This window comes from Aegilops tauschii, chromosome 6 (genome assembly GCF_002575655.3).
Source record: "Aegilops tauschii subsp. strangulata cultivar AL8/78 chromosome 6, Aet v6.0, whole genome shotgun sequence".
In the NCBI taxonomy this organism is placed as follows: Eukaryota; Viridiplantae; Streptophyta; class Magnoliopsida; order Poales; family Poaceae; genus Aegilops; species Aegilops tauschii.
Genome location: NC_053040.3, coordinates 495,048,797 through 495,120,885, shown reverse-complemented (window position 1 = coordinate 495,120,885; position 72,089 = coordinate 495,048,797). Strand labels below are relative to the sequence as shown.

Here is a 72,089-nt window from a genome sequence, read left to right as displayed (position 1 = left end):
GTCTTAATATTCATGCCACGATTAGATACATGATCAAGATTATGCTAGGTAGCATTCCACATCAAAAATTATCTTTTTTTATCATTTACCTACTCGAGGACGAGCAGGAATTAAGCTTGGGGATGCTGATACGTCTCCGTTGTATCTATAATTTTTGATTGTTCCACGCCAATATTATACAACTTTCATATACTTTTGGCAACTTTTTATATTATTTTTGGGGTAACATATTGATCCAGTGCCCAGTGCCAGTTCCTGTTTGTTGCATGTTTTGTGTTTCACAGAAACCCCATATCAAACGGAATCCAAACGGGATAAAAACGGACGGAGAATATTTTTGGAATATTTGGAGAATATGGGAAGAAGAATCAACACGAGACGGTGCCCTAGGTGGCCACGAGGCAGGGGGGTGCGCCTGCCCCCCTGGGCGCGCCCCTGACCCTCGTGGGCCCCTCGTAAGGCGGTTGCTACTATTCTTTTGTCACAAGAAAGCTAACATTCGGAAAAAAATTCTCGGCGAAAGTTTCAGCCCAATCAGAGTTATGGATCTCCAGATATATAAGAAATGGTGAAAGGGTAGAATCCCATAACGCAGAAACAGAGAGACAGATCCAATCTCGGAGGGGCTCTCGCCCCTCCCATGCCATGGAGGCCAAGGACCAAAGGGGAAACCCTTCTCCCATCTAGGGAGGAGGTCAAGCAAGAAGAAGAAGAAGAAGAAGAAGAAGAAGGGGGCGCCCTCTCCCCCTCTCTTCCGGTGGCGCCGGAACACTACCGTGGCCAACATCATCATCACCGCGATCTTCACCAACACCTCCGCCATCTTCACCAACATCTCCCCCCCTCTATCTACAGCGGTCCACTCTCCAGGAACCCGCTATACCCTCTACTTGAACATGGTGCTTTATGCTTCATATTATTATCCAATGATGTGTTGCCATCCTATGATGTCTGAGTAGATTTTCGTTGTCCTATCGGTGGTTGATGAATTGCTATGATTGATTTAATTTGCTTGTGGTTATGTTGCTGTCCTTTGGTGCCCATCATATGAGCGCGCGCGTGGATCACACCATAGGGTTAGTTGTATGTTGATAGGACTATGTATTGGAGGGCAAGAGTGACAGAAGCTTCAACCTAGCATAGAAATTGATGCATACGGGATTGAAGAGGGACCAGTATATCTTAATGCTATGGTTGGGTTTTACCTTAATGAACGTTAGTAGTTGCGGACGCTTGCTAATAGTTCCAATCATGAGTGCATAGAATTCCAAGTCAGGGATGACATGCTAGCAGTGGCCTCTCCCTCATAAAACTTGCTATCGGTCTAGTAAAGTAGTCAATTGCTTAAGGGACAATTTCGCAACTCCTACCACCACTTTTCTACACTCGCTATATTTACTTTATTGTGTCTTTATCTAAACAGCCCCTAGTTTTTATTTACGCGCTCTTTATTATCTTGCAAAACTATCCAAAAACACCTACAAAGTACTTCTAGTTTCATACTTGTTCTAGGTAAAGCGAACTTCAAGCGCGCGTAGAGTTGTATCGGTGGTCGATAGAACTTGAGGGAATATTTGTTATACCTTTAGCTCCTCGTTGGGTTCGACACTCTTACCTATCGAAATAGGCTACAATTGATCCCCTATACTTGTGGGTTATTAAGGCCGCCGTCGCAGGCCGGAGCAGTCACCATCACGACCATCACCAGAGATGGAAGCACACCATTGCCAACTACAACCTCATCGGAGAGAGTCCTGCTCATGCCTGTCGGACCAGGGGCCAACATGACCGGAACTGAAGCAGGAAACAAAGATCATCATCACCGACTTGCGGCCGCGCAGCCACCACTAGAGCCAGCACCTCATCCACCCCAGATCGGCACTGAACCTAGCTGACCACGATGGAGCCGAACCTTTCTGGCCATGGCCCCAATCTGGTTCTTGCGCCACAAGGAGGAAGGTCTTGCCTGAATCCTGTAGATCCAGTCCCGCCCGTAGGAGGATCCGGAATTCCGGATGAACGGATCTGCGCCGTCTTCCAGCCTAGACCGCCCATGTCCGGCTGCAAGCACGCCACACGAGCCTGCCCAGGTCTGCACACTGTCGCCTTCGCCAGCCCTCGCCCACGCACGAAGCTCCCGGCCTGTCCCACGCCCATCCACGCACGGGCACAGCCCCACCACCGCCCGGGCTTTGCCCGATGACGTCCTCCGGCAGCGGTGAGGGGAGATGAGGAGGCTGGGGAGGCCCTGGGTGGCCGGACTTGGGAGCCCCAGTGCGACCCCGGAGAGGAGCGAGGAGGGGCCCACGGAGTTCTTGCTGGGGCAGAAGAGCAGGACGCCGGAACTGCCATGGACGGCGGTGATGTGGAGCAGCAGAGGGTGGACAAATGTGCCGAGGTAGTGATGGATAATTGTCCCTTGCACGATCAATGAAGAGCTGAAGGATGAATTATAACCATGCTAGGCTTCAAAAAAATAATTATAACCATGCTCTGTTTTCATCGCAGGTGGTGGGAGAAGGGGACATCAAGACTGCTCCACTTGTATTTTCAGTAGTTCCCTTGGCACCTCCAGTTTTCACCAGGAAAGTAGAGATGACTGCCATAGAGGATGATGCACGCGGCGAGGAGGGGGAGGAAGTGTAGATACATGGTTGTGGATGTTCCCACAAGAATTTTGTTATATACCGTTTCAAAATAAGTGTAGCTGATTTCTTTTGAGACGGGGGAATACTAGATTTTGTGTTGTAGTTAAAACTTAAAACAAGCAGCTCGCAGAGATGTCAACCAAGCCATCTCTAGAATGCCTGCAATTTGTACGACGTTGACCTGCCATCCGAACGACATGAACAAAAACCAAAAAAAGTTATTATATTGCCGAGTTCCATCTCTTGTGGCACCCAGAATATCAATTAGTATAATGATCTTGATATTATTATGACAGCCGATCGGCCAAGTCTGCTGGGTTACAAAACGGAAACTATGATGTTATTCTGTTGCGCAATTTGTACCGCGCCGTCACTATCACTGATCGATGCGTCATTGTTTTTTTTTTAAACAAGACAAAAGATTTGCCATTTTCATTAATTAAGAGAGAAGGTTTACAGCTGAAGGCCATAGGCCAGAATACAACACATTACTCTCGCGGCATAATGTTACTCAAATATTTTGCTCCCGCGAAGCTCCAAAGCGAGCACTCCTCTTTGACCTTGGCGACCAACACTCCCACCGGAACTGCAGTGTTGCGAAAAACTCTCGCGTTACGTTCCTTCCAAATTTCCCAAGAGATGAGCATCATTAATGAGACAAGCGGCCTTCTCGACGGAGTCTGCTTTGTGGCATTCCGACTCCACCAATCCTTAACTGAGTCCAGAACAACCCAGTCGTCGGGCTGTAAATCATGAAGAGCAAGCCAGGCTTTGATCATGCCCCAAACTCGAATGGTGTACCGACATTGGAAAAGGAGATGTGCCGCCGATTCCTGGACTTGTTGGCAAAGCGGGCAGAGATTGCAATTCGGCCACCCACGGCGGTGTAGTCTGTCAGCCGTCCAAATTCTATTGTTGATAACAAGCCAAGCGAAAAATTTACACTTTGGGGGCGCCCAGTTCTTCCACACATTTTGATTCATATCCGTGTCCACCAAGCCAAGAAACTGAGCCCTGTATGCCGAGGCTGTGGAGTAATGGCCATTAGTGGTGAGTTTCCAAGTGATGGAGTCTGGCCTGTGCGGGTTTAACTGGATGTGGGCGAGTCTTTCCCAAAACGCAACAAACTGGACGATGTGCTCAGAGGAGATGCCCGAGGCAACATTCAACTGGGAGATCCAGTAGCCATTGAGCAATGCCTTGTGAACAGTAAGAATTCTTCTTTTTGGAGATGTCGAAAATTTTGGGAGCAATATCTTTAGGCCTTCGATGCATCATTGTCAATCTAGTGTCAAGAACTGACAACCCTTCTTCGTCGACCAAAAATTTGCTGGTTTGGCCGGACCGGCCAGGTGGACAGACGCCGATGATGCCATTGCCAGATCGTTTCTCTCTGGGTCGCACGCCTTCGTGCACTAGGGTCTGCGCTCCGCAGCTTGCATTTGTGAAACACAAATTGATGGATAATACAACTTGTTATACTTTGCTATTTCGGAAAATTTTGGCTCAAAATGCCCTTAGTTTGATCATCCCGATTTTTAAATTTTTTGGTCAATTATTCTGTTAAAACACAATTTCGAAAATATTCAGGAATTTAAACTTTTTCTGTGAATTCTAAAAAATCAAAATTTTAAAAATTTAGAAAATTTAGAGAATAACCATAAATTTTAAACTTGTTCACGAACATGAATTCTTTTTTGTAATATTAAAGAAATTAAAGAGTTTAAATAATATACATGAATTTCAGGAATATTAGACAATTCAAAAAATGTTCACGAATATGAAAAAAAATCATCACGAATCTTAATAAATGTTCATGAAGTTAATAAAATTCCTCACAAATTTGGACATCTTTACAAATTCAAACAAATGTTCATGAATTTAAAGTATGTTCCAGAATTCATAATTTTGAAAAACAATGTCGATTTTAAAATTATAAAAATATGGAAAGGAAAAAATATATAACAACAAAGTGGAAATAAAAATGAAATTGAGAAAAGATGGAAAAACGGTAGAATTAAAAATAAACTGAACGGAACCTTCTGAAAACTGAAACAACTGTCCAACATGGCCGACATTATAGCGCCCGCCAAAAAAGACACAATAGCGCCTACAGGGTCTGCATTTGCTTGACCAGACTCTGATGTGCTCGCGAAATATGAATTGCCATAATAAACTTTGGGAGAAAAAACAGAATGAATTTCACAACTGAAGAATGGCGCGACAAAGTTCTTGTCGCTTGTGTATGTCGATGTTCCGGGCTTCCCAAAAATATGAGGTAATACCACCGCAGGTCATAGAACTTGCGTCGCATGTTCAGTTTGGTGCTAAAACTTTGAAAATACGAAATTGTAGTCACTTAACTTAACTTGAACGTACAGATATGGTCACTTCACCCGTATTTGACGTATCTATGTGCTTACGTGGCGTGGTAATGTGGCACAGGCCCACTGTCATTGACTAGAACCATACTGTGACACATGCGTTACTTTGGTTTGGCAGAAACACCCTTTGCTTTATATTTATGTACATGCGGGACCTCTCAAATAAAGTAAATAAACTTGTGACGGCTGCTAGAGTTCGAACCCACAAACTGCTGCTTAGTGCCACGCATCGATAGCTAACAGACCAATGGCACTTGGTGTTTAAGGAACACAAGTGGACACTAAATATACTCTTAAGAAAGAAAAGAAAATCAAAATCTAAACATTAAAAAGAAACTGCGGTTTGAACCCTTGACTACTGGTCGATCGCCGCGCTTGCATGAGATGGGCCAGACCACAATGACAATACGTCCTATAAAGAGATAAACCACATTATATTATATATATAGATTAAAAATCTTTTTATATAACTATAAAAATAGTTTCCCATTAACAATTATATATAATCTTTTGCAAATTTGCACACAGTACCTAACTTTCAAAAAGCTTCCCCGTAACAAAATTGGATCATAAAAGTTTGCGGGTTCATATTTTGTCTCAAGATGTAAATCGGCCCATTTTATTTATTTTGAAAATTTCTAAATAGGCAACATAAAGTTCAAGAATGATACCGCGCACTATTTCATCCATATTGTATAACATTTCACCGATTTTTCCATTTAAAAAGGCACACGACAGTACACAGGCACATGTATGATGGAATTTCATCCATTTTGCATAAAATTTCATCGATTTTTTCAATACGTCGTGAACAAACTGTATGAGAATTGTGGGAGTTTTTAGTATAAAGTAAGTGTATCTTCCTCTTTGACGTGAAGTTGTGTTTTGTGCAGTGGTTGGCTTCGGCAAGTGTGTGCTTGAGATCTTTGGTTCGAACCCTATTTGGTGTAGTGATCAGATCATGCGTATACATGCACGAGATTGTTAGCTCGCCACCCAGGAGGCGCCTTTTTTTCGACATTTCTCCTGCCCGTCCCGTGTTGACAAGTGGGACCTAGTGAGCGGCTTTTGAGTAATTAAATATACAGTGAAGGATATTTATGCAAAAAAAAAGAAACGCATGCATCGCACCAAGTGGTTCCAGACACTAACAGTGGGCCTTATTCACGCTGTCATGCCACATAAGCGCGAGATACGTCGAATACGGGTGCAATGACCATATCTGCATCCTCGAGACAAGTTAAGTGACTACAATTCCGTATTTTCAAAGTTTAGCACCAAACATGACTCCGAGCGATATTAGCTCCAAAAATATGAACACCGCAGCTGTCATAACAGGCTGACTGGCCGAGTAGGCATGTGGATGTTTCATTTCCATCACATGTAACTATGCAAGCTGGAATGGAAATTTGTATAATATTCAAACTTTAATTCAAAACATGTGGCTGGGAATGGAATATCTTTCTAGTCAGAGACCTGAGCTGGGAGGCGAGGCAGAATTTCGTGTTTTGATCCTTTTAAAAACGAAATTCAGGATCTGACCCCGGTTCGAAAAAAAATCGGGATTTGACCATTTTGCTACCGCCAGGGTCTCTGGCGGTAGGGTTAGACAGCCTACCGCCTGGGGCCCTGGCGGTAGGGTGCGACGGAGGGAGACGGCGGCCATTTGACTGTGCTGACGTGGATAAGTACCCTACCGTCAGGGGTTCTGGCGGTAGGCTGTCTAACCCTACCGCCAGAGACCCTGGCGGTAGGGTGTGGCTGGGTTTTGCCGTATAAACCTTCTGTAACGAAATATGCTAGGGCCCTGGCGGTAGGTTCACCCTACCGCCATTGGGGCTGGTGGTAGGTTGTCTGACCCTACCGCCACAGCGCCAGGCGGTAGGGTCCTCTATTTTGTTGTTTCAAGTTCATTTGGTTGCTTCTTTTCAAATTCAATATGACAGCTATATCACAGCGAGTTTCACAAATATGACAGCAACATCACATATTTTAAACAATTAAACTTGGGCATCACATACACATAGTAGCAAACACATAGTAGCAAACAGAGTTCAACTAATTAGTAAACGGAGTTTCACAAATAGCAAACACATAGATCCACAAATAGCAAACACATAGTTCCACGTAGTTTCACACGACAAGTTCAACCAAACGAAGTTCAACCTAATAGCAAACACATAAACAACCCGTCTTGGAGGTACGGTCCTCGTTACTCTTTGAACGAGTCTCTTCAGTCTTCTTCTTGGGCCATTGAGTAACTGGTCTCTGGAAAGGGTCCGGACTTAGCAAATCCTTCTTCTTCGGATTCCTCTTCGGCAGCTGAGATGGCTGAGATGTTTGAGTTGGTGGAGGTCCATAATCTTCATCGTACTCCTCCTCCCCGTTGCTCTCATCCTCCTCATCCTCCTCCTCCTCCCCTTCTTCATGTGTGACCTCCTCCTCCTCCTCCTCCTCATCCTCTTCCTCCTCCTCCTCCTCCTCCTCAGCCAACCTAGACGACGAAGGAACATGGCTCGATGAGCCGATGAGACCATGTGTGGCTACATGCCGATAAGATTCAACCGACCCAGCTCCAGCACACCCAAGCAGCCCTACTAGCTTGCGACAACACTTCACGAACTTCTGCACTCACAATGAAACAAGGGCATAATAAGTATCAGGTTTATGATTGCAAGTGAACAAGATGCATCTGTTCCGAGGAGGCTGAAATTGTACCTTCATCGTCCCCCTCATTTTGTTCTCAGATTGTACGCTCCCGGGGATATCACCTAGTGCATCTGAGGCTTCAAAGATGCATCTGTTCAGCTCACCAGACTGCAACGACATAAGTCAGTCACGATGACGAATACAATAATTTAAATACAACCGTCGGTTCAAACTTACCACTCAGTTGATGAGGGGTGCAAACTCCCTAAATCCACTGTGCATGTCTCTGATGCCGGTCTGGTAGGCCTCTTCCTCGGGGTCATCCCTCTCCAGCTCCGCGATGTCTTCGGCCGTCCACTGAGGCCTGAGACGAAGATGGTGCTTTTGGCCATCATTGTACCACCTCATGTGTCGTTCCAGGTAAGCATCCCAGTCCGTCACTTTCCTCTCCACGTCTTTCCGGTACCTCCGTCGGTTTCACTCCGTCACATGAGTTTTATGCTCCTCTCCCCAGTCTGTGATCGACTGATTCTTCTGCCGGCTCATCCTGCAAGGCATAGGCCACAAGAAACATCATAATAAAGTCGGCACGCAATGAAATCATGTGCATAGAGAACAAAGCACTCACAGGTGGAGCGCGTGGCCGCCGGTATCGGTGGGCTGGCCCGGTGGGGTATGCTGATACACCCCAAACTGCGTGGCCACACGGTGTGGCAAGTGCCACTCGACGGCGTACACACAAATCATGGGCACGATGCACCGCCAGAGACCACGGTCCGCATCGCACATCATGTTCAGATCAAAGTCCCACTCTCGGTCATACGGACACCAGTTTACCTATTACATACACGTTGGTAAATTCCCACTCTCGGTCAAAAGTGGAATCAAAGAGAAATGTGTTTAGCGAGTTCATATACCTGCGTATGCGTCAGAGCGTCCAACTCGTTGGTGTAGGTCTTGTACGAAGTCTTGTTTAGGCCCGTGTAGAGTTTGACAACGTCCCACTCGTAAGCTATGGTGGGCTGTCCAGTCTCGTCGCCGTCTTCGCTATAAGCACCCCACGGGCGTCTGGGCATCTTCTCCGGACGCCCCACCGGCAGCCGCTCCCACATCCAAATGGAGAAGGCCGAGACAAAGCCACCCATATTGGACTTGTCTCCCGTCCTCTGCATTGCGTCGTCAAGCTGCAAAACATCAAATGAGGATCAGATGTAACAAAATGTCATGGACACACTTTCGTAGGTAGGTACGCAATTAGATACTCTCTTGCCGAACGGTATAGGTAGGCGAGAGATGCGGTCCCCCAACTGTACCCTGCCTCCCAGTACACTAGGAAGAAGAGATACGACCAGTTGGCAGAGTTCCCGGAGCAGTCTGGAAACACGACCTCCGTGAGAATGTACCACAGGTAGGCCCTCGCGTACCACTCCACGGTCGTCTCGTCGGCGCCTTCGGGGCATTTTTGCCGGTGCTCCGAGAGCCAGATCAACGGCACACCGGATGTACGGTTACCCTTAGCAGCGGGGCAGTCGCCGATGAGGGTGGCAACCCTCTGCTGCCAGTTTGTCCTCTCCACTCACCCGGTGAGTGCATGACCCTCGATCGGCATGGCAGTTATCATTGCCCAATCCTCGAGGGTCACCGTCATCTCCCCGCATGGCAGATGGAAAGAATGGGTCTCCGGTCGCCACCGGTCAATCAACGCTGTCAGATCTCCATGGACAAGCGTCGGCGGCTGACGCTTGAACTGCAACACAAAACCCAACAGACGGGCTCTCTTGAAGAACGGCGCGTAGCGCTCGTCGTAGTCCATATGCCCATGAACCCCGTGACCCCTCATGCGCAGTGGCTGGAGCATCTGTCAAAAAGTGAACGCCAAAAGTTAGGAAATTATTTTCATCAATCCGAAAACTTTGATCAATATTTCATTCATATCACTTACCTCTCCGTTCTCTATGAAACGGGCACGATGACCCTTGTCGAATGCCCAATCTAGCATGGAGTACCGTGGGCCGATGTTGTCCGCAAGAGGTGGCCGCCTTAATAGAATTTCATAAACAAAAGCATCATAAGCATAAGCATACATAAACAAACAATGAAATCAAATCATATCAACATGCATCATATCAAAAAAAATCCTCCAACATACATCATATCATCATATTTTTAAATAATTTTTCCAAACAACATCTTCATATCATCATATCAACATGCATCATAAAACTAGGATTCATCTTCACACTACATCATATCATCATATCAACATGCATCATCAAACTAGGGTTCATCCTCATATCAACATTACATCATAACTTTTTAACAAAAAAAATTTAACAAAAAAATTTATGAACTACGGTTCATCTTCACACTAACATATGAACTATTGATTAGAGTTCATATTTAATACCACTAGTTACTAAAGAACTAAGAACTAGAACTACAATCAAACTAAAACAATCTTAGGTGAAAAAAAATCCAATCTAAGTTCAAAAAGATGAGGGATTTCAAGCAAATAATGCGTCGAATCGGAAGCAAGTTTGCAAAAACTAATTGGAGGGATTGGAGGAGCTTACGTTTCTCTCTTCGGGGCCATCTCGATCCGCAAAAAAGGTGAAGAATCGGTGAAGATCCGAGGGGGAGAGTGGAGGAGATGAGAGAGGGAGAGAGGGGCGACTTGGGGGAGAAAGAAAGGAGAAACTGCCGACAGGGGGAGGGGGAGGGGTGGGGAGATGGGAAGGGGCACAGGGTCTCGGGCGAAATAACTGCCCGGACCCTACCGTCAGGGGTCCTGGCGGTAGGGTTCGACAGGCTACCGCCAGGGGTAGGGTGCGAGGAAGGGGAACGGCGGCCGTCACCGCGTGCTGACGTGGATAAGTATCCTACCGCCAGTGGCCCTGGCGGTAGGCTGTCTAACCCTACCGCAAGGACCCCTGACGGTAAGAAAAAGGGTTAAATCCCAATTTTTTTAAACCTGGGTCAGATCCTGAAAAAAAAGCCTACCACCTTTCTCTGCATCTCCCTTCTCTGCTTTCCCATCCCCGTCCTGCATCTCCTCCTCCTCCAGTGAGCTCCTCCTCCCAGTCCTCCCACTCCCAGTGAGCTCCTCCTCCTCCAGCAGCACTAGCAGGGTATCACATTGCAGCCCTCCCTCGCCGTAGAAGAAAGGAGGGCTTGCCGGGATCGAGTCCGCGTCGTGGTGGGCGGGGCGGGGCAGCTCTTGGTGGCGCCGTCGCAGGCTCGCTGACGTCTGTCGTCCAGCCGAACCGATGTGCCCTCCGCCGCCATTCTCTCCCGGAAGGTAGTTGAGTAATCGATTCGTCACAGGCAACCTTCCGTTCACGCGGCTGAGCTCGATTCGTTGCAGGCAAGCTTCATTTCCCCTATTCCCCTTTCTTTTCTTTACATTTTCTCTCGATCTGCGCCTTCCATATGTGTGTGGATATATCCATTAACCCCCTTTATTTACTGCATTTTCTTTGCTCACTCTGTCTCGTCGGATGTCAAAGAATAGCACGAGTAGATGATTGCATCTATTAACTTGGGCTGATCCATCATTCGGGTGCAGGAGGATTAATGAGCGGGTATGGCTGGATTTTTTATGGGCGAGGAGACCCAGGAGAGGATGGATCTATGGCTCGCCCGGGCCTTGGTCCTTTTGAGCTTTGCGACGCATCTTACCATGGCCCTGTTAGCCGGGATCCGTCGGCGTAGAGACTCCGGCTTGCGGAGGTTTCTTGTGTGGTTTGCGTACTACGTAACCGAGATAGGCACGCCAATCGCCCTTGGCAACACCGCGACCGCAGATAGCGAACAAAAGATGTTTGCGCTCTGGGCACCTTTTCTCCTGCTGCACCTTGGTCGCCCGGACAACATCACCAGCTATGCGTTGGAGAACAAGGGGATAACGCAGGCCCACATCGTTGGTCCAATCCTTGCAATTGGAGGAGCTATCTATGGCTCATACAAGCAAAGATTTACGCACGACGACGGGGCTCTGCGTGCCGCCTTCTTCATCATGCTCTTCTTTGGTTCCTATAAGTATGTGGAGAGGGTGGTTGCCCTACACCGAGCTTCCTTTGCAAACATTCACCGCACAAACGAGGGAAAGGAGTTACGGCGCCCACCCCCATGAAAATCAGGGGGGAGTGCTTAGTTAGTGTTACGTAAGGAGGTTTGGGGTATTGTGGGCTTCGACACCTCTAGGGGTCGGCCACGACAATATATATATAGAGGGAAAACCTCTTAGAGTACAAGTACAATTGTATACAAGTTACAATACATATTTACGTATAACTACAAGTCTAACACCCTCCCTCAATCTTAACCGTGATCTGAAGAGTTCAGAAGATTAAGATTGCGACGACAAGCCTCAAACTGAGGCAGTGGCAACGGCTTCGTGAAGATATCAGCAAGTAGATCTTTCGAAGGGATGAACTTGATCTTAAGTAACTTCTGTGAAACTCGTTCTCTGACAAAATGATAGTCAACTTCGATGTGTTTCATGCGGGCATGAAATACCGGATTTGAAGAAAGGTACGTAGCACCGATGTTGTCACACCAAAGAACAGGTGCATGATTCTGAGAGACTCTCAACTCTTGAAGCAAGGACTGAACCCAAATCACCTCAGCAGTGGCATTGGCAACTGCTTTGTATTCAGCTTCAGTACTACTGCGAGAAACCGTAGCTTGTTTACGAGCACTCCAAGCGATCAAATTAGAACCATAGAACACTGCATATCCCCCCGTAGATCGCCTGTTATCTGGGCTATCAGCCCAATTTGCATCAGAAAATGCCGAGAGGCTACCGGAAGGAGCAGACCATAGATGCAAGCCCAGAGCAGCAGTGAAGCGAACATAGCGCAGAATGCGTTTCACATGAGTCCAGTGAGTATCCCGAGGAGCATGAAGAAACTGGCACACACTGTTAACCGCATAGGATATATCAGGACGAGTAATCGTCAAATACTGTAAGCCACCAACAATACTACGATATGTTGTAGGCTCATCCGAAGGAAGAAGAGTACCATCAAGTGCAGAAAGACAATCAGAAGCTGTCATGGGAGTAGTAGCAGGCTTACACTGAAGCATACCAGCACGACGAAGCAAATCTAGAGAGTACTTCTGCTGAGTGAGAGTCAGACCAGCATCAGAATGAGAGACCTCCAAGCCAAGGAAATAATGAAGCCGGCCGAGATCTGTAATAGCAAAATCACCACTCAAAGCAGAAACCAGACGATCCACAGGAAAGGCCAACGAGTTGATCAAGATGATGTCATGGACATACACCAACACGTACATAGTGACCGTAGGGCGCTGTAGCATGAACAAGGACGTATCAGCTGTCGAAGGAACAAATGCATGTGCGCGAAGAGCAGAACCAAGACGCGCATGCCAGGCACGAGGCGCCTGTTTAAGACCATAAAGAGCCTTGACCAGGCGACACAAATGCTGCGGACAAGCAGGATCAACAAAACCAGGCGGCTGATGCATATAGACCTCTTCATCAAGAACTCCATGAAGAAAGGCATTCTGAACATCGAGTTGTCTAAGAGACCATCCACGAGTAACAACAAGAGACAAGAGCAGACGAATAGTCGTAGGCTTGATCACGGGACTGAAAGTATCATCATAATCAAGGCCTTGACGTTGTTTGAACCCACGAGCAACAAGCCGAGCCTTATACCGTTCAAGAGAGCCATCAACATGTCGCTTAACTTTGAATACCCATTTAGAGTAAATAATGTTGACACCACTCTTCGGAGGAACAAGACGCCACGTACCATTTTTCCAGCAATGCCTGATACTCTTGTTCCATCGCAGAATGCCAGTGAGGGATACCCATAGCTGCCTGATAATGACGAGGTTCAGCGGAAGGATCAGTTGCAGAATGAGCTATACAGGCCGCGAGCCATGCAACCGTGCGATCGGTGCGTTTGCGCGGAAGAACAATGCCACTCTTGCTGCGAGTGTGTGGACGCTGAACAACAGGAGCAGTTGGCGCGATCGAAGTCGCAGGAACCGTCGATGGAGAGGCCCGCGTCTCTGGAGAAGAAGATATGGCGGGTGGTGGTAGCAGCAGACGACGGCCAGCAGAGGGGGGCCGCGACGAGGGCGGGCTGCCAGGAGGCGACCCAGTAGGGGTGGGCGTCCCCGGACTGGTTGATGGAGGCGAGTCCGGCCCAGTCGCGGGCGAGTCCAGCCCAGGGGACGCGGGGAGATCCAGCAACAGCGGAGCCGGGTCCGCCCGCGTAGCGGGTGCGGGCGCAGTCGACCCTGCATGGCCCATGCAGGGAGGAGGCGACGCGGGATCGACGTGAGCCCATCTGGAGGCCTTCGCCAATACTCTGCTGGAGAGGGAATCGATCACGTTGGGCTTCTACATCAACCTTGCCGCACCTCCGATGATTTGTGAGGAGTTCCCCAGAGGACCTATGCATTACTCTATTTGTCATGATTTTCCTAGAAAGGCAAGCATAGAAGCGCTCTCAAAGTCAAGTAGTAGTAGTAGATGTCAGTAAGTTTAACGGTCTAGTTGTCACGGACGTAATGCCTATGCATTGATCATGCCATGAATAACATCATAACTATGCACTTTTCTATCAATTATGCAACCGTAATTTGTGTACCCACCGTTTGCTATGTCTTGAGAGAGATGCCTCTAGTGAAATTTATGGCACCCGGGTCCATCTTAATCATACAATTAAAACCCTAAAAATCTTGTTGAAATTAATTTAATTTAATTTTCTTTTACAATTTATATATCTTTCACTATCTGATTTGATCCTTACAATTAACGAGTACAAGGGGATTGACAACCCTCTTTCCCGCGTTGGGTGCAATATTTGCTCTTGTGTGTATAGGTACTGCTAAAGGTCGTTTGCGTGGATCTCATATTGGTTCGATAAACTTTGGTTCTTAACTAAGGGAAATACTTTATGCTACTATACTACTTCACCCCTGCTCTTCCGGGAAATCCCAACGCCTATCACAAATAGCATTGTTGTCTATGCACAACCTTTCACTTTTCTTTGCACGTGTTCTCAGGTACCACACTTAACTACAAAATTCTTGCCCTTGTCCGATCCACGACCAAACCCTAGAAGCAACAGTGACCACGCCCACCCGCGGTTTCTGCGACGGCGCGTCGGTACACCCGACCTTCCCGGTCTACATGGCGGTACAACCATCCCTCCTCGGATTCCACTCGATGACCATCCCGGTCTACATGGCGGTACAACCATCCCTCTTCGGATTCCACTCAACCCGGTGGTGCTTCCGTCCATCATCAGGTTCCGCATCGGCATGGTGGCAGAGCTGCCCATCCGCGGCAGGCCAGTGGTGCTCACAACCATTTGCGGCTGCCGTGATGGCATGGAGGCAGATCCTGCCATCATTGCAGTGTTGTGCCAGATCCGCCCATCCACGACGGCGTGGAGGAAGATCCTGTTATCTGTGATGTTGTGGTAGATTCTGCCAACTGATGTGAGTCAATGGTGAAGTTTAGCCCGGATAAAAAAAGTCAACCTCTAATTGGGAGTCAATGGTGGACTTACAATTGAGGCGAAAAAATAGTCGGACCCAAGTTGAGGATGGACTTCCAACCAATGCAAAAAAGGGTCGGGCTGAGTGCCAATATAAAAGAAACATCCAACCCAGTTGTGAGTTGTGTTCGCACACTTTAGACAAACCCGATTCAAAACATGTTCAAATATTTTTTTTCAAAAGTTGAGAATTTAAAAAAAATCAAAAGAACGGTCGGAAATTTAAAACTCAATAGTTTTAACAAGTGTTCGCACACTTCAAAATGTGTTCACGTTACTAAGAATATCACGAATTGGAAAATGGCAAAAGATAACTGAAAAGAAGAAGAACAAAATATGTAAATGGAAAAGGAAGGGAAAATGAAAGAAAGAAAAACGTCAATTTTATTTAATAGAAATTGGTATGATTTTTTTGCGGGGGAATAGAAATTGGTAGTTGACCTGGTGTGACAAGCCCAAGACGTAAAAGAAAAACACCCGGCCTAGGTGCCACGTTGGGAATCCTTACGCGACACATACAAGAAAACCACACAAAGTCATTTTTTTGTTTTTTGGTTAGGCCAGTACGATGAACTTAATTTCATCCTTGTAAATATTGTGAACGATGTAGTAAAAAGCTTTGCGGGTTTGTCAAAAGAACGTACAGGAAAACAGCACCAAAGCGAGACGAAAATAGCCAGAAAAATCACAAATCAAGAGAAGAAGAAAAGATGAATCTTGGTGTTAGGATCGTACAGTTAGAAAGTTAGATGAGACTCCCCGATAAGAAAAAAAACTCCGCTTGCGGCCATCCCGACACCCCGATAGACTCTGCGTCCAGCCAGCCCAAGAAAGAGTAAACCGCAAGGGAAATGTCAGTCTCTCTCCAGTTCGTGAGAGGACAGTGACACTAGAAATTCATAATACCACCTTTCAAAAAAAAAGAAATTCATAATACCCGGCGGCTAGTTGCAATGGGCAAGCCATCTCCGACTGCGTCGGTTACAATGACCGACACATGCGGCTGGTAACAATGGCCGACTCATCCGGGGTATACACCGCCCCTCTGGATCTCTATCGGCAAAACATCAACACGGCAAGCAAAAATGGTGTTTGCACTCGCTGGAGGTGGGGTTGATGCCTCTGCGATCTCATGAGGTTCGTCGTCAACAGCTTCTCCATCGGCCTCCGCTTCGCACAGACGTAACCCCACCAGCTTTTCTTCCTCCCATTCATTCAACTCCTGTACAATACATTTTTTTCGATAAAGGGCGCTTTTATTAACTCCAAATGTAGCATCGAGAGATACAGAGCATTAAGAATATCACCCGGCCTCTGCATAATTAGGATGCACACAGCCAAACACCAATAGTTTGACAAAAGAACGTAAAAAAGCCGACAATTTGGCAACAATAGTCCTATAGACCGAGACTATGCCTATGTCGAAATGGATGGTGGACCGATCCGGAGATTACGCCGCCACCCATGTTGGGCAAAAACCTCCATAGCCACCAGGGCCGGGCCGGCAAAATCCGGGGCCCTGTGCGAAACTAAAAGTTAGGGCCCTATCTCACTATAAAAAAACTAACAAGCAATTATAATGTATATATATCTCACAGAGAAAATTTGCAATTGTATATAATATAATGTCTTACATATTAATAGTAATTAGAAGTAGGAATTGAAGTTAATTTGAAAGGAGGACTCAAAGGCGAGAGGTTACCTGTTTAAAGCTGTGAAGCACGCAGAGGATGGAGGCCGTGAGACGGTGAGAGCACCCGAAGAATGTAACTATCATGGTCGCTGATCGATCGGAAGATACCCGTTTTCAATCGAGGAGCAGCGGTTGTCGCGGAATCACCCAGATCGATCCTCCTGTAGGCAGCAGCTAGTAGCTGAAGCGGAGCCGAGTAGCCAACTCAATCGATTGTCGCCGAACCGCCCCGATCGGCTACGCGATCGCCTGTTTTCGATCAATCTAATCTAACTCCCGTCCAACGATCTTGTTTTTTATGTGGTACGATCCCTTCGATAACCGAGAAGAAAAGATCGAGCATCGTGGGATGGGATCGGCCTGGCGCTGGCTCGCGTCGCGGACGCCAGCGGCCCCGCGTCCAGCGCCCAGCCGCCCCGGCGGAACAGCATTTTTTTAAGATAATATATACTAGGACTGCAGAAATTTGGGCCCCCTAAATTTATGGGCCCTGTGCGGGCCGCACACTTTGTACAACTGTTGGCCCGGGCCTGATAGCCACCATCCATGTTGGGCAAAAACCTTCATAGCCACCTGCTCCAATCGCGTACAGAATGTAAGACGAGATGGTTTGCGGTAAACGTATGGTTTCGTTGCAGGGACGCGTGCGTGTTTATATAGCACAAGGAGTACATGATGCGGCAGGTTGTTGGAGTCTTGACCCATCCTTCAAGCTATACAAGAGATAGGATCAAATCTACCTAACAACCTGCCTTGGTTACAACAAGATACACACGCACACATTACACGCATACAATATCGTGACATATGTGTCACATCTATACAAATCAGCAAGCCTATCATTTAACACATACCACCTTGAATAATGGTTGGTACTTCGCTTATTGTAGCGTCACTATTAGGAAAAGGGCTATAGACATGTGGTGCGCCACTACTATATACTAATGGCGCATCATGTGTTGATGCGTCATTAGTGTCCAAATACTAATGGCGCACCACATCCACGGTGCGCCATTAGTAACAATTTATTTTTCAAAACTAGTAATGGCGCACCAGGGGATAGTGCGTCATTACTAGTTAAACTAGTAATGGCGCACCACATCCACGGTGTGCCACTAATAAATTTTTTTCAAAACTAGTAATGCCGCACCGTGTGTGTGGTGCGCCATTACTAGTTGTAATGGCGCACCACTCCCACGGTGCGCCATTACTAACTTGGCCCAAAAAATCCACCGAATGCACCCCTAGACCGCCTTTTCAGTTTACAAATAAATAAAATAAAATGATGAAAATGTCAAAAAAATAAAAGAAAATAAGTTTCCCATGTGATATGTGGTCTACTTGTTGGGAAAATTTACAAATATGAATTTCGACTTTATTTGCAAAATCTCTCTGGAATTTATAAAATGGGCATAACTTTTGCATACGAACTCGGATTAAATAGTTTTTTATATGAAAAATCATCTACTCGAAAAGTTACATCCGAATTTAACAGGGGAAACCCCGTTAAACATTTTAAAAATCCTCAAAAACCTAACAGAAAAAAGTTACGGGGCTTTTAAGATCTACAGGGGGAAAAATGAAAAAATTTCAAACTTACTAGTGGCGCACCATTTGCTAGGTGCGCCACAAGTAACAGAAAAAAAAAATTGGTTTCGAACTTTTTTTTGGAATTTTTTTCAAAAAATGATACGTAATATGACCGGAAAGTTTGAAATATTTTTCAAAATTTCATCATACTCATGAACATGAACAAAGTCCTAGACATCAACAAGGTTTAATAGGATTGATATGATAGATATAGCAACGAGTGCCTGTTAAGTGAGGTGGTGTTGGGGTTGGATAGAACTGCGAAGTTAAGCGTGCTCAGGCTGGAGTAGTGTAAGGATGGGTAACCTTCCGGGAAGTTTGACCACTTAGTGCGATTTAACTTAAGATTAAGCATATTAACCCGAGATTAAGCCATAGTGACCCGAGATTAAGAAAAAAAATAAATAATGAAAAAAAATTGAAAAAAAATGTTAGTAATGGCGCACCGTGGGATATACTAATGGCGCACTCCCTGGTGCGCCATTAGTATCTGGTATACGATACTAATGGCGCACCCGCACCTGTAGTGTGCCATTAGTAGTCAAAACAGGTGCGCCACTAGCAGGTCTTTTCCTAGTAGTGCGTAAACCACATACGAAGCAAGTATGTACAACGGAAAATAACCTACAGCGGAGAGACATGAAGGCATTTACATGGACCCTTCTCTTCTCTATAGGTGCATCGACTTCCCATCTGATGGAGCTGGCGATTCACAAATCAATGGTGCTCCTGGACAGACCTGTCACCTGCATCAAGTTGCTCGTTGCCGCCTATCGTCAAGTTCATTTTTCGATAAAGGATGGATTTTATGACTCAAAATAAAGCATTAAGAGGATACAATTACAATGAGTCCACATCCGGCCTCTGCATAACAAGGATGCACACAGCCAACACCAACTCACGCTCAAATAAACACGCGAGCAAATAGCAAAGTCATACAAGACCTAAGCTATGCATGTGCGAGAAAAAAGAAAAACCGGAGTAATCAAAACAGCGATCGACAAATTACGACAACAACTATATCCGCACCAACCATCTCTTGACGCCACAAGGACAACGAGAAATTTCTTCAACAACAACGCCTTCATGAAGGGGAACGACGCTCAAGCGCCGCCGTCGCCGAATCCAAACATACGAGATTCTAGGTTTTCACCCTGAAGAACTAGTCCGAGCATATCCGAGCAATGCCTTCAACAAGGTAACGACGCAAATACATCACCATTGCTAGATATAACCAACAGGGGTCTGACCTAGGTTTTTCACCCCGGAACTCGAGACCGGGTACTCGAGAAGCACCATCAAATCGAAGTCAATCGTGTATTGTCGCCACCACTTTTCCGCGATCCTAGCAGTTACAGGTGGTGAGATAGAAATCCCACCGCCGTCACTGCACCACCATGCCCTCTGCGTCAAGCTGTCATCCATAGTAGCACTGAAGGTAGACTGGCGAGTGAGAGCCGCCAAAACTGGTAAAGAAGCCTTTTAGCTGCATCTCACAACCTTGCAGGTCTGAGCCGCCGGGCGCAGCCACAGCCATCCGCAACTCAAATGGCCGTCTGGTGCCACCACAACCAGCTACCAATAACCATGTCTTCTGCATGAGAAGGATCCAGGCCAAGGTGGCACGGTTGCTGCCACTAGGCCGCAGACGAGGCTCTCAAAACTGCGGTAGGGTTCTGCCTCTAGAGCACGCTTCATCGCCGTCGCCGCTGCGCCTTGTGCGCTGCTGCTGAAAAAGAGTGTCGCTGCCACCGATGTGCCTTGTTGTAGCCGCTGCTATGGGCGCTGCAGCTACAGCCGTTGCCAAGCAGTCCGCACGTCTGCCTCTACGGCCGCTGCCGAGCAGCACGCGTCGCGACCGCCGCTCATAGATCGTCACGGGGCCGCCGTGCTCCTTGTCGCCACTCGCTTCGAGTTGCCTCCGCTGCTTGATTGAATCGCCAAAGATCGAACCACCCGAGGCCCGCCGCTACCGTCGGCTGCTTGGGCATTGCCCAGCGGCGGCGTCCGGCAGCGGCGAGGAGAGAGACGTCGGAGAGGGAGGCAGAAAAATCGGATCTCGATCGTCAAGTTCATACCAAGGGATTTGGGATGTTTGCGGCCTCGTGTTTGATTGGGACGTCCCTTCACTTGTTTACTATTGTCATTCATCTCTACAGTAAGCAAAGGTCTCGGACTCCAGCATGGGTAAGATCAACCAGTCTTTATACAGTTCTCATGTCATAAGAAGAATTAGTGATGTGCCCATGTTCGCTAAGATTTTTGCGTCAATTTTCACAGATGTGCGGCATGGTAATCTTATTGGCAGCTGGAGGCTTCTTGCTTGGAGTGGAAATACGTGATGATTATGTTTGGCACAATACTGCAGTCGAAGCCATCCTTGATTTGTTTACCTGTCTTGAGACTGCTCTGTTATTACTCAGCAAGGTATGAGACCAAAGCAGAGCATGCGTTTGTTAAGCAAAAAGCACACATATATATTACTGACATACTGGTTGTATATACACTGATTTGTTTGTGGCGCAGATAAACGAGCAGACACAATGAAAACTTTCTCCGGGATCTGTTCTTGGTATCGGTCGAGACTCTTGTTAACGTGTACCTGTTTGCCGAGTCTCATTCTCCATTTGGTAAGCAGAGCATTAAAATCTTTGTTTCAACAATCAAGAGCTGGCTGGAGAATGAACTAGTGACATGCATCTTGCTCACTCGCAGGTCGGTGGCTGCCTGTTGGCTGCAGGTTGCGCCGCGCAACGCCGTCAGATCTTCTGGATACTATACAAGGCACACACCTATTTCGCATATTGTTTCGTAGAGATCAGCGAGAGATCATACTCTGAAATGTTTGGTGTGTGTTCAGTGTATATAGTGCGTCTCTTGTAGAGCACCTTAGTCATAGTCTTGAGTATATGTCACCAAAAAAAGGAGTCGTGGTTTACATGCATGTTCTCCTCAATACAAAAAGTAGTTCTAACACTTGGAAACATGGTTCAAATGCACAGTTCCATCCGGAGGCGTTACTGAATTTGCTTCTCAATTTCTGAATGAGACTCAAGATTGAGAAGCTGATGCAGCCAGCGGATAGGTAATTATTCTATTGAGAAACTATGCACGCCGACACCCAAAAATAGTGGTTCAATTAGGAAAGACAATTCGATCTCGCTCTTGGGTTACTTCTTTCGCAATGCATTGTCATTTTCTCCAAGAGATCAGGTTCAGGCCGAAGCGAAACGCCCGTGTAAACGGGCTGCTGGCTCGCAGGCCTCTGAACATATGAGGTTGTAACAGAATTAGTGGGTAATGTTGCTCTCTCTAACGATTTTGAATTCTCTATGTCGCAATATTACTTTGATTGATTTATGAATACAGGAGTGGCGACCCGGTAACTGTAACGAACCGTACACTATGCCGACCCAGTTATTTAGATTTTTTTTACTTTGATTTTTTTAAAGCCAATATTTTGGAAATTTCCAAGAATTTTTTAATTTGCGAGAAATTATTGATAGGAGAACAATTTTTAAATACTGAGAATTCATATCAAAACATGGAATTTTCTTGAAAAATCCTCAATATATTTCGATAATGCACTTGCTTTGAATTCATGAGTGCATTTTTTCGTTTGAATTAATTTTTTAAAATCATGAATATTTGTGAAACCTCCGAATTTGTTTTCCGAATACGAACATTTTATGCACTTGGAATAAATTATGAAACGTAAAAATTTATCAAATTTTTAAAAAATTATGAAAAACATGATTTTGTTTTCTTAGAAATAACGAATATTTTATCAAAAATAAAATAAACATGAAAAACAAAAAATACATCGAAAAAGAAACAGAACAAACTAAAAAGGAAATAATAAACTATTTTGAGAAAACAAAATAAACAAAAAGAAGAAATTAAAATAAAAACCAGAAGTGGGCTGGCCCATCTCTCCCTCCTGGGTTATATATCTGTGCGAAGCGTGGCCTATATGCTGCTCTGTGCAGCACATAGGACTTTCCTGCTACGTGGCGTTTCCCACAGATCGTTGGGATTTGAACCAGTACATTTAGCCGGAACTGATACTTCAGTTTTTGGAACATTCTTGAAATTTTTGTGTTGGTTTTCTTTTATGTTTGTTTTTCGCTGCTGGTTTTTTCAGATTATTCTTCACCTATTTTTCACGTTCTTAAAAAAGCTTCAAAATTTTTCCAATTGATTTTTTTTACATTTTCATTAAGCGTCTAACATTTTAATTAAATTTAAGAAAAAATCATGTTTTCTAAATAAGTTCTTTCCAAAAAATGTTTTGATTTGTGAAAAGTATTCATATTTTGTATTTTTCAAAAATAATCAGGTTTTAAAAAATGCCGAACCTATTTTCAAAAAATGTTCCAGCATTTTTCTAAAATGTATTTGAAAGAAACACACGCTCCTTCCCCCACCTCGCTCTCGTCGGCGGTCGTAGTTCTGTCTTCGCTTCCAGGTTATAGCTTATTGCCGCCTAATTTCAACACTACCCCCTTGCATCAAACACCGCATCACGGCACCATGTCGGCGTGCGTGCAGCAGCGCTGCTTGTGTTGGGTCGCGGCATTGTTCATGGCAGCGTTGAGAGCAAGGAAAGGAGAATTGACAGAGCGTGGAGGAGTAGTGTGGGATGGATGTAGAAGAAAGTGCTGGATAGAGATGGGAAAAGAGAAGCGGAAGAGATCACCTCACACACCTGAAGGGTGTAATGTTGAGGCACATAATGGGATAGATTATAGCAACCTATGGACCAAAGTGTCAAAATATGGGCGGGGCAAGCACCCCAAGAAAACATTGTTTAGATGAATTGCCTTTTTTGGAACATCAGGGGGATTGCTGCCCCTGGCAGGAAATCCTGTATAGAAGATGTTCTCAACAAAGTCAAACCTTGCATCATAGCCTTCCAGGAAACTAAGAAAGAGATGCTCTCTTCATCCTTCTTGAAAAGCATTAGTAACAATAGAAACTTTGGATGGCACCACTTGCTTGCAGAAGGCACTACTGGTGGCATCCTGGTAGGAGTGGATGAAGACATCTTTGAGATTGATAGTTGGCTCTCTCTCAAATACTCTGTCTCTTGCACTCTTACAATCAAAGCCAGCAAGATTAAATGTAGAGTTATTGGAGTTTATGGATCACCTTATGAGGAAGGTAAAGATGATTTCATATCAGAACTACATAGCTTGTTCATAGGTGATCATCTGCCTACCCTGATTGGTGGTGACTTTAATCTAGTCAGGTATCAAAAAGACAAGAGTAATGGCAACATCAATCACCACAGGAATGATAAATTTAATGCTTGGGTAGAGATCTGGAGTCTTTTAGAAATTAAAATGTCAGGCAGAAAATTCACATGGGCTAATAACCAAAAAAATTTGGTTATGCCTACCATTGATAGAATCTTCTGTACTACAGATTTTGATGCTTTATTCCCTTTAGGCAGCTCCCAAGCTCTTCCCAGAATTGGGAGTGACCACACACCATTACTATGGGACTCTGGGCTGAGTAGCCCCCCTAAACCCACCAGTTTCAAATTTAAAAAATGGTGGCTGCTGAAGGCAGAATTTAGAGATTTAGTCATCAAGAACTGGACAGCTCCTGTGAACAAGAAAAAAGCTACAGATATTTGGCAGGAGAAAGCCAGGAGGTTAAGGAGGTTTGCTAGAGGATGGAGCATCAATATAGAAGCTGATATTAGAAAACATAAGGCCCTCCTCACACAAGAATTTGATTCCTTAGATATTAAGGCTGAAACAGAGCAGTTATCTGACTCTGAGATCAATAGGATGAAAGTAGTGATGCAAGAGCTTCACCATATTTGGCTTAAAGATGAAGTGAAAGCCAAACAAAGATCTAGAGATAAAGATATCCTAGAGGGAGATAGGAATACTAAATACTTCCAGGCTGTAGCCAATCAAAGGAGGAGGAAAACACAGATTCATGCCCTAGATGACCCTAATGGCACTGTCACAGAGACCAAAGACATGTTAGACATTGCCTCCTCTTTTTACAAAGATCTCTTTAAAAAAGAGAGTAGAAATGGGTTTAGGTTGAGGGACGACTTCTTCTCTGAAGGAGAAAAAGTTAATATGGAAGACAATAGTTCTCCTCAAACTCCTTTTACTGAAGAAGAGGTGAAAGAAGCCATTTTTGGATCTTACTCAGATGGGGCCCCAGGCCCTGATGGGCTCTCTTTTCTCTTCTTACAACAGTTTTGGGAGGTGATAAAGCAAGATATTATGGCCCTCTTCAAAGATTTTTATGAGGAAGACCTAGACATCTACAGGCTTAACTTTGCTATGATTACTCTTGTTCCTAAAGAACAAGATGCTTCTAATATGAAGAAGTTCAGGCCTATTAGTCTGCTTAACTGCATTTTCAAAGTCTTCACCAAGGTCTTGACTAATAGATTAGCTAGGTTGATGAATTTCCTCACCTCCAGTAACCAATCTGCCTTCATTAAAGGCAGATACATACTAGAAAGTGTGGTGACAACACATGAAGTGCTGCACTCCACAGTGCATTCTGGTAATGCTGGACTAGTGATCAAACTAGACTATGAGAAAGCCTTTGACAAGGTGAATCTTGATTTTCTCTATGAAATTCTAGAAAAAAGAGGTTTTAGCACAAAATGGATAAACTGGGTCAAGCAGATCACCCAAATGGGATCCATTGGAGTGAAAATCAATGGGGTAGAAGGAGATTTCTTCACTACTGGCAAAGGCCTGAGACAAGGAGACCCCTTCTCCCCACTACTATTTAATCTTGTAATAGATGTTTTGACCAGGATGCTGGCCAAAGCAACATCTCATAACTTAGTGAAAGGGTTGTGCTCTAATCTCATCCCTGGAGGTGTTATCTGCCTTCAATATGCAGATGACACCATCCTCTTTGTACACAATTCTGAAGATAAGGTTACTAACCTCAAACATGTTCTAACCTGTTTTGAGAATGTATCTGGTATGAGGATCAACTACTCAAAAAGTGAGATTATCCCTCTTGGGCTCACTAACAGAGAGGTAGATTCTTTCAAGAATATATTAGAATGTACTGTAGGTACCTTCCCTATTAAATATCTAGGTATCCTCTTCACTATGACAAGCTTAGGAGGGAGGACATCCAGCCCCTTATTGACAAGATCCTCAAAAGGATGGCTGGATGGAGAGGAAAGCTACTCCCTTATGCTGCTAGGGTAGTTTTGATTAAAGCTTGTCTTCCTAGCATCCCAGTCTACCTGCTCTCCTTCTTCAAATTCCCAAAATGGGCTCTGGACCTGATCAACAGCCAGCTAGCCCACTGTGTTTGGAGTGACTTTGAGGGGGATAGGAAACTTCATCTTGCAAACTGGCATTTTGGTTTGCATGAGAAAAGAATATGGGGGATGGGTATCCCTAACATCAAGGATGTTAACCTGTGTCTGTTAGGTAATTGGGTTAAGAGATATATCCAAGATGAGGGCAAGATCTGGAAACAGATAGTAGACTCGAAATATATTAAGAAAAGTCCAAACATTTTTGCCTCCAACCCCCAGAACACCTCCAAATTCTGGCAAGGGGTAATGTGGGCTGCAAAAGCCCTGAAGTTTGGATATAGATGGAAAATTGGTAATGGTAAGAAAATTAGATTTTGGGAAGACATCTGGTTTGGCACCTCCCCACTGTCAGTGCAGTTCTGGCCCCTATACACTATCTGTCACCAGCAGGGGGTAACTGTTGCAGATATTTGGGATGGGGTTGATGTCAGATTGACATTTAGAAGGGTTTTCTCAGATGCCATGATGGAGAATTGGTACTGCCTAGAGCAGATCATCAAGAGCTGTGTGCTGACTGATGATGAAGATTCCCTAATTTGGCAATATGAGAGCCAAGGGGTCTACTCTACTAGTTCTCTTTACAATATTATCAATTTTAGAGGAGTGCAACCTGTATATATACCTTCTGTGTGGTCCATAGTGGTTCCTCCTAGAGTACAAGTGTTTTTGTGGCTCTTGTCTCATAACAAGTTAATGACTAAAGATAATCTGTTAAAAAGAGGTATTACTAAACCACTTGAATGTATGTTTTGCAAAGAACAGGAATCCATAGATCACATGTTCTTTGGTTGTGTAGTTGCTAAACAGATTTGGATTGAAATATCTAAAATCCTTTCTCATGATGTAGGCAATGACTACATATCAATTTCTAGATTTTGGCCAGCCCATAAGAATAAGCTGGTCTTGAACTCTCTTTGTGCCTGTGTTATGTGGTGCATCTGGAAGTTCAGAAATTCCATGGTTTTTAATAATGTGATGTGGACTGACCTTGAACAGATTTGGTGGCAGATCCATTTGACTCTCAGGAAGTGGATGATCTTGTTCAAAGAAACTCCCTTAGAAGAGCTGAAGCTGGTTTCACAGAAAGTGGCAATGACCCTCACCTCCCCTTTCCTACTGACTATGGGGTGATCGATGGCAATGATACTGCAGGTATCTTAAGCCTAGACTCACTCTCTAAGGTGTCGCTGGGAAATGAGGGATGGTTTGCAGGTTTACTGCCTCGCGTTCGCTACACACCCCGAACAGCCCTGAGAGGAACTGCAAACACTCATCGCCGCTGAGCCCTGCCACTCCGCTGGAACTGCCGCTGACCCCTGTAAAAACCTTCAAGAGAATCAAGTGGGGATGTGCATACGAGGCGAGTCAGAAGAAGGCTGGAGCTGTACCGGTGGGCGAATGAAGAAATGACACTCTCAGCTGGAAATTTTCTGTTTTTGGGTGTGAGCACCTTAGTTTCTGATCTAGACTTTGAGGCTTGTAATAATTTCACCCTCGAGCCTTGTGAGCGATCGGCTCACTTTACTTTTGCTTTGCATTACAGTTTAGGGAGTGTAGTTTGGTTTAGTCCCATGGAACCTTTGTCAGAAGGCTGTTTCTCTATGTACCTGGTTTCACGTTTTCAATGAAAATGGTGGAGCCGGGGGGGGGGGGGGGGTGTTTTCTGCCCTCTTGTCAATCTAAAAGCGGAAGAGATACTCAAAAAATGTTCATAATACTGTTTGAAAATCATACATTGGAAAAATGTTCGTGGTTTTGAGAAAAATACCACGAATTTGAAAAATTGTTAATGAATAAAAAAAATAACAACTGAAACAAATGTTCACAAGTTTTAAAGATATTATAGATTTTCGAAAATGTACTTAAAAATCATGAATTTCCAAATAGTCCACATATTTAACAAAATGTACAGGAATTATAAAAAATAATCAAAAATCTTAATAAGTTTGAAGAGATTTCATGGATTTAAAAATTATTCATGAAATTATTTATTTATTTGCAAATTTTACAAAATATTCGCGCGTTTGTAAGTTGTTTATGAATTTAGAAAAGTATTCCAGAATCTATAAAATAAATAGAACGAAAAATGGAAAATGGAAATAGGATTCTAAAAAGGCTATACCAGCTGATAAAACATAGGAAGCACAAAAACTTAAAAATGGGTGAAGGAACATTCTAGAATGTGTTTTTTTGTCACACTGTGTTTTTCTGTCATATGGGCCGGCCCGTTAGGAAAAAAAAGTTGGATTGCAGGTGAGTGTTTTTGTACCAGAATCAGATGCCACGCAGTTTTAGTTCTATCAAATCCTCCAAGCAATTGATATTCTTTGCATTACTATGCATGATTTGCTCTATTCGATCTTCATAGCCTGGCAGATTCCCAGGATCCGAAAGGACACCATCGGGAAAAGGCTTTTGCGATCCTAAATAAAATAGTAATGCCCCATTCAAACTGGTATTTAATTGGAGCATACGCAGAACGGCGTCCTTAGCATTACTGTCGGGATCGTCAGTGTAACACCCCGCATGTAACTTGCCATATTTGTAACTCCGACTCTTGCCATTTCCGGCTTTGTGTTATGTTTTTCCTTCCGTTGTCGGGTTTTGTCTTTCGTTTTGTATTTTGTCATGTCATGCATTTTCATATCATGTCATCATGTGTATTGCATTTGCATACATGTTCGTCTCATGCATCCGAGCATTTTCCCCGTTGTCCGTTTTCCAATCCGGCGCTCCTATCTTCTCCGGTGCACCCCTCTTGTTTTCTTTCGGGTGCGTGTGTCAAACTTTCTCGGAATGGACCGAGGCTTGTCAAGTGGCCTTATTACACCACCCGGAGACTACCGGTCAAGTTTCGTTCCATTCGGAGGTCGTTTGGTACTCCAACGGTTAACCGGGCATTCGCAAAGTCCATTTGAGTGTCCAGCAAAAACCCCTTCCAAAACCAGCCCAAAACCCACCAAACTCTCTTCCATGCTCTAGGTCGTTCGATCACGATCGTGTGGGCGAAAACCGTACCTCATTTGAAGCCTCCTAACTCCCTCTACCTATAAATAGGTGGGCATCCCGAAATACATTTGCAGACGAAACCCTAACCCTCTCCCTCCGCGCCGCGCCGGACGCGTCCGCTCCGGCCGGACAACGTCCGCCGCGCCGCCCGACGAATCACAGCGCGCCACGTGGCCCTCCTCCGGCCTCGCCCCGCCGCCGCCTCGCCTTCCGTGCGCGTCGCCGGAGTTCATCGCCGCCTGTGCCGCCTCGCGCCTCACCGCCGGCCGCCGTTGCCGCCGTCGCCGGTCCGCCGCCTCCCCAGAGCTCCGCCGCCGGCGCCCCTCCTCCGGCCGCCTCCTCCCCTTCCTCCGTCGCCGGCCACGAGCGCCATCACCGGAGCTCGAGCTCTTGTAGCCTTCGATCTGATCGGATCTGTACGTCAGCGTTGACTCTTTCTCGCCCCTTTTTTTTCTCCAAGTCTTAAAATTTCTCAGCATATGCTCCTGTTTGAGATGCCGTAACTTTGTGCATGTAGCTCTGATTCGCGTGTGTAATATGTCAAATTGTTCGTCTCGTGATGCTCTTCATTTTGTTCAATTGCACCATGTTCATTAGAGGTCATATTGATGCCCAAATCTTCGTTGGAAGAGGGCTAGTTGCTGTTAATCTCTGGTTCTTAGCAGAACTTGTAGATTTGTCATTTTTGTATCATTTAATCTGTGCATCTTTTGAGCATGTGCTCTACATATGTTTTGAAGTATGCCATGCCATATTTCCAGTGGTGTAGTCCATGTATTTTTTTGATCTCTGTGGTGACTAGCACAAGCATGCAAAGTAGGCCCCGTAATATTTCTGATTTCAGGGACTTAGTGATTTCTCTGTCTTTGTCTGCTGTAATTTTGTTGCCATGTAAACTTGATGCTACAGAGAGATCCGTGCATATTTTAGAAATGTTCAGTAAGGATGTTTTGTGGGTATAGTTGTAATTGATCTATTCCTGTAATTGTTTGCAATTATGGAGTGCCATAGCATGACTCAATCTTGCTCTACTTTTGCTATAAAATATTTCTGGCAGTTTCTTAACATGACTTGCAATCTTGCCAAGCTTATTGTAGTTGATCCATACATGCTATGTAATTGTTCTTGCTATGGTTAGCTTTATAAACATGCCATCTTGCTGTAGGTATGCTTGGTTTGTCACGCATTGCTCTGTAGTGAGTGCATCGAGCTCACAAAGAGGCCTACATATTATTATTTCTGCCATGCTCTGTTTTCTGCTAAGTCTGAAACCTGATAACGAAACTTGCTATGTTTACATGCTTGCCATCATATCTTCTGGTCCTTTTTGGCTTATGGTCAGTAAGGAACTTTTGTCATGTGCATTTAGTAGAACACGACCATGCCTTGTTTTTCTAAGTTAAGTTCCTGTAGCATGTTGATTTCGTGCTCTGAACATTGCTACCTGATGCTGTTTACTGCCATGTCCAGTTTTTCACCAAGTCTGTGAACCTGTAATCTTTTGCACTTTTGCCATGCTTGTCTGAGCTTGATATGTTGTGAACTAGCCGTAGCTCAGTGTTCATCTTTTGTCAAGCATCTCCTGTAGATTACTGTCATGTGCTTTGTTGCTATGTTGGGGTGCTGTAACATTGTTGCTTGTTGCATTTTAAGTGCTATCTTGCTGTTAATCGCAGATTCGTGTCATTCTTGTTTTGCTTGCCATTTGCAAACCGTGCATCCAATTTCGATGATTTTTATATCGATTTCGACCGAAATCATCTCACCTTTCCAGTGGCATGCTTGGTTTGCCAAGTTACTGCCATGTTCATCTTTTTCCCTCCGGAGCACGCATATGCATCGCATATCATATCTTGCATATCATATATGTTTTGCATCATGTTGCTTGCGCATTTCTCGTTGTTGATTGTGGTTTCGTTTGTTTGTGTTCTTGTCTTGGGTAGAGCCGGGAGACGAGTTCGTGAACGAGGAACCTGTCGAGTATGGTTACGAGGATCAAGCTTTCGACAACTCTGAGAACATTGCAGGCAAGATGACCACCCCTCGAAATCACTTCTATCTTTGCTATGCTAGTTGTTCGCTCTATTGCCATGCTCGCTACCTATCACTTGCTATATCATGTCTCCCATTTTAGCCATGTCAGCCCTAACCATCCTTTCCTAGCAAACCGTTGTTTGGCTAAGTTACCGCTTTTGCTCAGCCCCTCTTATAGCGTTGCTAGTTGCAGGTGAAGTTGAAGTTTGTTCCATGTCGGAACATGGATATGTTGGGATATCACAATATCTCTTATTTAATTAATGCATCTATATATTTGGTAAAGGGTGGAAGGCTCGGCCTTATGCCTGGTGTTTTGTTCCACTCTTGCCGCCCTAGTTACTGTTATACCGGGATTATGTTCCTTGAGTTTGCGTTCCTTACACGGTCGGGTGATTTATGGACCCCCTTGACAGTTCGCCTTGAATAAAACTCCTCCAGCAAGGCCCAACTTTGGTTTTACTATTTGCCGCCTAAGCCTTTTCCCCCGGGTTTCGCGAGCCCGAGGGTCATCTTTATTTAAACCCCCGGGCCAGTGTTCCTCTGAGTGCTGGTCCAAACTAGAGCCACTTGCAGCGCCACCTTGGGGAAACTCGAGGATTGGTTTTAGCTGTACGTAGTGTTCATCCGGTGTGCCCTGAGAACGAGATATGTGCAGCTCCTATCGGGATTTGTCGACACATTCGGGCGGCTTTGCTGGTCTTGTTTTACCATTGTCGAGATGTCTTGTAAACCGGGATTCCGAGACTGATCGGGTCTTTCCGGGAGAAGGTTTATCCTTCGTTGACCGTGAGAGCTTATGATGGGCTAAGTTGGGACACCCCTGCAGGGTATTATCTTTCGAAAGCCGTGCCCGCGGTTATGAGGCAGATGAGAATTTGTTAATGTCCGGTTGTAGATAACTTGTCACTTGACCCAATTAAAATACATCAACTGCGTGTGTAGCCGTGATGGTCTCTTCTCGGCGAAGTCCGGGAAGTGAACACGGTCTGAGTTATGTATGACGTAAGTAGGTGTTCAGGACCTCTTCTTGGTCATTGTTAGATGACGTCCGTTCCTTTGCTTCTCTCCTCGCTCTCATTTGCGCAAGTTAGCCACCATATATGCTTTTGCCGCTGCAGCTCCACCTCTTTGCACCATCTTTTCCTACAAGCTTAAATAGTCTTGATCTCGCGGGTGTGAGATTGCTGAGTCCCCGTGACTCACAGATTCTACCAAAACAGTTGCAGGTGCCGACGATGCCAGTGCAGATGATGGCGTCGATCTCAAGTGGGAGTTCGACGAGGAACGTGGTCGTTACTATGTGTCTTTTCCTGATGATCAGTAGTGGAGCCCAGTTGGGACGATCGGGGATCTAGCATTTGGGGTTGTCTTATTTTCATCTGGATTTTTGACCGTAGTCGGTCTTTATGATTGTATTTTGGATGATGAATGTTAATATTTATGTATTGTGTGAAGTGGCGATTGTAAGCCAACTCTTTATCCCATTCTTGTTCATTACATGGGATTGTGTGAAGATGACCCTTCTTGCGACAAAACCACTATGCGGTCATGCCTCTAAGTCGTGCCTCGACACGTAGGAGATATAGCCGCATCGTGGGCGTTACAGTCAGCTGTTGGCGGAGCTAGATATTTTTCTCGGATTTCAGCTAGGGTTCTAGCCATACTTCTTCGGAAGAGCGCGCCCAGTATCCGGCGAAACATGCGCCAAGTCCGAAATTGCGTGATGATGTCTTCTCCAAGCCATGTGAATTAATTTTAGTAAATTACTACTCCCTCCGTCTCATAATATAAAAGCGTTTTTGACACTATAGGACGGAGGGAGTAGCACTTAGCCTAGCTGACTCTTGTTGCACACCCCATGTATCTAGGTGAAAGAGATGCCGGGTCTCCTTTTTATTTGTGCTTTTAATTTGCAAGAAATTCAGACGAGAGTAACAAACCTTATGCAGAGAGTAGTGTACGCATCAATCTAGTGGCGTCCTCATAGGTGACCGCACGCTCTGCTTGCGCGGACTGTGTGGCGAGATCGCCTGTCAGAGCTCAGCCTCGGAGAAAGAAGCCTCGTCTGAGTGAGCAACCGTCTTCGCCGAGGCACTCGCCCACCCCCACCGATGATGGTAGGTCTGGGCCGGGGTCAGCAGCAGGCTAGGGGGCGCGTCGAGGCCTCCCGCCAAGTGTCCCCCACCACTCCCGCCTGAGATACACGCTAAGGCGTCAGGAGCAGCATAGGCGATGCGGCCCGCACTGAGCCGGTGTGAACACCCGGCTGTGCCGATGCACCTGGTGAAGCCACAAGCGACAATGGTGGCAGCTCCTGCTCCGCAGGGTCGTCCGGCCTGAGCCCCCACAAGCGGCTGGGAGCAGATGATGCGCCAAAGGAACCGAACCTCAGAGCATTCATCGGCGTCGACGGGGGCGCTGCCCCCTTGTGTGCAATATCCTCAGCCGACTGAGCAGACTGTCCCTGTGCCCCTTAGTGTCGTCACGCCTACTGTGATCCCAACTCTTATTCCGATTTCCACTGCCATCATCTCCCTCTGCCATATGCACATCATTTTTCTCGTCCTCCCCATCAAAGAACAGGGGGCCCTCAATCTCCCCCTCAAGACCATACATCACACCTGCATGCGACCATCTGACAATGTCCGAAACCAACTTAATATGCACGACACTGACAATCACACGAACAACACCCTGGGCGCCAGTGAAAGGCATGTCAACACGCTCCGTCTTGCCAATAAGTGAATCTAGACTCCAGGTAACAAAAAAAATATTCAGGGGCTTAGGCGGGGGGCCCGAGAATCGGACCCGGATCTGTGAAAGAGGTGTTCCTTGTGGCTCCTTTTTCTTCCAGGCATCAAACTCAAGAATACAATTTATGTTAGGCACCCTGCTCATACCGAATTTAAGGAGACAAGGTAGGTCCTCCCTGATCATGGACAGCGAGCGCAGTGACCATGGGCTGTGAGGATGGTGGTGCTGCTCCAAGCAACAACCGGCGTCGTGGTTTTTTGCTACATGCTACAACCGGCATCACAAATTGCTACAACCGGTGTCCCATCCGGCTGCAACCCGCATCACGTTTTCCTATATCGCATAGAGGTGTACTGTGTTTTGCTACAACCAGCATCTCCAAATGCTACAACCGGCATCACGACAACCTGCAACCGACAGTGCGGTGTGTTTTGCTACAACCAGTATCCCCAAATGCTACAACTGGCATCACGACACAACCGGCATCACGACAAGCTGCAATCGGTAGTGCGGCGAGTTGTGCTGGCTTAGCGGCGAGACGGTTTTTGTTGGAACTGGCGCTCGAATTTGCTGGAACTGGCCGAGGAAGATGTTGCAACGGTGAGGTGTGATCGACTTGCTGTGACATCCGGCGAGAGCGGCGGCGAAGCACGCCGGAGAGCTGCGGCTGCACTAGTACAAAACAGGGCTTTCGTCACAGGGCAATATTCACATTAGTCCCGGTTCAGTCACGAACCGGGACTAATGTGAGCATTGGTCCCGGTTCGTGCGGCTAAGGCATTAGTCCCGGTTCACCTGGGCCCTTTAGTCCCGGTTGGTGCCACAAACCGGGACTAAACGGTGCGATGCCTTTAGTCCCGGTTGGTGCCACCAACCGGGACCAAAGGACATGTGCTGCCCGCGTCGCGGCCAAAGTTTAGTCCCACCTCGCTAGTTGAGAGAGCTCGAGAGTGGTTTATAAACGCTGCTGCGCCCACCCTCTCGAGCTCCTCTCAATTGCAGGCTTTCGGGCCTAACCGTACACTGTGTGCCTGTGGGCCACCTGCGGGCCTGAATCCTGGCCCATGGTTGGGTTTCTAGTCGTATTCAGGCCGTGGTGGCCCAGTAGATGGCACTTTTTTTTCTTTGTTACTTTATTTATTTTATTTTGTTTCTACTTACAACAAAATACTTACTGTTGCTATTTTTATTTATTTTATTAAATTTTATTTATTAAATTTTTTTTGCTTTTAGGTCACAAAAATTATAAACTTTCTGTTAGTGCCATTAGTTCACAAATTTGAATTCTTTGATTTTGTTATTACCGTGTTTTATGATTCTATTCAAAAACAGATTTTGTTATTTTAGTTTCTAACAAAAAAATCTTTATGATAATGCCTTTTGCTATTAAAATGTCTAACAAAAACATTCTTTATGAAAATTCTTTTTGCTATTAAAGGGCCCATCAAACTCTAACCCCCCCGGGACCGCCTTTTCAGTTTTAGAAAAAAACAAAAGAAAATGATGGAAATGTCAAAAAAATAAAATAAAATAAGTTTCCCATGTGATATGTGGTCTAGTTGTTGGAAAAATTAACAAATATGAATTTCGACTTTATTTGCAAAATCTCTCTGAAATTTCTTAAAATGGGCATAACTTTTGCATACGAACTCGGATGAAAAAGTTTTTTATATGAAAAATCATCTACTCGAAAAGTTACATCCGAATTTAACCGGGGGAACCCCGTTAAACATTTTCAAAATCCTCAAAAACCTAACAGAAAAGAAGATACGGGGCTTTTAAGATCTGGAGAGGCAAAAAAATTCAAAAAATTTCAAATTGTGGTCAAACTGTGGTCAAACAATGGTCAAACTAATTATTCTAGAATATTAGTGTTACTAACTAATTATTTCAGTTTTTTTGAATTTTGGTCAAATCTGGTCAAACTGTGGTCAAACAATGGTCAAACTAATTATTCCAGAAATATTAGTGTTACTAAATAATTATTGTTTTTTAAAACAATAGTTTCAAACTCAAACAGTAAAATGTGTCACTTCATGCTCAAGCTAAATTCCTGAGGGTTAATAGAATTGACATCTTACTATTGTCAGGAAAACAATAAGTGCAGACTTGGAAACGAGGGAGAATAGAACCCGGAAGTTAAGCGTGCTCAGGCTGGAGTAGTGAGAGGATGGGTGACCGTCCGTGAAGTTAGATGATTTGGAATGATGAGGGGTGATTAGAGATTAGAGGATAAATTGAGCAGTGATGAGGTATCATAAAATTTCCTTTAGTCCTGCTTGGTAACACCAACCGGGACTAAAGGTGGAGGACTCGGCGACAAATACAGACAGCGACTGGCGGCAAGTGTGGAGACCGGCGACGAGGACGGCCGGCAAGGGCGACAACCTGCGATGAGGATGGCCGGCAACAGAGCATGCGAGTGAGGCGGTCGGCGCGCGTCCTTGGATGTGTTAAGAGACGAGGGGAAGAAGACGAAGTGCACCCCGAGCGAACCATTTTTTCCTTCCACGAGCCAGCGAGTTGATTTCTCGACCGTTCCTGCACGCACAATCGAACGGCTGCGCCTATCCTTCGCCTTCAAAATATGAGGTGTGTTGATGTTTTTTTGAACCAAACTTCTCTAACTTTGACCAATTTCATATGCTCATAACCATGCATGAAAGTTATCAGCACGTACAAATATCTAATCAGCATAATTATGTTCATTATGCAATATATTTTCATACGTTATAAAGGTTGAAAATATTTGGTAATAAACTTTGTCAAATATAGAAAAATTTGACAACTTCTGAAATATTATTACATCTTATATTTTGGATTGGTGGGAGTAGTATTTCATTAGCTATGTATCTTAGAAGACAGAGTAGATGTTGGAGTCAACAAGGCGTCTGGACTTGTGCTTGACCATCTGAAGCTTGGATCCTACCCGTACGACCTCCACGCCGGTGAGCAGGACTACTGTGTCGACGGGGTCGTAGCCACCACTGCTATATCCGTCCTCCTCCATTATGTCGAAGCTTCTGTGGATGCAGAATTTGCCATCCCCGAGGTAGGCTAGGCTGCTGCAGGAGTCCGATATCCACTTTGGTGGTGGGTCGATGTCCACCCACGTGTACCGCCGCACAGGAGACACAGATGGTGTCGTTGCGGCCTCTCCTAGATGTGCCCTCGTCGCCGCCATGGCCGTGGAGCAGCGCGTAGCACTGGGCGAAGAGGAAGTTGTAGTCGTCTTCGTCATCGAAGGGCAGCGGAGGGAGCTGGCGCCAGTGCCAAGCGTAATTGCGGCTATTCTTGTAGAGCGGCGGCGACGGGTCGGGGTCGTCGTGGTCGTGGACGAGGGCCTGCAGACTGCGTCCCGCGCTGTCCATGACGTAGAGCGCGTGAGGATGGGTGACGGAGAAGGAGACGGGGTCGCTCATACCCCTCTCGGTCTCGGGCAAAATGAGGTCGGGCATCATCTCGACGGTGGACATGTCAGCATCGTAGAGCGCGGCATTGCCATCCTCGTCGACGCAGAGGATCCTGCCCTCGCCCCCGGCATAGAAGGGGAAAAACTCGAGCCTCGTCGAGAATGCGCCGGCCGCGTGGGAGAAGGACTTAGAACGTGAAGTTGGGCTGGGGCAGTTGCAAGACGCCGTCGTAGATGCTCTCGTTCTCCTCCTCCCATGGCGATGGCGATGGCGTCGTCTTCTTCTCCTTCGACTTTGCCGCCACGGCTGCTTGTTGGATCTGCTGTGCGTGGGCTGTGGAAGGGTAGAAGAGCTCCTTCTTGGGGTTGACAACAACCGCCGCGCCTTCATCGATCGATCCTTCCCTTTTTACCAACAAGAGGCGGCGCGGACGAGGCCGGTGATCGACACACGATCGATGTAGTTGGCTAGGCCGTCTCTACGTTTTTTTCTCTCTTTTTGTGCGGGCTAGGTCGTTTCTACGTTTCCCCCCCGGCTATAGGTCGTTTCAATGTTTTTTCCCCTCTTTTTGAGGGCTAGGTCGTTTCTACGTTTTTTTCTTCTCTTTTTGAGGGCTAGGTCGTCTCTACGTGAGGCTGTTTGGTTTTTTGTTTTGTTTTTGAGAGCTATGTGTATTTATCGGCCCATCATCAAGTAGCTTAGAGTATGAGCATTAGCCGGCTAAAAGGCATTTGGTGGATGGGCTCCGATCTTAGTTTCAACCGACTGATTTCTCTTCTTGCATAAGAGTGTGCCGTGTCGTAGGCGTCACATGTGTCCTGTGGATCCAGACGTGCTACTTCCGCCTTCGTCCAGCCGCTCAGTGATGCACAGCTGAAGGCTGGTGGGTGCCTGCTACAAGCGGTGGCGCAAGGTCGGATGCTCGCGGCGTCTGCTGATACAGTGTGGCGCCAAGTGATGCATCGACATCGCTGCTGTTCACTCTGGGCGGTGCAAAGGGTGGGTTGTGGGTAGCTCCTCTGCTATGAACCCATCGGCGACGTGCCTTGCTCCGTCAGTCGTTGGCTCATCCGGTGCTGCCATGGACAGATGGAGCACCCATGACGCGTAGAGCGGCACTGGCGCTGCGACACAACATCCATTGGCGGATGTCGGTGCTGCGCTCGAGCACTCTCGGGCCGCTGGAGCATCACCATGTTGTGATGGAGCTTCGTAGGGCCGCCGAAACCTCGCGGGTGCTGCAATGGAGCATCTTCGGGCTGCCGGACAATCGCCGGTGCTGCACGAAGCATCATCGGTGTTGTGTTGGAGCATTGCTGATATTTCAATGGAGCATCGCAGATGCTTCAAGGGATTGCGCTGTTGCAACCCAGCAATGCAGCTGTGATCGTGTATGGCGAGCTCATCGGCATGTTGCCGTGAGATGACCGGCGGCGAGCCTGCTGCAACCTGGGAAAGGAGGATGATGTGCACATATCCGATGGCGGGCTGGAGTCGTTGCAGGAGATATAGGCGTATTGGGATGGAACTAATGGTCCAGAGATCAAGCGGCCCAGATCAACACAAATCAACGATTGTGAAGGCGGTTTAAAAATCCCTACCATCAGTTGGTTTACGAGTAGCAGTGGCCTAGGAATAAACACTTGTGGTATTAAGGCCGAGTTCCAAACTGCTTCTCTAAAAGGGGCTATTGCTTCAGGTAGTACGTCACCGAAATTGTCTCAATGTTACAAAATATAACCTACTGATGCCACCTACAAGTGATAAAAAAAAGGTTTCAAACATGGAAATCCCCGCCTGGGCCGGCCCGCGCTCTGCATGTTGGAAGAAGATACAACGCGCCTCTTTGGGACTACCCATGTCCGGGCGGTCTATTGTTTATTTTTTTTCATTTTGCGTGTTCCTTTTTCGTCTTTATTTTTTCTACTTTAAATAATTTGGTACTTAAAAAGTTCCAAAAATTAAAAGAGAGAGAATTTTGATATAAAGTGCTTAATAATTCATAAATGTTTGTGGATTCAGAAAATATTAGTGATTTTAAAAAAAGTTTGCAATTTTAAAAGCAATTATTCGGGAAATAAAAAAATATTCACGATTTTTTTGGAAAAGTTTGTGTATTAAAAATGTTAATTAAATTGAAAAACTTTCGCCAATTCAAAAAATGTTCATAATTGAAATATATCCAAAAAAAATCAATCACTGTTTGTGACTTACAAATTAGTTTATTGATTCATAAAATGATCACTGATTCAAAACATGATCGTGCATTTCAAAAAATGTTTTTAATAAAAAAATATTCGTCAATTTCAATAATTGTTCCACCAACTTTGAAAAAATGTCCGTCGATTCTAGAAATGTCGCCTATTCAAGAAAAATGTTTGCAAATAGTATAAAATGTTCATGAACTTAAAAATGTTAAAAAATCTATAAAAATGTTCACAAAATTGAAAAATGTTCATGATGTCAGGTATGATCACGAGTTTAAAAAAATGTTCATGATTTTCAAAAATTGTTCATGATTTCACGAAAATGAGAGTGATAGTGTAACTCAGTGATGCGGCAAAATATGGTCATGTCCATTGAATATTATGAAAACAAAATCTCCCGTTGCAACCCACAAGCCATTTTACGTCCATGAAACCGAATGAACCGAAGACTTGTATGCATGGAGCCATCACCCTGTGTTGGTCTTGTGGGCCGCAAGCCCGCAACTGGCGGTGTAAGCCTATTATGTGTAGAGTTTAAAAAAAAACGGACTGAACAGTCGGTCGGACAAAAAAACCCGAAACCGGCGGCCTCGATGGTTTTATAAGCTAATAGGACCGTTATGCAAATGGACTGGATAAAACCAGTTGGTTTTTTCCTCAAACCAGATGGAAAACTGAAACCGTTTGGACCGGTAGCACGTGCTAGCATCACCGGGAAAAATGAAAAATAACTGTGGCTGCTGGGGATCAATCCTTGGGCGCTATGAAACTCACCGACATCACGAATTAGGACCAACAGTCGACTCACCAATCCAACTTAGCTGTCAAAGGATAGAAACTTAGCATATTTGACCTGGTTTACATTTGTTTATGGCTTGAAAACCAGCAAATGAACCGTGAACCGACAGTCCGACCAGTAAAAACCTGAACCGGTGGCATCACCGGTTCGTTTTTTTTAACTATGATTATGACTAGTCCACATCATGAACCAGCTTCCCAAACCGCCGAGGCTGCGCCAACCCGTTCATTCCTCATACTACCATGGATAAGAGAGCAGGTAGGAACAGATAAGCAACTCAAGTGACATTTACAGTACAGGTCAGACGCCTCTTCACTGGGATGGATAATATTTTCGGGACGAAGTTTAGTTCGGCTGGCAGTACGAAGAAGAAGAAGAGGAAGACGGTTTCAGAAACTCAGAAGCGCGCTCGGTGGCAGTAGGTTGGGCGTTTGAATCCGCCTCTAGGCTTGCTCGTGATCCCAACCTAGGGCCATTTCCAAAAAATGCAGCACCCACTTATCTGCTGTGACTGCATCAGCTTCCCAATCTTCAGTGCAATTCAGAAAAAAAAAAAGCAAATCCAGCTTTTCTTTTGAGATAGAAGCAAATTCGTGCAATCCAATGCTGAATAAAATACGTGTTCATCAAGCTTGAGAACTAGAAATATCATTTCTTATGAATCAAGAGTTTTCAGGTGGTGAGAAATTGAAAACCATACTACGTACATATAAAATCTTTTATCAGGATTTCCTCATTCAAAGTGGGTATCAAAGTGTGAAGAGATACTATTGTGAATTTCAAAAACCTATACTCATACACTAACAAATCTCTAATTTTTCTTAAAAATTATTCGTTATACAGGCTTAATCTAGCCCACGGGTCGTGATTAGTTCAAATAATAAACGGGATAACTCAGCATTGTCACGTAATGCTTTCCTCGTACAGATCGATTACAGTCTATAGAATTGTCACGTAATGATCGATTACAGTTAGTACTTGCGAAGGAACTAATAACTGCTTCATTTATGCTTCCTAACCAAAGAAATCAAAAACAGAGCTGCCTGCATTTACGTCCATGAAACGAGTAGCCTATTACACAGACTAGTGCCTCGCGAGCGAAACAAACTGCTGGCCAAGAGCATCTAACCACTCTATATCGTCAATTCAATGACATCTCCCTAGTCCTCCATAGGGCACAATTCCAGGCCACTTCATCCAGGGAAGACGATGCTTTCCTGGTACACTGCAGTTTCCATCCCTACCATGTAGTTATAGACCATGTTGTTGCCACTAAACACGTCCTCAACATCACCGGTCAGCGGGTCGTATGCGCACAACCGGGAGTAGTTATTCCGAAGTTATTGTCAGCGAGAGAGAAGGACATGATGACGGACGCGGCTTGCCTGCGGCCGCTGCGTGCGACCATCCGTGCGGCGTGTCCATCGCACGGCCCTGGCTCCACGGATGCCCCGCTCCACGCACGCAACGATTGATCCTGATTTTAAGTGAAAAAAAAACAAAATACACATCGTAATACTGAATGCCTTCTTCAATACACTTCTATCCACATCTTTCCCCTTCTGTCTGAACAGAGCTCGAGCTGAAGCCTTACAACCTACCATATCTCATCCCGTCCCCGCTCGGCTGGTCGCCGCCCGCGTGCGCTTGCCGGACCTGACCGTGCAGCAGCTTGGCCGGCACCGAAGCCCCCATCGGGGTCGGCCGGACCTGCGTCGCTTGGCTGGCCGCGGCCCATGTGCGCTTGCCGGACCTAGCCGTGCTGCAGCTTGGCCAGAATCGGCGCCTAAATCGACGTCGAGCGGACGGCGGACCAGCGTCGCCACCTAGTGGCGCGGAGGTTGGTGAGCCAGCACGGGGCGACTACACAAGAGGGCGGCGCCTCGGCCTTGTGGAGGAGCTTGGAGGAGGGGTCGAGGGAGCGAGATGAAGGACGTCGAGGACCGCAGCTAGAGCGCCATGGATTTGATATGCCCTTGGAGAGGAAGAAGGGGGACGGGGATGCTTGGAGGGGGAGAGGGACTGCAATCTTTGTCTCCAGCTCGGGTCGTCAATTCCGTCCTCAAGAAAGCCGCCGGGCTGCAGTTCGTGTACTCAACATCACCTACACAGGACACAGGTAAATCTCGTTTTCTTTTTGTGTTGCTCCCATCTAATGCAAATTGAATTGGGATAAAGCTGAGAGCAAATCCAAATTGATCTGTTCTCTGCTTGCTCTATGCCTCTAGGTTTGACATTTGGATAGATGGTTATGTCTGCACTTTTGTCAATAGAATTAAAATTGATTCCTGCCATCCCTATCATCATACGTAAACTGAAGGATAGCTGACAGGTCAGATGCGCATGATGCATGTGGACATTGTGCATAGATAATTCTGTGAACGATTATATTTGACTGGGGAGATGGAGTAGCATTCAAAAAGAAAAAAAACTGGTTCATACAAGTTCAAATAAAAATCACTTGTAGCTTGGAAGTCTAACACACATGCGATAAAACTATTCCTTTTACAGAATAGATTAGGTTGGCTTCGGTTGATTGAGAAAGAATTGATTTTGTCCTGTCATCAAACTAGAGTCAGAGGTCCCAATGCTCCCTTGCAGTGAGGAATTCAGCGTGGAATGTTGCTGTTGTAAATATGTATACATGTAATTTGTTGGATGACCCTGTGCAAAAAATTAGAGAAGTTTAGTTTCATTGAAGTTCTAAAACTATACTTGAAATGAAAGTGTGGACTGCTTATACCACTGGAGTATTGCCGTGTTCTTGGATCTGCGGTGGCATTGGGATGGTATGACCACTGGATTGCAGCATTGAAGCATTTAGGATAGATGTTGGATTCGGTTGATGGAGGAAGTCTTGATTTTCTCCTGTCATCAAACCAGAGTTAGAGGCCCCAACGTACCCTGCAGCGAGGTGTACATGTTATTTGTCGGATGGCCCTGTAGAGAAAGCAAAGTTCAGTTGCACTGAAGTTTAAAAAAATAGGAAAAATGAAAGTGTGGACTGCTTCTACCATTGCTGTATTGTATGGTTGGAATCCAGCCAACAGTTGTTGGGTCTGTGGTGGCATAGGGATGGCATTACCAATTGATGGTTGCATTGAAGCACTTAGCATAGCATTATAGTGTAATTGATATGCAGCCATTTGATTTGTGAAAAATTCCTTAGGACCCTATAGAAAATGATAGAGAAAGGTCAGTACAGTTGAGGTTTTATAAGAAACAAGCAACATTGTATTATTACCGTCGGCGGGTCATGAGGCTGTAGTTGTATAATATCATTTGTGTTCTTTTTCTTCTTTAAAGTTGCTTTCTTCAAAGGACCCTATCGAAAATGATAGAGAAAGGTCAACACATTAAATATTTTATACGAATCGAGTGACTAAATATTATACCGTTGAGGGGCCACGAGGCTCTAGATGCACAGTATCATTTGTGTTCTTTTTCTTCTTTGAAGTTGCTTTCTCAAATCCACCAACGGGTCTTTTTGATCCTTTCACAGTCTTCTCCTTGACCTTCATACCTTTTGGTTTTGCAAGCCCCTCACCGTGTTTTGAAATTCTACTAGAGGCGATGTTCGTTCCTGCCAGTATAATGCCAAATATCAGTCGTTGTTCAACAATAGTGTAGGTAATTATTGTTAGTATAGTTTGTACCTTCTTTAGTACTGGAGTTACCCAAATCTGGATTAGCACTAACCAAATCTGGATCAGCGCGAACCAAATCCGGATCAACATGAACCAAATGTGGATCGACGCTAACCAAATCTGGATCAGCTCTAATCTTCAAGCATTTCTCCACATCTTGTGCTAATTGCTCTGCACACTTAGCAGCCTTATAGTATGATTCTTCAGACTCAGCGGCACGAGCAGCTATTTTCACAAATATTCTGCATAGTTCCTTGTAGCGGTTAGACATTCTTGCTTTTAGGTTATCACGCGGGTTGCATTTGCTTGTTATATCTAGAACTTTGGCATCAATTGTCCATCTTTTCAAGATATATTCCCCAGGGATATGCTTGATATTGTTAATATCAAGTACCTTTAAGCAATGAGAGCAAAGAATTCCAGCAAACTCAAACCTTTTGCAACTGCAGCTAACCTTTTCTTCTTTTGGAATGAATCTAACAACATGTTCACGTTGTGTGCCATGAAATTTTACTACATAAATCTTCACCTTTGTGTCACTTTCATCACAAAGCATTGTGTCATAGTTCAGAGTCCGAAGCACTTGATCTTGAACCATCTTGAATATTGCTGGAGTATATGTAGCTGCAGCTTGTTTTAACATATAGCTAGATTCAGCCTTCAACTTGGGAGTAGTCTGTGTTGCTTTAAAGTCATACTTCACCTCTTCACATCTTTTATCCGAAACTAGCCGTTCAAAATGCTTAAAGAAAGTAAGCATGTCATATTTAATACTAATGTATCTCTTCAGTTCATTGTTCATGCTTTCACTTCTTTGGGTAGTGCTCATGTGGGCAGAGAACGTATTTTTACCGTACACTAGTGCCCAGTGTTCCTTTTTCTCAAATAGCCTTTGCAGCCATTCATTGTCACGCAGTCCATACTTGTCAATCATTTTATCCCATGCACCTACAAATTCATCCTCCTCTTCTATATCATATATACAGTGCTGAAAATCAACATTAAACTTCTTATATTCGTCAACAACTCCGGCGAGGTGCTTGCAAGCATTTTGATTCATATGCCACACACAAAGTCTATGGTGAGAGTGAGGAAAGACTTCACAAATTGCCTTCGCCATTGCTGCATCTTCATCGGTGAGAATTGTACGTGGATGTTTTCCTGACATAACTTTTAGGAAAGTTCTGAAAAGCCAAGCAAAACTAGCAGCGGTTTCATCATACAGAAGTGCAGCACCAAAGGCAATAGTTTTCTTATGATTATTCACCCCGACAATCAAACCAAATGGACGTCCATCATCTAGTTTTCTGTATGTGGTGTCAAAGCATATAACATCGCCGAACATTGCATAGTCTGAAACCATTTTGGAGTCGGCCCAAAAAATATTAGTTATCAACTCATCCTCATCCACTTGAATTGAATAGAAGAAGTTGACATCTTCTGAGACCTTTTTCTCCATGTATTCTAATACCCCCCCTGTGTCACCTACCTTTGCTTTTATTGTTCTCTTTGAGTACAAACAATTTTTCATATCTTGAGGTGTAAAGCCAAGGTTTTCACTTCCACCTGCTTCTTTAGCCATCAAATCGATTGTTGCTTTATTTGAAATGCCAACTGACTTTGCAACCTCTGCGTTTGCTATCTGTGCTTCTGTCACTTTTCTCTGGGATCTCAAGTATTGGGCCATGAGTCCATTAGCAAGAGTGTGGTTATGTGACGCCTCGAATTCATACACATAATAAAATCCATCTCTAAGGCTAATCTTCATACGGGCATCACAACCACATCGTGTTTCAGGCCTACTGTAAGTGAATGTCTCCTCTCTTTTATCTTCCCGGCGATGGCCTATAAGTTGTTGTAATTGTCTTAGAGCATAAATAAATGATTATAATTTTTAAAAATGAAAATAACCCATACCTTGACGAGAGCATGTAAATGTCCGTTGCTGAAATGTAGAAGAGTTCATCACTTTATGACCACTGCTTCTTCTGATGCTAAAACCGATGGTTTTAGCATACTTGTTATAAAATAAATAAGCTTCCTCTTCAGATAAAAATTTCATGCCATGCTTTGGTACCCTTTCATCGGTGTGATCTACTGTAGTTTCTTGATCCTATATCAGTTAGGATTCAATTTAGTTAATACACACATATAGCAATCATATTTGCCTATCATGAGTTTTTATGAACTGCATCATAAATCATATTTATATCTCTTGCAATCGTATTTGTCTTAAGAAACATGGAGTGCATTGAGACATCAGGAGTCTTAAGTTTTAGAGAAGAAATCATGATGCACTCTAGAATCCTTGTTCTGTTTATATTTCATATCTGTACACGGTTTGTGCAAGTATATTCAACTATCTCTTATGTTTGTCCATGAACTATATGTATTGTAAAAAGAATAGAAAAAACTGTAGTGCATGTTTTCCAAAACCTGAAATCAGAGATGGTACAAGAACGTCTGAAATTGGCTACTGTACATGACACTGCTTTGTTTTTCTAAATTAAAAAAAAAAACTAACTTTCCATTGTTGTTTGGCTTTTGCAGAATGCGGTCACAGATTCCTGTAGAAGTTCTACAAGGGTGCAGCACACTGCTTTTTCCCGGCCAACACTCTGGATCGTGTCACAGTTGATGGAAAGTGGATCTTTTAGGCAAACATATTTGTGTGCACTGCTGGATGAGAAGTCTCCCGCAATGGTTCAAAACAAAGAAATTAGAGAATTTGCCGCAGATTCATCGTCAGAACCGAATGAGATTTCTTACTTTTGGTGCATGAGATTGTTCGTCAGTGTCCTGGTTCCCTGGAACACTCCTCGGAGAAGTCATCAGGGATGCAAGACTCTGAGAAGCCATCAGGGACGCGGATTCCTTTGCTGCTCAATTGAAGAGAAGAGTTTCCTGATTCCTGGTTAAGCCGCTATTGATAATTGTGCGCTTTAAGGCTGTAAGGTCACTTCCGCCTCATATGAGATGTAGATCTTGCATTTTGGCGCCTTTTTGTGTATTCTGTGGTTCTTTTGGCGGGTATTGAAGAAGGAATCAGTATTACGATGTGTATTTTGTTTTTTTTTTAAACTTAAAATCAGGATCAATCGTTGCGTGCGTGGAGCGGGGCATCCGTGGAGCCAGGGCCGTGCGATGGACACGCCGCACGGATGGTCGCACGCAGCGGCCGCAGGCAAGCCGCGTCCCATGATGACCATGTCCGTGGGTATGTTGGTGAAATTCCCTGTGGCTAACCAGTACACATGCCCTTGTACAAAGGCGCTCGGGTGGTTAGGCCTCGCCCAACCAGGCGGCTTCTGTTGGATTGGCTGCCAGCGTTGCCGCCCCATGGCACCGACAGCATAAACCTCGCATCCCGCAAACCTGGGGTGTCCCTTGTGATCACATGCCCGACCACGATAGTAGATGTGCACAACTTTGTGCTCTTTTTTATGTACATCATAGCCGAGCCCTAGACACGCATAATGTCCGTCCACACAAGAATTCATTGAGAGTTTCTTGTGGCCCCGTGGGAGTGCCATCACCTGACGAGTTGATGGGTTGCACAGATACAGATAGTTGATCTCTCTACGGAAGGCCTCAAGGAGCACAAGGCCACGGCACTCGAGCGCGGCGATGCATATGGTGGCTTCCTTGTTGTGATCATGGCCGGTGCCATAGCGAGGGATGTGTCTCTCTGCCTGCCTAGCTTGGCAGCCAAGGTCGATGGACTTGTACTCTACGTTTATGGAACGATCGAGGGAACTAAATTTTTTTTTAGGGGACGAGGGAACTAATTTTACAGGAATCGGGGAGGTTTTTCCCTTCCTTTCCTTTCATGTGGTTTTCCTTTCCTTTCCTTTCCTTTGGAGGCGTAGCTTGGTTCGGGCTGATCCATCGCCGCTCGCGTATGACGCGTTTTGTTTTGATGATCGATCGATCCATCTAGCCTCGTCTTCCATCCATCCAGAGGAAAACAATTTTCTTTTTTCAACAAAATAGAGAGAGAAATAAAAAACAATTTATGGGGAAAGAGTATTTATATTATAGCTAGCCAAAAAATAGAGATACAATTACTAAACAGTATAACGTAGTGAGTTAGGAGCCTCCACGGCGTTTTAAGTCTCTGAACCGTCGGATCACTCTAATGTACGATTTAGATCAGCTCAGTCGGCTCTAGGTCATCACGCATTCACGCAACGTTCCATGGGCTGCTGCTCCACAGAATGAGCTTCGGATTCTGTCCGTAATCTGCCGTCAAAGGCCCAGGTCCAGGCGAACATGCATGTTTACAGGCCGAGTTTTCCTTTGCCAGGTCTATCTTCATTCCTCCGGAACTGCTTCTCTATTCCTTCGTCCATGATGCGCCGCCGCCGTCCTCCGTCCCGTCGGCGAGCTTCTGCTCCCGGCCTACCTGGCCGTCGATGACCTTTACATGCCATGTACTGTCACTACCGGACTCGTCTTCTAAGTCGACGGCCATGTGCCGTCGGCATAGGGCATTTTCCGTCGGCATACGTCTATGCCGACGGCAGCCGTCGGCATAGATCACGTCAGCGTAGTCTTGTCAGACCGTCGGCATAGAAAAGCCGTCGTCATAGGCACGTATGCCGACGGCTTCCGTACGGCCGTCGGCATATCATCGCCGTCGGCAGTGATTTTCGCCTAACGGCAACGGACGATGCCGTCAACCGCGCTCACAAACTAGGGGCTGCCACGTGGCAGCCCCTGGTTTCTCCTGGCAGCAGGGCTATGCCGATGGCTTACCCCAGCCACGTGGCAGCCACTCGGAGGTTCTGGCATATCTATGCCGACGGCTTTGCCGTCGGCATAGATCTGTGTTTTTTCCCGGTTTTCTCTTTTTCAATTCATTTTGACAGCATTTCAAAACAGAAAATATGGGATTATGCAGAAATATGACAGTTCATCATCTAAACATACTCAAGATCAACATCATCATTTAAACATACTCAAGTTCATCATCTAAAGATCATCATCGGCGAAACTTCATGAACATAAATAGTGCAAGACATGGAACATCATCATCGCCATCTAAAGAACTAACAAGTAGGAACATGAAAGGTATGTCACGACGGCCACATGCAAGACCACCACAAATGAAAGGTATCATCACCGACATCAGGCAAGACCGCCGCCGCCAAGACCACCTCCGCCAAAACCACCACCGCCAAGACCACCTCCGCCAAAACCACCACCGCCAAGACCACCTCCGCCAAAACCGCCACCGCCAAGACCAGCACCACTCTGCCAGATCGGAGTGACCGGGGTCGACGAAGCAGGAGTCGAGCCACCGGTCCCCTACATGTTTGAGAGAAGATTCTAACGGTAAATATGATATGATAGTGTTGAATGAACGAGAACTAGTTTGTTAGTAGTTAGGAAAATGTACTAACCGGACTATCACTGCCTAGTGCCACCCATTCATCGAACGTGGGCACGTGTGGGGGTTCTCCCGCAGGTGGTGGTGGGGGTCCCATTTGTGGTGGATCCGTGCGGTTACTCCAAGACGCCAACATAGCCTGGATGTTAGTTAAACAAGCAAACTAGAAGGTCAGAAGGAATGAAAGTGCAAAAATTTAGCTTGGTTTTAAGAGGGCAAAACTAACCGTCATCATCTGACGGTTGTAATCATCGTTTGCCTTCACTCGTTGCAAGTACTCCCGCACCTCGAGATTCCTATGCTCGACAAAGGCCTTATATGCCTACAAAATTTAGGTTGTTTCGAAGTGAGCAATGCTGAAAATAAACTGAGAAAGTTAGATAGAAAGAAGATAAAGGGAAAGTACTTACAACATGCTGGCGGGCTAAGGGAGGCTGCGAACGCCCCGTACTCTCTAACGGGCTCGGGTTGGTAGCCCGAAGCCGTGTGTACGAGACCGAACGAGTGATCATGCCATCGAAACACGGATACCGGCCATGGGGCTTCCCCTGGATGGCCACCACCGCCGTGTCGTCGATCTGAGACTGGGCGAGGTCAGGAACACCAGGATGCAACCTCTGAAACTGTTGAGTGTAAGACTCTAGGTGCTCCTCGGTCTTGCCGTAGTACTGGCTCTCGTCGTCCTTGCGATCACTCTGCTCGCGGGCCAACTTCCACGACTCAATGTCTGGGAGCGGCCTCTTCAACTTGTCCTCCTGCAACGTCAAACAGAAGTTAGCCATACACAAAGAACATGACGGTAAAGAAGAACAAAAATGCATCATGCATATAGATATACCTTCATGGCTTTGAAGCCCTAGTGGTTCTTGTTTCCCATGGCAGCTCGAGCAGACAGCGAGCGGCCGCCCTCGATGGACGCCGGGAGCCTGGAGCTTGTTCCTGTGTATTCTGTGAGGATCGCCTGTGGTCTGTATCCGTGTTCCTATGCGCGCGGGTTGTTCATTATGTACTCCTCCTCGGAGTATGTAGTGTACTCCCGCTCTTCATATACCACATAGACGATGCCGCTGTACCTCATTATTGTTTTTAATATAACTTATTAATAATTACTAGATACCTCAAAGTGACTTTTGTGAAAAAGTTCATTTGGGTGCATGTATTTTCTTTTATATGCACGTAAGCTGCTTTTTTGCACGTACAAAGTGGTGTATTGCGTAAACTATGGGCCTCGATGATATTTTTCATAAAATTTGTATTGAGGTATTAAACATTTGATTATGTGATTTATTGAACATGAGAGTACATACTCCCAGGAGTAGAGAAAATTATATGTAATGTGTGTGAGTTTCTTATGAGGCCGGGGGTTTTCTTCCTTTTCAAAAAAAAAATATGAGTTTGTCATATGCACTTAGAGTTATCATACGTAAGTTGAATTGGTTTGCATCCACTTTTAATAGCATTAATAGGTAAATTGGTCTTAGATATCTCTGGGTGTAATCATGCGGAACTTGTTTTGCCTGTCTTGAGGCCCTTCTGTTAGTATGCAACACGGTATAAAATCAAAGCAGATCAGCCCAGAGGACATTTGTACATGAGACATGCGAAAGGTAGGAAATACTGATTTTTTTTTTAATACTAATTTGTGGCACAGATGAGCGAGAATGGAGGCAATGCAAACTTGCTCCGGGATCTGGTCATGATATTGTCTGAGACGGTTATTACCGTGTACCTATTTGTGGATTATTATCTGGGAAAAACACATAGTCCCTGGGATGCGCACAAGATTCTCCATCTGGTAATTAAGGTCCATGCTTTGGTTGTTTCCTTGTCGGATGAATCAGGACCTTGAGAGGAACTAGTGGCATCTTTTTCACTCACAGGTCGGTAGCTGCCTTGCCGTGCTAATTGGACTTTGCCGTTTCGGTTGGGTCGCATACAAGGCATACACCCATCAATTTTTTACTGGGGCAGAAGAGCAGGGCGCCGGAGCTGCCATGGACGGCGGTGATATCGAGCAGCAGATGGTCGAAGTACTTGCCGAGGTAGTGGCGGGCCACGGCGATGGAGGCGGTGATCTCGAGCAGCATATGGTGGAAGAAGCTGCCGAGATAGAGGTTACCTTAGTCATGTATAGATGCATTCCAGTTTTTTTCATCAATCAAGAGCTGAAGAATGTATTGCAACTGCACTCTGTTTTCGCAGGTGGTCCAAGGTGTCTGGTTCACAATGTGATTATCTGCATTTCCCCTGTTTTCGCAGGTGGTCGAATGGCGGCAGGAACATACTTCGAGGCATCAACCTCTCCTATTTTCAAACAGGATCCCTCTAGTTTTCACCAGCGACGTAGAGATGGTTGGAGAGCTTGCATCGAGGGCGATGGAGGCGGCAATGACGGGGAGGAAATGGCGGCAGAACAAGGCGTGTCACCGGCTTAGGTGTGTGTGGACAGATGGTCACCGATGTTTCCATTTCACAGGTGTGTCAACATTTTGTTTCAGCAGCAAATGCTGTGATGTATCTGGTGATCTGGAGTCCTGTTTGTGATAATCCTGCCTGTAATATGTTTCTTCAACTATTATTAATCCGTCTTTCCTCGCTGCTCGCCTGTACGATTCCTGTTACACAAGGGTGGACATTTTTTTCTCCATGGCCGAACATACATATTTCTTCCAGATGAAGCTACAATTGAATAGTATTCTTTTTTTCTGGACAAATAATTATGACTTTTGTTGTTCCTCCCGTTACTATCAGTGATCGACGTCATTGTCATCGACTGTTACATACGCTTGACAATTTCTTCAGATTGTACTTCACAACTTGTTTGCATATATTTTGCAAATCTCATTCATCACATACATCTGGCCAAGTAACTAGTACAATACTACTACTCTTGTTTGAATCTCTTGCAAGTTAAATTAGCAGCAAGAAAAGGAGACACAACATTTCTTTCACTTACATTACAGGGGAGAGCCACGAGGCTCAGCTAGGTAAGAAATGCTACTCTCTCCTTCCCAAAATATAAGGCGCAGTTGACTTTTTACGGTCTTTGATACACCACTTTGACCACTAATACATATCAAACTATATGGATTGAACATATATAAATGGCATCGTCGTATTTGTCTTGCAAAACTTTTTTACTTCATATGTACGTATAATAACTTTATAGACATACAATACATGAAAATCTCAATCGAAGTTGTGCAACGAAGACCAGAAAAGTCAAACCACGCCTTATATTTTGGGAAGGAGGGAGTATTACTTTACTAAGACTATCGGTATGATGACTCAAGTACAAACAGGTATTATTGACCTGCCAATCTGCCATGTACCCTCTACAACCACGCTGTTAGAAGGGAGAGAGAGGATTGATGGAATAGTTCGTTATATATTGCTTGAGCCTCGTGGCATATATATAGGAGTACAAAGACCAACTTGGAGTACAAGACAAGGCAGGACCAAATTCTAGTCTATCCTATACTTCCAAATAATCCTTATACTCAACATCCCCCCGCAGTCACAACAGTAGCGACGCAGACGGTGAGACTGGAGAAGAATCCGAAGGCAAGCCGACGGACACGCCCCACAGTCGTAACGGTCGACGCATCGCGGAGTCGTGGCTGGAGTGGCAAACGACGAGGTTGCTCAAGCAAGGCGGTAGCCCTTTGTGCCGTTTGTTGATGTAGCCGAGAATGTATGTGGTGGAGCCGTGGTCGAGGTAGCCGTGCGAAGAATGCCGTGGTCGATGTCGAGTCGGGGTAGCCGGTGTTGAGGAAGTCATCGTGGAGCCGCGGGCGTCCGTTGAAAGCTGGCGATGAACCACGGCGGCACACTGACGGTTGTGTCGTCGCTGGTCGTGGGTGGCCGCGGCTGTTGGAGAAGCCGACATATGGCCGCGATGGTCGGAGAAGATGGTGGGTTGTGGCGGCGGCAGGAGAAGGTGGTGGGTTGTTGCAGCGGCGGGAGAAGCCGACAGTTGGCCGCGGCGGTGGAATAAGGTCGTGGGCCACGGGGATGGGAGAAGGTCGCGGGCCACGGCGGCAACAGTTACAGGAGCGAGCCGTGAGGTGGAGAGAAAGAGAGAGATTTGTGGTGGAGGGGCGAGGGGAAATTTAGCTGCCCACCGGTGACCGGGCCTTTTGTTTTGGGGGCGTGCTACAAAAGATCCGTTGGGTCGCGAGCTGTCCAATTGCATAACACAAGTTGTTCATATCTCTTCTTTATTTTCTTGCAACAAGACATTTATTGCAAACCTTATTTTTGCAACACCATTTGTTATCAAATTTGTTCTGTACTTTTCTACAAGAAAACCCTTGTTGCAAACCTTATTTGAATGCTTTTGTAATTTCAATTCCCATCATTATGAATCAACATGAACATTTTTTTGATATCCTAAACATTTCTCAACAATTTTGAAATTTCAAATTGCATGTGAAAATTTTACAAAATTTAACACTTATTCCAAAAAAATGAACAAGTTCCCAATAATTGATGTTGAACAGAAATTGCAAACCATGTATTTTCTAAAAAAATATTATTTTTTGAAACACATATATTTCTTAAATATGTGAACAAAACACATTTTTTAAAATTGTAAAAAGTATTTGAAAACAAGAACATTTTGGTATACCAAACAAGAACATGTTTCAAAAAGAATAATAAAGTTTAAAATGAGAAAAATGAATTAACGAAAAAAGAAAATAAAATGCTTAGGCCTTGGCCCAACTAGGTGACCAGATTGCTCCCCTGGGCATCTGTTGGGCCGGCCCAAGCGTTCACGGAATTGAATAAATTTCATCAATTTTGAAAATAAAATGCTCATGAACTTAAAAAAGTCACAGGTTTTAAAACAAATTTGTATTAGTTGAAAAGAGTTTGTGGATTTAAAAAAACATGGATTTGAAAATAATGTTCATGAATTTAAGAAAATGCACGAATTTGAAATTTTGCAGATTTAAGAAAAAGTTCACGATTTGAAAGTAGTTCATGAATTAAAAAAGTGAAAGAGAAAAAAAAAGGACAAACAAAAACTAAAAAAAAAAAGGATCACATTGGTTAGTGTTATATTTTAAGAAGAATAAAAGAATATAACTACACACAATAAGAAAGTAGTCCGACTGGTTATTGCGGTTGTACTAAACATATAGGTGTTGACCAAGTGGTCAGCTTGGTAAGCCATCAACAACAAAAAAACATATAGATGCTGGGTTCGAATCTCGTCGCACGCTCGAGAGGAAAAAATCTATAAAATGGGTCCATCATGTACACCTGCCACGTATAGCGCTCGACCCGGGGCGACGTACACCTCAATGTGTTGGGGGTGTACCGAAGCAGAAGCACAATATACAAATTGATATTCTATTATATTTTATTGGCCCCCACAAGGGACCGAGCTCGGCAATATAATAACCTTATTTGTTTTTTCTTCATAACGTTCGGATAGCATGTCAACGTTGTAAAAATTGCTGGCGTTCTAGAGATGGCTTGGTTGGCATCTCTGCGAGCTTCTCTACTTGTTTTAACTACAACGCAAAATCTCTATAAAAACATTCTTGCGCAAGCCGGCGACCTAAGCCGGCGACGGCACCACCACCTCGATGCCGACTTGGTCTGGCAGTACTTCCTCCCCCTCCTCGCCGCCTGCGTCGTCCTCTATGGCAGTCGTCTCGGCGAAAACTGGAGGTGCCAAGGCAACTACTGAAAATACAAGTGGAGCAGTCTTGCTGTCCCCTTCTCCCGCCACCTGCGACGAAAACAGAGCGAGCATGGTTATAGTTCATCCTTCATCTCTTTGATTGATGGTGCAAGGGACATTTATCTATCACTACCTCGGCACATTTATCCACCCTCTGCTGCTCCACATCACCGCCGTCCGTGGCAGCTCCGGCGTCCTGCTCTTCTGCCCCAGCAAGAACTCCATGGGCGCATGCCTTATATATGATCCAGACCATGTGACCGAATCCAATTAGCACGGCCAGACAGCTACCGACCTGTGAATGGAAAAGATTACACTAGTTCCTTCTCCAGCTCTTCTTTTGTCAGCGAACAAAGAAAACAACAAAGGACCTTACCAAATGCAGAATCTTCTCTGCATCCCAGGGGCTACGTGTTCGTCCTAGATAATAGAACAACAGGTAAATGGCGACAAGTGTGTCGGCCAATATCATGAGTAGATCCCGGAGCAAGTTTTCATTGTCTCCATGCTCGCTCATCTGTGCCAAAAATTAGTATTACAATTTTTAGTATTTCCTACCTCAGATGTTCTCTGGGGTGCTCTGTTTTTATTTTCCTTTTTATGAAATACTAGTAGTACCTTGTTGCGTGCTAACAGAAAGGCCTCAAGACAGGCAAAACAAATTAAAATGGCTTCGACTGCAGTGTTGTGCCAAGCATAATCCTCTGGGATCTTCATCGCGAGCAAAAAAACTCCAGCCGCCGCTAAGAATGCCATGCCGGAAATCTGTAAAAAAATGATGATGAACGTCCTGCAGTATTATGGCTGCGTGCATCATTCTGATGCAGAGCTTGAAGCAGGTGGCCGATTTGTCCATGAGAAGGAAGTTTTGGAAGATCATCTCACCAGCTCCATTCAAGTCCAAATCAAAGCACCTAGAATAGAAATGAAGAGAATGATCCATCTCCTGAAATACGGTACAAGACAATGGAAGAGGATGGTCGGAGGTGACGCTCACAGCTGTGCCAAGCGGAGCCCGGCGGCGAAGATGCCGACGATGGAGGACGAGGCTGCAATCCGACCACCAGCAAATGCAGGCGCCATTTCGTTTCGTCGTGCGAGGAGAGGATTGCTGTTGCTTTGAATCGAGAGAAGCTAGCGTTGGTGGTCATGTTTTATAGGCTGCGAACAAGAGATTTTCTTTGCGTTGCGCCGCTAGCGAAGCGTGCATGCAGTTTGATCCGACAGGAACATAACGTCAGCGCAATATAATATCCGATTTTCTGAATTACTCTACACTTGCGACTTTTGTGTGTGTTGAGTTAGGAGGTGACGGGTGTCCCAGAGGATTGCAGCTGCTCTTGTTTTTATAATCCAAAAGCCGTGGAAGGCGCCTGAATGGTTCTAACTCAAGGTCGAAAATGCAAGCGAAATACAGAGGTATACACCCTCGTTAGCCAAGAGAAAGATAGGGGGAATATATATACAGCCCTCCGTTCGGAATTACTTGTCACTAAAATAGATGTATCTAAAACTAAAATACGTCTAGATACATCCATTTCTGCGACAAGTAATTCCGAACGGAGGGAGTAGCTGCCAGGGTTGTCTTAGGAGTAATAAAAAAGAGATTGACTTTCCAGTTTGTCAAACTTGCTCAATTTATGGATCCTTCCCGTGCTTGCGCCATTTGTTGAGCCAATATTTTGGGCGATGATGAGTCTTACTTGTCAGGACAATTTACCGAACACGCTATTGGATAGGTGGCTCACTGACTGAATTCTTTTTTTTTTTAAACGGAGGCAAAAGTTTTGCCTTATCTCATTAATAAAGAAGAAGAGAATTGCCCGGTTAATTAACGGAAAACCAGGCGAAAACCGTTACAACATGCCCACACAGGACATCCCGGGCGACCTGGCAACCCACACAAGAACGCACACACGCCGTCGAGGAGAAAAGCGTTGAGGTAGCAATCCGGTGCCATCGTCGTCACACCTCCACCAGGGCGACTTCGATTCCACCATCAACGACCACCGATGGAGCCCTCACCATAAACGAGCGTCGAGGCCTGCGCCGGACAACGCCAAACAGTCCACCGCACGCGATGAAGACCAGGCAGCTCCGACTCTTGCGACGAGCATTGCAGGGAGAAAGCGCTGGACCTGCGTCGAGCCAGCGCCGGAACCGACCACCCGTCTCGTGTCATCGTCACCGCGGAAGCACCTCCTCTGCAGCTCCGACTTCAGGAAGACAAGTGAGGCTCGACAACCCCTCAAACACGCCGGATGAGACCGACTACCAAAGCTCAGCAGCAGCCCAACTCCGCCTGAAGCCGCCATCGTTGCCACACAATAAGTTGCGCTATATCACCATTGCCGGACGCACACCTGCCGACTGCAATGCCGCGAGCGTCCAGCCCATGGAGCGCGCAAACGGGATCCAAAGCTCTTCAAGACGACACCCCAAAGAAGGAAGCGACGATGTCGACGCTGTCGTCCGACCTGACAGGGCCTTAGGCTTTCACCCGAAGAGCTGGAACCGAGGGTGTGCAGGGGGTGGACTCCACGGCGGCGCCTCCAAGGAGGTGACACGACGTCCGTGGACGCCGACGCCGCCGGCCGGCAAGATCCGGCAAGCTTTCGCCCGAAGCACCTTCCAACACCACACCCACACGCAAAGCACTGCACCGCTGACCCGCACACCTCCCACGAAGTCATCGCGCCATGACCAAGTAGAAGCCACCACATACCTCGCCGACGGCTAGAAAGATGCCACCGAACCTGATCCGGTGGAAAACGGCCAGATCTAGCATTCCACCGCCGTGCAACAGCACAGAGACCTCCAAAGGCCGGCACGCTGCCAGCCATTGCGAAGACGAGCCCCTCGTAGCAGGAAGGGGAGGGCCGCGCTCGCCCCGACTCGCCGGAGATGGGCGTCCGGCCGAAGAACCAGAGCCCGCCGACGAAGCAAACCGCGGCTGCCATCCGCGAGAGACGCTGCTATAGACCGGCAAGCCGGAGAAGAGCCACGGGGACGTGCCCCGAAGGCCTACCGGCGCCGCTGCCGAGGCCACCGTCCCGCCTGGAGCCGCCGAGACGCGCAGCAGAAAGGGGATCGAGCCTCCCCCACCTCGAGCGCCTGCCGCCAGACGAGGAGAACCCCGCCGCACGCCGCGCCTTGCGCGTCCACGCCGCGCCGCCCCCCGACCGCGGCCACCCCCGCCAGATCTGCGCGAGCTCCGCGGCGAGCTCCCGCCGGAGCGGACGGCCCGCGCCGCCCCCGCCCGAGCTTCAGCTTGGGTCGTCGAAAATGTAGGCTTGAATGTCATTATATTTTCGAGATACGTCATTAAACAAAAGTGTCCATACCCTAACCTAGTCTAAATTTCGCCCGCGCCCAACATCCACGTCCTTGTTGTTCCCCTGCATGACCATGTCCAGTGGGCGCGAGCCCCATGAAGTGACGGTGTGTTAGAGATACGATAGACATTGGCAACGAAGAAGATTAAATTAACGATATTTCGCACAGTCGTTGGCGCGCCAGGCACAGGCGGCGTCAGCTGGAGACCGATCTCAGATCGGATCTTCTTCGCCTGCCGGCGGCTTCTCACAAAAGCATAAACTAATCATCAGTGCGGGCGTTTGTGCTGTGTTTAGAAAAGAAAATGCATCAAACCACAGCTGTATTTGTAGGCTATATGCAGCATAAACTAATCATCTGGTAGTTGCTAGGCAGTAGTGACGCCTAATATAGTATATGCACAACTTGGCCCTGGAGATAGGCGAAGAGCGGAACACCGGCGTCGAGTATTCTCAAGGATTATCCTGGAAAATCCTGTTGAAACAGGATCTTAACATTTATGAAGCAGATTCTGCAAGGCTGGATCCAGAATAATCTTTATGATGTTGCGTAAGCAGGGTGTTGGATAGTGACGTTTTTTCATTGTTTTGCAAATAACTTTGTATATATTATGATATATATTGTTCTACGGTCAGAGCCTAAAAACGAAAATTGATGCAATGTAGGTGGGTCAAAATCGTGCCGCTCTAGAGTCACACGCGTGCTGAGTGCATCTCTTGGATTATATATGGAAAAAATATATTTATCATGATGATGCACGTAGCAGCTGTCCACGGTCGCTTCCTCTAAGGTCACCCAAAGAGGAAGAGGAGGAGCTTATTCAGATTTGACCTACGCACCTGTTCATGAGGGCCTTCATATATTCTCAAGGTCAATCGTGCCTTCCTTCTCTAGAGACCTGTATTTCATGAGACTAAAATTTCCAAGAGCAGGATCTTTGAAATGTGGTAAGGAGGATATCAATAAGTGGACCTCATTTCAGAAAGCAAAAAAAAAGCATCAGTTGAGAACTAAAATACATCTAGATACATCCATTCCTCCGACGAGTATTTCCGGACGGAGGGAGTAGCTAATTGCTAGTAACTTTTATGTCATGCAAATTGGATATTAATAGAGGAAATGTTGGTCAAACTCTTGGCTTTATAAATCAAAATCTGCCTTACATTGTGAAACCGAGAACCAATTGACACAGAGAGCAACAGTACCCACTGATTATGTGACAACCTAAAAAATGTTCAGAATCCTTAGCCAGGGGCCCCTTTAGACAGGACCTGTTACTTTAGCATGAACTGTTGGATATATTAGCGATTTTCAGATTAATTTGATCCATACAAAAACATGATGACATTGGTCAAGATAAATGATATAGTTTAAAGTATTCATACGAGACTATGAGACTCATAAGTACTCCAGAACATATGTGATCTAGATGGTCGGATAGGGAGACACGGTTAATTATCCGTTTCCACTTAGCAAAAATAAAGTGCACAGATTACATAGGTATGAGCTTGGCTTGCACACGCGTGGGCGAGACATGACGTACGTGTACAACTTTTCCTCTCACGCTCCAAATGATATGAAAGAGAGTTCCTTATATCTATATGTTGGTCTCAACTCAGACTAAACTTCCCACCATGCCATGAAACCATACATTGGAGCATAAAATTTATCCAGGAGTTATTTGTTATATGAGCCTAAATCCCATTTGACATTTAACATGAGCCACATCTTGAAGAAAATCACAGCGGCCGGCCAGTGGCGGAGCTTCGAAGAAAAATTTGGCGGGCCAGCTCAAAGAAGAGCACGGCAATCCAGTTTTCGAGTCTTTCGCGTTGCTTTCTTCGCGAATTTTGTTGTTGCTTTTCTGTAGGTTTGCCTGCGTGAGCATTGGCCTTTTTTGTAGGTAGTTGCTAGTAACCTGGCTCTGGTTGGAGGCCGTTGCGGCGTGGACAAGTGGCTGGTGATCCCAGCAGATAACTGTGCTGGTTGCGCATAAAAAATGGAGAGCACACGGGCGTGCGATGTGAGATCTGCACGAAATGCCATGGGAGGCGGCTGCTCCTTCCGTGTTCGTGTGCCGCTGCTAAACCTAGACAAGCACAAGCACAAGCAGATGCATCTCATGGCGGGTGGTGGTCTGGAGGAGCACGCTCGCCGCGACCATCAAATTTTGTTAGAAGAACCACGACTACCTGCTCGCTGCCGGCCCTTGGAGGCTTTTAGATCAATGCTATATCTTGCTTCTAGCCTGAAGCATGTGCATATCGGACCGACCCATTAGCTTAGGACGCGCTTGGTTACCTGCATCATTTTTTGTCACTTTGCATACTTCCTTCAGTTGGGCCTGGCTGAGCATATGCAGGCTAATATCTGCATGTTGATTGGTTGTCTGCATTGCATCAAGACCCAGCTGGGTGCATGTTGTTTGGTTGCCTGTGTTTGTGCTTCGGGTGTGAGAAGATGCAAAGCACAACTGTTTGATTGTGTGCAAGTTCTTGATCTGTTCATCCCTTTCAAATGTGGTGGACTTACCACCCATTTGACAGCACACAACACACACACACACACAACATACTATGATCGACAACAACAGAAATACAGCAAGAACAAAGCAAAAACATGCAAAGAACAGGAAGATCATAAGCTACTAGGCATAAAAGTTGAAAATAGCAGGGCATCTCATGCCCTTGCTGGACCCCACAGTGCTGCTCCCTGGGCAAAATATACACAAGTTCACAGCAAAAGAGACGATCGGGCTTCTGTTCAAACCTACACTACTTCAGTTCAGACTACAAGCATTAGAGAGCAGACTTGACAGACAAACTAGAGGGCCTGAGTGATGTCACCGACTCGGCTGTGCTTCGAGCACCGGACCGTACATATGTTGGAGTTGTTGGCATTGAAGATATGCACCTTCAGCCCTAGGCCGGAGAGCTTGAAGACTACAAGGTCACCGGAAACGATCTTGTGTCGGCCACAGAAGTACTCCAAGACGCGCCCCAGCACCATGTGTCCCTTGAACATCTTCACATGGACTCAAAACTCGCACCACTTGTTGGCGGACAGGCTGACGACGCGAGGAGGGCCAAAAACCAGCCATTGCTACATCATCGACCTGAATCTACGCGGGATGATGAGCATGGCGATGTCCTCCTAGTCATTGATATGCACGTAGAACCTCATAGGTTCCCGTGCACCCTCCTCGTGGCCGATCCTCGGTCTCCTACCAGCACCTAGCAGCATCCTCATGTAGTCCACCCTGTTAGGGAGCACCACCCTCTCCAGCCACCGGTTGGTGGGGATGAGGTCCTCCACCCCCTCTGCGCCAGTGACGACCTGCGCACCACCCACTCCGTCTTCATTACCTTGTCAGCAAGATGGACATCAGTTAGCAACATATGACACATGATCAAAGTGACCCTTAAAACGGACATCATATCTTTTCGCGCACCCGTATGTGAATAGTGAATAGTGAGCCAGTCATCCAACCTTGCCAGCATATATTTCAATATATTTAAGTCAGACTAAGTTCATTTTTTCGACATATTTCATTAAACCAAAGCATCCAGACCCCAACCTTGTCTAAATCTTCGCCGGCATTCAACATCCACGTCCTTATTGTTCCCTGCGTTACCATGTCCAGTGGGCGTGAGCCCCATGAAGTGAAGGTGTGTTAAAGATACCACAGATAATAGAGAACGAAGAAGATCAAATCATCGGTATTTCGCACCGCAGTCAGTTGACGCGTCAGGCATGGGCGGCGTCGGCTGGAGACCTATCTCAGATTGAATCTTGTTCGTGTTCCGGTGGCCTCTCGCAAAAGATTGTGTGTCCGGCTTGGGCGAAAGGCTATGGCGAGAACTCCAAAAGGGAGAGGGGGTTTACTTATTCACCATTTTTAACAAAATGATGAAATAAAATATTCAAATTAATCATTTAATTGATGTGAGATGATGCTTATGAGATGCACATGATGCACAAACAATATAATAGGCAAAATATATACTCCCGGGCTCCAACTGTGACGCCCGCCCATCACCTGAAACGACGGGAACACGCGATTTTACGTCTTGCCCCAAACACCCGCTCCGGGGCCGGTCACCGGCATTGGCATCGCCTACTCCAGCGGCATTGGCAGGACGCACGCCATCTCCTTCTCGAAAGCAAATCTTTTCATCATTTTTGATCTTTGAAAACTCTGGAGAAGACGAGGAAGAAGAAGCCCTTGTGAAAGTTAGGTTTCTTGTGGTGAAACCAACCCACCCGGGTTTAAGTCATATACTTGCACGTGCGCTCATATTTTTCTGAATTTATTTTAGGCCTTCCCCCAATTTTTGTTAAGTGGGAAACAACGTTCTCTCGACTATGAGGCGCCTGTGATGGATTCGTCAATCTCAATATTTACCGACTCGGTCTTTCGGTGGTGCTCATAGAAGTAAGTATGTTCATACCGCGGAGTGTATGTACGTGTTTGTGAGCGTCTATATTTGTATTGTGTTTAGAAAAAAATGCATCAAACAACGGCTGTATTTGTAGGCCATATGCAGCATAAACTAACTTCATGCAGCACTTCTCGTCATCCTCCAGTTAGGTACTGCACAAGAGCAAAGATCTCTATCCCCGGAGGAGCGTGACCTATGCTCTAGGCTCAAGCGCAGGGTGATTAGCTTGGCTGTGCTTGAGCGGGCAAGAAAAAGTCAATGTGCTAGGATTACCAACTTGAGGGACGGGGATGCCAACACCAAGTTCTTTCATCGGCGTATTAATGCCCGCAGACGAAAAAATCACATTCACCGGATTAAGCACGCTAATGGGTGGGTGACTGAGCATGAAGAAAAAGAGAAAATCGTACATGACCACTTCTCTGAGGTTATGGGGCATCACAGATTTGCAATTGGCAGGAGCTTGGCACCGAGCCTCATGATTTGCAAGACCTTGATGATAGCATCACAGAAGACGAGGTCTGGATTGCCATTAAAGAGATGCCTAGTGATAAGGCGCCTGGACCGGATGGCTTCACGGGGATGTTTTTCAAGAAATGTTGGGGAATCATCAAGCATACAGTCATGAGGGTTGTGTAGCATTTTGACTCTTTGCACACCTCCAATTTGTAGTGGGTCAACTCCGCCAATGTTATCCTCCTACCGAAAAAGGATGGTGCAGAAGGCATTCCTGACTACAGACCCATTATTAGCCTTATTCATGCCATCGCCAAAATCATTGCCAAAGTTCTCTCGCTCAGGCTTGCTCCCCACATGGATGAACTTGTCTCCAACGCTCAAAGCGCCTTCATCAAGGGAAGAAGCATCCATGACAATTTCATGTACATTCGGAATTTCGCCCGGCGCCTACACAAGAGGAGAACCTCTGCCCTCCTTCTCAAGCTTGACATAAAGAAGGCCTTTGATTCGGTCAAGTGGGGATACTTTCTTGAGCTCCTGCAACGTCTAGGGTTCCTGCCTAAATTTTGGGCATGGATTGCGGCATTTCTTTCCTCATCTTCATCGAGATTCATGCTAAGCGGGGTGCCCGGCCCTCCGATCAAGCACGGGAGCGGGTTCAGGCAGGGGGACCCCCTTCCCCCCCTCCTGTTTGTCCTTGCGATTGACCCTTTGCATAAGATTTTGGACCTCGCCACGCGGAAAGGGCTCCTCCATAAGCTTCGTGGCCGGGGAGCTGTGATGAGAACCTCCCTGTATGTGGATGATGCCGTGGTCTTTGTGACACCCATCAAGAGGGACATTGACAACCTAGCTGCGATCTTACGAGGCTTTGGTGATGTGACGGGCCTCTGCACCAACTTCCAAAAAGCTCGGTCGTGCCAATTCGTTGCAACCATCTTGGCCTTGAGCGCATTCTTCGGAATATGCCGGTGATCTGTGCTTCCTTCCCGGTGAAATACCTAGGCTTACCTCTCTCGGTTTGGCAGCTAAAGACGGTGGATTTCCAATACCTGGTGGACAAGGCAGCCGGAAAATTAACCACTTGGGATGGGCAAAACATCACTGCTATCGGACGCACGACTCTCATCAAGTCCGTCATCTCCTCCCAAGCGGTTTTCTCTATCACGCCTCTCATTGTGCCGCAGGGCATTCTGGATACACTCAACAAGATCGAGAGGGCCTTCCTCTGGTCGGGTGCGGAGAAGACCACGGGAGCCAAATGCAAGGTCAACTGGAAAATGGTGTGCAGACCAAAAGATTATGGTGGCCTTGGGGTGCTCGATACCGACAAGTTTGCACGGGCGTTGCGGCTTCGTTGGCTATGGTACGAATGGAAGGAGCCCCGTAGATTATGGGTTGGCTCTGGCAACCCCTGCACTGAAGAGGACCTCCAGTTCTTCTATGCATCTACGACTATCACTGTCGGCGACGGCGCCAAAACACCTTTCTGGGACTCCCCTTGGCTCTTGGGGCGCAAGCCCAAGGACATTGCACCACTAATCTATGAGGCATCGAAGAGAAAGAATTGGAAGGTGCGTGAGGCTCTGAAGGGGAACGCTTGGATCCTCAAGATCAAACATAACACTGCCATCTCCGTCAACCACATTTCGGAATTCTTTAACCTTTGGATGCTTGTGCATGACTTCCACCTTGATGAGCAAGCCGAAGATAACATCATTTGGAAGCATGCGAACAATGGGATCTACACGGCGAGCACCGCCTAAAAGCGCAATTTTTAGGCAAGACTCTATCCCCCATGGACCGCATGGTGTGGAAGGCTTGGGCACCTCCAAAGGTTAAATTCTTTGCTTGGTTGGCTTTGCAAGATAGGATTTGGACTGCCGATCGTTTGGAGCAGCGTGGTTGGCCAAACTGTGGCCCTTGCCCGCTTTGCAAAAGAGAACAAGAAACGGGGATACACCTCTTTGTCAAGTGTCGCTACACACTTAGGCTCTGGAGATCAATCATCGAGAAGCTTGGGCTCACGCACATGAACACCTCCGATTGGCAGTTAGAAGCAACCGTCACTGAGAGGTGGCAAAAAAGAACCGACGACCGCAACCCTCACCGCCACGCAATGGCTTCCCTCACCATGCCCGTTTCTTGGACCATTTGGAATGAGAGAAACGCCCGCGTATTCCATCGAAAAAGCGCACCACCGCCGGTCCTCCTAACTAGCATTTTAGAAGATGCTAAACTTTGGGTTACTGCTGGCGCAAGAAAGCTAGGGAACATCATATTGTACGAGTAATTGTCATGCCGCTTATTTGTGAGTGCGTTGTAAAACTCCAAACTCTTCTCTCCCTTATTTAATTGAAGAGGCAAATCTTTTGCCTCCGTTTCAAAAAAAAAAATCATCTAGTAGTAGCCAGGTAGTAGTGACGCTTACTATAGTATATGCACAACTTGGCCCTGTAGATAGGCGAAGAGCGGAACATTGTTGTGTTATTATCCCTGTTGAAGCAGGATCTTAACATTGTTGTGTTATAGAATAAAAGAAACCAAGAAGCAGATTCAGCAAGGCTGGATCCAGAATAATCTTTATGATGCGTAAGCAGGGTATTGGATAGTGATGTTTTTTCATTGTTTTGTAAATAACTTTGTATATATTTTGACAATGAGAAAATCACCATAGAACAACTGTTCTACAGTCAGAGCCTAAAAAAGAAAATTGATGCAATGCAAGTGGGTCAAAATCGTGCCGCTCTAGAGCCACACGCGAGCTGAGTGCATCCCTTGAGTTATACTATAATGAAAAAAAACATGTAGCATGATGATGCACGTAGCAGCTGTCCACGGTCGCTTCTGCTAAGGTCAACCAAAGAGGAAGAGGAGGAGCTTATTCAGGTATGTGTTGAGTAAATAGGCAATTTTTCGAGAAATAATCATGAACATGGCATTAATAGAATTAACGACATACTAATTACGATCTAGACATCCACGTGCTACGGAAACAGTAGACACATCTCTACACATTGCTAGTACGGTTAACACAGAAATAAACAGGAGCGGGGTAAACGAGATATCACTAGTAGAAAACATGACTTTGGTCACAGGGATTCACATTAGTTCCGGTTCAGTCACGAACCGGGACTAATGTGAGCATTGGTCCCGGTTCGTGCGGCTAAGGCATTAGTCCCGGTTTGAGACACGAACCGGGACTAAAGGGTGCGATGCCCATTAGTACCGGTTCGTGGCACCAACCGGGACTAAAGGTTAGACCTAACCTTTAGTCCCGGTTCGAGCAACCAACCGGTACTAATGGGGTTTGAGGCATTAGTACCGGTTCATGGCACGAACCGGTACTAAAGGTCCCATTTTCAAACTCTACCCCCCCCCCCCCCCCGCGCCCTTGTGGATCGCCTTTTTAGTTTTGTAAAAAGTAAAAGAAAATGATAAAAACTTCAAAAATTGAAATCCTTCCAGATGTAGTTATGTTACTACATGTACTAGTTAGGAAAATTTAAAAACTTAAATTTGGACATGTTTTGCAAAAAAGTGTAGGGAAAATGTAAAACGGCTATAACTTTTGCATACGATGTCAGAAAAAAGGTATAATATATCAAAATGTTCAGCACGAAAATCCGCATCCTATTTTGACTCCCTACGGCCTGTTTGCAAATTTTTAGAATCCTCAAATTCTAAAATGGAAAAAAGTTATGCTCAAATTTCAGTTTTTTTTGAATTTTTGTTAAATCTGGTCAAACTATGGTCAAACTACTTATTCAAGAAGTATTAGTGTTACTAAATAATTATTCAAGAATATTAGTGTTACTAAATAATTATTTCATTTTTTTGAATTTTGGTCAAATCTGGTCAAACAATGGTCAAACTAATTATTTAAGAATATTAGTGTTACTAAATAATTTTTTCAGTTTTTTTGAATTTTGGTCAAATCTGGTCAAACTGTGGTCAAACAATGGTCAAACTAATTATTCAAGAAATATTAGTGTTACTAAATAATTATTTTAGTTTTTTTGAATTTTGGTCCAATCTGGTCAAACTGTGGTCAAACTATGGTCAAACTACTTATTCAAGAAATATTAGTGTTACTAAATAATTATTTTAGTTTTTTTGAATTTTGGTCAAACTATGGTCAAACTGTGGTCAAACTATGGTCAAACTACTTATTCAAGAAATATTAGTGTTACTAAATAATTATTGTTTTTTAAAACAATAGTTTCAAACTCAAACAGTGAAATGTGTGACTTCATGCTCAAGTTAAATTCCTGAGGGTTAATAGGATTGACATCTTACTATTGTCACGAAAACAACAAGTGCAGACTTGGAAACGAGGGAGAATAGAACCCGGAAGTTAACCGTGCTCAGGCTGGAGTAGTGAGAGGATGGGTGACCATCTGGGAAGTTAGATGATTTGGAATGATGAGGGGTGATTAGAGATTAGAAGTTAAATTAAGCAGTGATGAGGGATGGTGATTAGAGATTAGAGGTTAAAATAATTCAGAAATTTGAAAATAAAAAAATTCAATTTTTTTTTTTAAAAAAATCATAAAATTTCCTTTAGTCCCGGTTGGTGTTACCAACCGGGACTAAAGGTGGAGCTCCAGGCTGCGGCCACGTGGACGACCTTTAGTCCCGGTTCGTGTAAGAACCGAGACTAAAGGGGGAGGCTTTAGTAACGACCCTTTAGTCCCGGTTCCAGAACCGGGACAAAAGGCCCTTTTTCTACTAGTGTATACCCTCCCGTAGGCTAGGCAGAGGCCGTGGCGGTGGCAGTAGTGGCATCCTCGGCATCCTTCTTCTCGGCCTCGAGCTTCTTGGCGGTGGCACGATTGACCGAGACATGGTGACGATGAAGGCGTAGAGGAAGCAGTGGATCGGTGGCGAGCAGTCGCTTCCCAAAACCTAATAACCCCTCTCCAAGTTTTTTTAATGAGTACATACCTTGACAAGATTTTGAAATAGTTCAAAATGGAATAGTCAAAGAAAGAGTTCTTGCCTGTGTTACAAGGTGTGAAATTGAGTAAGACTCAAGGCCCGACCACGGCAGAAGATAGAAAGAGAATGAAAGTCATTCCCTATGCCTCAGCCATAGGTTCTATAAAGTATGCCATGCTGTGTACCAGATCTATTGTATACCCTACACTGAGTTTGGCAAGGAAATACAATAGTGATATAGAAGTAGATCACTGGACAGCGGTCAAGATTATCCTTAGTGGAATAAGGATATGTTTCTCGATTATGGAGGTGACAAAAGGTTCTTCGTAAAGAGTTACGTCGATGCAAGCTTTGACACCGATCTGGATGACTCTAAGTCTCGATCTAGATACATATTGAAAGTGGGAGCTATTAGCTAGAGTAGCTCCGTGCAGAGTATTGAAGACATAGAATATTTGCAACATACAGATCTAAATGTGGCAGACCCGTTGACTAAACTTCTCTCACAACCAAAACATGATCACACCTTAGTACTATTTGGGTGTTAATCACATAGCGATGTGAACTAGATTATTGACTCTAGTAAACCCTTTGGGTGTTGGTCACATGACGATGTGAAACTATTGGTGTTAAATCACATGGCGATGTGAACTAGATTATTGACTCTAGTGCAAGTGGGAGACTGAAGGAAATATTCCCTAGAGGCAATAGTAAAGTTATTATTTATTTCCTTATTTCATGATAAATGTTTATTATTCATGCTAGAATTGTATTAACCGGAAACATAATACATGTGTGAATACATAGACAAACATAGTGTCACTAGTATGCCTTTACTTGACTAGCTCGTTAATCAAAGATGGTTAAGTTTCCTAACCAAAGCTCGGCTGGATCGGAGTTCGAGAGACGTCATCGAGCTGAACGTGTGTTGAACTCGGAGGTGCCGTACGTTCGGTACTTGATCGGTCGGATCGTGAAGACGTACGACTACATCAACCGCGTTGTGCTAACGCTTCCAATTTCGGTCTATGAGGGTACGTGGACAACACTCTCCCCTCTCGTTGCTATGCATCACCATGATCCTGTGTATGCGTAGGAATTTTTTTAAAATTAATATGTTCCCCAACAACGCTACCATTTTTTACCCTGTATCGGGGTGAAATGTATGTTTCAGAAACAGAAGTGTTGTGATGTATATGGTGATCTGAAGCCCTGCCTGTCTGTAATTCAGTATATCTATTTGATGAATTTGTTGGTGGCTTTCTATGATTTCATAGTCACCAACATTTTTGAATTTCTTTTCCTCGGTATAGCAGAGTCCTGGGGTGATCGCAGAGCACCCAGCCGCTGCCCGTCTGTTTTTTTAGCGGTAAACCAAGCTTTATTAGATAGAATCAAGGTTTACAGGGATAATGATGGGGTCGTGAGGCACCCCAAGAACTAGAAAATTTAGCAAGACTATGTGCCTCCCAGTTTGATGCTCGGCCTTCAAAAATAAAATCACACATGATGAACTCCCTTGCACCGGTTGCAATCTCCTTCACAATTACCGAGTGTCTTCCCTCTGTGCCTGCGCCAATGTCGGAGACCACAAACCTTGCACCGCTGCCCGTCTGCTACCGCCAGCTCGGAGAAGCTGGCCGCGGCCACTTCAAGCTTGGGCTCTCCGGTCTTGCTGGCCGAAGCTGGCCATTCTGGACGCAGGCAGGATTGTCATTTATTTTCATGGGTTTTCTTTATTTCTTCTTTTATTTTCTTTCTTGGTTTTCATTTAATTTCTTCTCCATTTTTTATTAATTTTCATTTGTTTCTTTGGTTTTATTATTCAAATTTCTTTATTTTGTTTATTTTTCGTTTTTAATTTTTTTTGTTTTCAAATTATTGATCACCATTTTTCAAATACTTATTTAATATTTTTTAATACTCCCTTTGTCCTAAACTATTTGACTCAACTTTGTACTAATTTTAATATAAAGTTAGTATAAAGCAAGTATAAAGTTGAGTCACTTATTTTAGGACGGAAGGAGTACTTCATTAACATGTTTATCTACATGATAAAAAAATAACGATTTTTAATACATTGTCAACATTTTTTATATAAACATATAACAATTTTCAAATGCTTTATCAACAATTTTTAAATAGTTGTGCAAAAAAAGTCAAATTCTTGACTAACATTTTTTACTACATGATCAAATTCTATACACACTTTTTGTATTCGTGATAAATATTTTTTCCTATACAAATTAACATATTTTAAATGCTTGGTCAACATATTTACAAATGTTTTAATAGAGTTCTTCATAATATATATTTATAATATTTTAAAGTATATTTTTTTTTCAAAAAAGAAAGCAAGAAACAATACAAAAACTGAAAAATGGGAGGCTGTTGTCTCCCACGCTCCTGGGCCGGCCCCATCTTGGTCTCCCATTCAACGAGGGTTCATACGCCCTCTCGCTGAAGCCAAGACATAGGGACGCCCCACCCGCGAATTGGCAGGGCTAGCCTCGGCAGCATCCAAAGGGAGCTCCTAGTCGACGCGCGTTGCGTCCGATTTCCACGCGCCGCACAGGGGACAGCCCCCGACTGGGACGGCCCATTGGCGGGGCTAGCTGGCGCGATTACTGTAGCGTGACAGTGCAGCGTAAAAACATCACCAAAAAAAGCAGCAACGCTCGCGCGTGGGATCGAACTGACGACCACTCGATGGTGAATGTCGTTGCATGCCACTAGACATGATGACCATTCTTGACTTTCAAGCACCACTAAACTCTAAAACACATATGCAGCGGCAGATCGAACATTTTTAGAACGTTTTCGAACATTTTCTTGAAAAATATGATTTAAAAAAAATCTGAACAGTTTCAGAAAAATGCGAACAAATTTTGAAAGTCCAAAACGTTTTTGAACATGACAACAATTTTTCAAATTTGTTATCTATTTTTTGAAATTCCGAACAAATTTTGAAAACCACGAACATTTTTTGAAAGTCCCGAACATTTTTTGAATTTGTGAACAAAATTTGAAAAACAGGAACATTTTTTTGAAATTTGGAACAATTTTTTTGAAACCGCGAACATTTTTTGAAACACGAACATTTTTTGAATTTATGAACAAATTTTGAAAACTAGGGACATTTTTTGAAATTCTGAATAATATTTGAAATTTGCAAAAAAATTGAAAAAGAAAAATAAACTTGAAAAGAAAAATAGGAAAAGAAAAATGAAAAAGAAAGAAACAGAAAAAAGAAAAGAAAAAACGAAAAAGAAGATAAATAGAAAAAGGAAAACGAAAAATAAACTGAAAAAGAAAAAGCCGGTTCAGGAACCTTCTAGAAGATTCGAAAACCCGGAAAAAACCGTCTGGGAAACTCTAGAAGGTTCCCAAAACCGAAAACGCTGCAAACACGTGAAATGGGCTGGCCCGTGACATCGCTCGATCGCCAGGTCTGTGCGAAAGGGCGACACTTTGACGCAACGAGCGTCCAATAGGAAATTCCGCATCCAAACAGCCACATAGCCTGCCCGATCCGCGCAATGCATGTAGCGTTTTTTTTCCTGGCTTGCACGGCCATGACGCAAATCTGCCAGTCGAACCGACCTCGCCAGCCTGGTCCGCAGTCAAAAGCCCGGCCCACTAGCCCGGCACCCACGCACAAAAGGCAACAGAGTCTTCATTTGTTTCACAGTTCTTACCGGGTTTTTTTCTTTGTTTCTTCATGATTTTTCTTTGTTTATACATCTTTTTTTCCAACTTTTTCTCGGTTTTCACTGGGTTTCATTTTTTCCTCGGTAACCGTGTTGGCAACCCTCGGTATCTTTTTATTATGTTTGAAATGCTTTTTTACTTTTTGCGATATTTTACAACAGTACCTGTGGTCATCGGTCCTCGCCTGACGCCACTGTTTGTTGTTTTGGTCGCTAGCTTGGTTGACGTCTTCTTCATAGTACATGAAAGCAACCAGAAAGATCAATATTAATACGGACCAAAATTCAGATTTTTATTTTAATACAGACCATACGTGCATTGCTCTATGGAAAACCCATTTTCAAAGTGGGGCCAGGAATGAATGGATACCATGTTTCCTTTCTCCCTATCCTCAACCGGGAAGCATAACCAGCCATGG

The 72,089-nt window shown here is 45.2% G+C and overlaps 1 protein-coding gene and 1 long non-coding RNA gene across 3 annotated transcripts; one reads left to right on the top strand and one right to left on the bottom strand.

Moving 5' to 3' along the window:
• The first annotated feature begins 39,270 nt into the window (after positions 1 to 39,270).
• On the top strand, positions 39,271 to 46,804 carry LOC120966728 (uncharacterized). The gene is made up of 2 exons (XR_005760995.2): positions 39,271 to 42,167; positions 46,246 to 46,804. It is a non-coding gene; the product is annotated as an uncharacterized lncRNA (long non-coding RNA).
• LOC109787266 (protein FAR1-RELATED SEQUENCE 5-like) lies at positions 42,190 to 46,239 on the bottom strand. 2 transcript variants are annotated; one of them, XR_012188300.1, is made up of 3 exons: positions 45,613 to 46,239; positions 42,792 to 45,540; positions 42,190 to 42,712 (listed from the first exon to the last, which is right to left on the bottom strand). XR_012188300.1 is itself a non-coding variant. In XM_073502729.1 (2 exons), exons 1-2 carry the CDS (start codon positions 45,755 to 45,757, stop codon positions 43,664 to 43,666), a joined length of 2,022 nt encoding a protein of 673 aa, XP_073358830.1. In that variant the 5' UTR covers positions 45,758 to 46,239; the 3' UTR covers positions 42,190 to 43,663. The 2 variants fall into 2 exon arrangements, 1 of the variants encoding a protein (XP_073358830.1); XM_073502729.1 differs by having other exon boundaries at positions 42,190 to 45,540.
• Positions 46,805 to 72,089: the final 25,285 nt, after the last annotated feature.

Coding starts and splice junctions, on each gene's coding strand:
- LOC109787266 (XM_073502729.1), bottom strand. CDS start 45,757: ATGAAATTTTTATCTGAAGAGGAAGCTTATTTATTTTATAACAAGTAT. Junction 45,541..45,612: donor ATTTACATGCTCTCGTCAAG/GTATGGGTTATT, acceptor AACAACTTATAG/GCCATCGCCGGGAAGATAAA.